General features: G+C 44.2%; 1 protein-coding gene across 1 annotated transcript; it reads left to right on the forward strand.

The window, feature by feature from the left end:
• The first annotated feature begins 12,847 nt into the window (after nt 1-12,847).
• LOC308607457 (CD48 antigen-like) lies at nt 12,848-25,228 on the forward strand. The gene is made up of 6 exons (XM_081219349.1): nt 12,848-12,953; nt 16,866-17,246; nt 18,859-19,155; nt 21,464-21,598; nt 21,800-21,891; nt 22,174-25,228. The coding sequence occupies exons 1-6, from the start codon at nt 12,881-12,883 to the stop codon at nt 22,267-22,269; spliced, it is 1,074 nt and encodes a 357-aa protein (XP_081075475.1). The 5' UTR covers nt 12,848-12,880; the 3' UTR covers nt 22,270-25,228.
• The last annotated feature ends 46,861 nt before the right edge of the window (nt 25,229-72,089 follow it).

Consider the following 72,089-nt stretch of genomic DNA (forward strand, 5'->3'; position numbering starts at 1 on the left):
CATGGAGGCCACAGACCCCGCCTGCAGCCGGACCGGGACCAAAGTCTTCTTGGTGGAAGGTATTAGTCTTGCTGCTCTCCTGTGTTTTCATCACGTGGATGTGGCTGTGACACTGGGCTCTGTCCACATTCCCTGGATCCCTCTGGCCCTGCTCTCCTGGCCTCAGCCCCAGTCTGCTTGGCCCGGCTCTGCTGCGCTGCATGAGGGGCTTCTCCACACCCCTCCTCTTTGCTAGTGGAGTCTTGGTCTGGGTGGTCGGTTTACCAGGAACTCAGTGCTGCTGATTCTCCTCATGACTTTTGCCTTCAGGTTCCTGCTGTGAAAGTCCATCCTCTTAGGGCCTGGCCACGTGACCCACCATCCCCCGCATTCACATCAGCCCTCTGCACACTGAGCTGTATGGCTGGAAGGGGCCGTGGAGGGAGTCATTTCTCCCCCACCCGGTACCGTTTGCTTCTCTCCCCAGTGCTGAGACCCCCAACCTTACCTGAACCTTACGAGTGAGGAGGGATCTGGGGAAAACCTAGGCAGGCAATAGGCTCACTTACTCCCCTTTTGTCCTTTCCCCCTCAGACCGTCATGCTCCTGGTAAATTCTGATGCATGAGAAGCTGATTTTTTTTTCTTTTTAAATTAACTTTAAGTCCATTGCTTTGGTCATTTCTCACATCCCTAGAGCACAACATGTTGGACCAGTCTCCTCCAGTTTACACCTGCCTTGGCCTCTGTCAAGAACAGAGAACCTGGGCCACAGGTCCCCCCACGCTACATCTCTTTCCATTCCTGCAGCCCCTTCTCCTCCTGGTGGCTGTGTGTGCTTCACCTGTTTCCTGCAGGTCATCTTGCATTCTTCCTCCAAGTGGCCTTCCTGCTTTATTTCACTTTTCGCACGGTCTGTTTTGTTCTCCTTGATGAAAGAAAATTCTTCTTAAGAGCCTCTGTACTGCAGCACATACAACCTGCACTGAAATGATTTCTGCTTCTATCTCCCCCGCTAGAGTTTGGACTCCTCTAGTACAGTGACTTTGCCTCCTGTCTTTGTATCCCAGTGGTGCTACACACAGTTGACACTTATTCCATGTTTGTTGAACGTTGACTTGATGTTGGAAGACACCCTTTCAGGAAACCTCTAGGACAGTTTGATCTTCAGCCGCCAGGTGGCACCAACGCCCAGGCGCTACGGGTGGGCCGGGAAGGAGGATGATTTGAGGGAGGCTTAGGTGCTGGTTGCAGGTGGTGCTGGTGGGTCATGGAGCCTTTTCCTTTTCTCCTCCAGACTGTCTTGGTCTTCTTAGAGTTTTATTACAAAGCGCCATAGACTAGATGGCTTAAACAACAGAAATTTATTTTATCATTCCAGAGCCTGTGAAGTCCAAGATCAAGGTGCTGGTTGATGCCCTTCCTGGTGAGGGCCCTCTTCCTGGCTTGCTGTCTCCTTGCTGTTCCTTACATGGTGAAGAAGGAAAGCTTTGCTATCTCTTCCTCTTCTTATGAGGAATACACTAATCTCTGTATTGTATCTCACAGCTTCTACCTGCATATTCGATTGTTTCTGGCAACACTGAACACATCCAGTGCTGAAGGAATAGCACGCTGCAGCCAGCATCTGTCCCTGGGTAAGTCAAAATGATGACTATTAAAAGCACTTTAAAGAGCATCACGTACAAAAGCAGGGAATGACTGCACAGGAGTTGCAAGCTGCTGTGCCACGTCTGCGCAGTTCCTTTATTCTGCAGAAACCTCAGTTATTTGTCTCACATTTTAAGAAAAGATTGCCTTAATGCTACAGGAGAGAAGCAAGGAAATAAACTGCTTTAAAGGAGAAACCAGCACAGAGTTAAAGCCAAATTTTTCTTTCTTTTTTATTTATTGAAGTGCAGTTGAATTGTAATATTATGTTAGTTTCAGGTGTACAACACAGTGATTTGATATTTTTATAGATTATACTCCAAACGAAGTTACTGTAAGTATTGACTCTATTCCCTATGTTATACATTACATCCTTGTAAATTATTTATTTTATGCCTAGTAGTTTGTGCCTTTTAATCCCCTTCCCCATTTTGTCCTTCTCCCTACCCTTTTCCCTCTTGTAACCACTAGTCTGTTCTCTATGTCTGTGAGTCTGCTTCTGTTTTATTATATTTGTTCATTGCAGGGTTTTTTTTAGAGTGAACAGATGATATTTCAGATAGCCACTCTTCCAGATGAGTCAATTTCCTTGAAAATCCAATCCATATATATTCATATGCTGTGCTGGCAGAAAGACTGACTGAAACAGCCAAAACCCAAGAGCTAATATCCTTTTGGCCAGAATAATGGAATTATTATTTTCCTAGCTATCAATCTAAGCAAACAGAGCCATCTGTCAGGCAAAGCAAACACACACACCTTAATAACAGAAAGTGCAGTTGCCTTGACAGAATTTGGATTATACTACTAACCAGGGCTGTAAGATGTGTTTTGACCTAGTATATAAAGGATGCTTTTGAGGCATTCCCTAATTAGCATTTACTTGCTTAAACTAATTACTCATATTTCTTCTTCACTAGCTTATTAAACTTTGTTGGATATTATGCACAAAACAGATGAATGTGGGCCTTGCAGAACAACAAACAGTGGTGTGTCCAGTTTGATACCGTGTTGACACGGTGACACATCAGTTTCAGAACTGGATATTCTTCATACTAGGTCCCAAATAGATTAAGACAAGGCTGAAACTCTATTAAAGGCTATTACAAAATCAGAGGTTTCAATGAGATACAAGAATTCTAATACTGAGTTGACAATAGCCCAGTTTCTATCATTTGATTCGCTAAAGTCCACATGCAATAGAATTACTCTCTATGTGACAGCCAGTAGCTTCCATGTTCTTCAAGGAGGGGTTAGTGGACTTGGACTTGGATTCTCAGCAGTGAGCAGTCATATTGGCCAGTGTTTCTCATCCTCCCTCAACCTTCCTCAAATGCCAGATATCTCTATTATTCACCAATACCTTTCTTGATTTAGCTATTAACCAGCAAACTCACTAACAGGCAAAGGGTTCCAGCTGCTCTGGATTCCCACTTAGAGTTGTGCTAGCTCTCAGAAGCAACAAGTCTGGGGTAGGTCCTGCTTAAGAGGGGACAGACAAATCTTATCTCCATCTTTAGCTCCAAGGCTCAAGGTAGGTTATCCAACTTGGCAAATCATCACACAAATACGAAATCCCTCTCACTATGGGAATTCCCTGGCTGTCCGGTGGTTAGGACTCAGCGCCGTCACTGCCGTGGGCCCTGGTTCGATCCCTGGTTGGGGAACTAAGATCCCGCAAGCTGTGTGATGTGGCCCCCCAAAAAAATCCCTCTCACTAAAGCTGTGTTTTCCTCATGCCGAACCACTAGATGAAAAGGGTCAAACTAAGCCAGTCACTTGCAAGAGGGGTAGGTAGATGGAGACTGTTGGAAATGTACAAAATTTTCCTTCTTCATTTAGTGCCAATGCAAAGCCATTCTAGAGACTGCAAAATGTGACTTCCCAAGTGTGCTTCAAATACGTCAATGGCTGGTGCGCCGGGGCTTTCCTTCACTGTGTACCTATAACTTTTACTGATGTGTTAGGTAAGGGGCTTTCCATTCGCAAATTCCACGGAGGGTCCTCCCGGTTCATGAAGACCCTCATTTTCAGATAGCTAACTAATTCAAATGATGGAGGCCTCGTCATGCTGGCTAGTGATGGCTTCAGGAAGAGACAACAATTTGGCCAATTCACAGAACTCAAAATGTTCTTTTCCCTGGCGGGGGAGAGCTGCATCGTGGGATTTCTCCTTTCTCAACACTTGTAAATCAGAAAAATAAAATGTGGATCCATGGCCTTGTCTCCTCATGCACCACATGCTTTATTATAGGTGCTATTAAGTGTACACTATGGTTACATGGCAATCCAGTAATCATCTTCACTAAAATCCACAACACCATTAACCATCTCAGTGACAGCCCTCCAATTTAACATCTTGGGGATTTCCTCCCCTTCTTCATCATTTATTTGCCAATATTTCCTTGTTATAAATATCCCCCTAGTGATTTTCCTTGGCAGTAACACCTGTGCTGTCTACTGTGTGTACCTTGACTATAAATAAGAACAATTCTTTATAAAAAAAAAAAAAAGCCCTTGAAATAATTCCTACAGTTAGAAGGAAAGCCTTGCTATGGGGTGACTTCCCGGTCGTATTCAGTAAGTATTGGCTGCGCTGGAAGTGACCCAAGGGGCTCCTAAGCCGACCTTGTTAGGGTCTTGACATCTCTATTTTTATTATGCAAACCTTTGAGAATCTGATGACTTAGGAACTCCTTCCTAGAAAAATGCATCCACCTAAAGAAAGCAATAAAGAAAGAAACTATCTCAAAATGAGAAAGTTCTCTTAGAAATAGAGATAAGAACTCAAAGCAGACTCTAGGTCCATCCACCTGACTACAAATAATTCAATTTCATTTCTTTTTATGGCTGAGTAATATTCCATTGTATATATGTGCCACATCTTCTTTATCCATTCATCTGTTGATGGACACTTAGGTCTGTCATACAGAGTGAAGTAAGTCAGAAAGAGAAAAACAAATACCGTATGCTAACACATATATATGGAATCTAAGAAAAAAAAAAAGGTCATGAAGAACCTAGGGGTAAGACGGGAATAAAGACACAGACCTACTAGAGAATAGACTTGAGGATATGGGGAGGGGGAAGGGTAAGCTGGGACAAAGTGAGAGAGTGGCATGGACATATATACACTAGCAACCGTAAAATAGATAGCTAGTGGAAAGCAGCCGCATAGCACAGGGAGATCAGCTCCATGGTTTGTGACCACCTAGGGAGGTGGGATAGGGAGGGTGGGAGGGAGGTTAGACGCAAGAGGGAAGAGATATGGGAACATATGTATATGTATAACTGATTCACTTTGTTATAAAGCAGAAACTAACACAACACTGTAAAGCAATTATACTCCAATAAAGATGTTAAAAAAAAAAAAGAACTCAAAGCAGGAATAAAAAATTACTGAAAGGCATTACCCAGGACAGATATCAAGGTCAACATCACCAGTGATGTCATGTTGACAGTTAGCACTCGAGATGATATAATAAGAAAGGCATGTTACCTCAGTTGTCTTCCTCCAAAAGCCTGTAACCTCAGAAACATCACACAAATCCCAGTGGAGGGACAATGTACAAAGTACTTGACCAATACTCCTTAAAACTGTTAACAATCAAAAATAAGGGAATTCTGAGAAACTGTCACAGGTAAGGGAGTTGAAGGAGACATGACAACTCAATGTAATGCGCTGATGGGATCCTAGAGCACAAAAAGGGCATAAGGGAAATACTAAGGATATCTGAATAATGTGTGGACCTATCAATAACAGTTCCTTGATTGTAACGGATTACCATACTAATGTAAGATGTTAATGGTAGGGGAAATGGTGTGTAGGGAATATGAGAACTTTATTATCTTCATTATTTTTCTGTAAATATAAAACCCTTCTAGAAAATGTCTATTAAAAATTAATAAAAGTTTGAAAACATAAAATTGAAAAAAAGCTTCCACAAAGTGAAAGAAGAAAAAGAAACTGGATCTGGAGGTTAGTGGATGGGACACTGGGCAGCAGGGGTTTCATGCCCTTTGGCTCTTCCTGGGCAGAGATGGTCAGAGCTGGCAGGAACCAACCTGTGGGGTGGACCCACTCAGTGTCCTCAGGTGTATTCAGCCTGGGGGAAGTTGAAAGCAAAACAAGGGAGACCTACGTGGAGATAAGTAACTTCCTCTGGGTCTCCTGACTCTTTCCTAGCTCCCCTGACTGACATGAGCTGTTTTCTCAAAAGTGTTTCCCAAATACTGGCCTGTGCTAAAGGCAGCTGGGGGAAAACCCATGGGGCTGGGGCTGTGAGGCAGAAGGTGGCCCTGAGGCAGGTGCACAGATGCCAGGAACCCACATGGCCCCAGTGGCATTTCTAGGTCCCCTTCCCATCCCCTCTCCAAGAAGGTCCCCTTCCCCTGGACCTAGGTGCTGGGTAATCTGACCTCTGGTGGAGGGTGTGCATGGGCACGTATGGGGGGACGGGGGGCATTTTCTGTCTCTTTTGCATCCTTAGATCTCTGATGAAGAGTGAGTTCCTCTAGGGCCTGACCCCACCAGGAGTCCTTCCTCCCACCCCTCCCCACAGTTTACAGGCTGGGAGCTCTGGACAGTGGGGAGTGGAGAGAGGCCCTCTGGGAGATAGGAGACTTTGACCCCAGACTCCCAAGCTTCTCCTTATTCCAGATGGTCTCAGCAGTGCTGAAAACCCCTGCTGAAGACTTCACAGGAGCTTCAGGTGTAGAGGTGGAGGCCTGTTCAGGACTCCCTGTGCTGATGGGCCCTGACAGATCACCAGAGGCCCTGGTCCTGTGACTTCCTGCTGCTGCAAACTAGATGTTCCTTTTTCACTTTTGATTTAATTTAATTTTAAAAAATTTTATTGAGGTGTAATTGACATACATCATTATATTAGTTTCAAGTTTATAACATAATGACTCAATATTTACATATATTGCAAAATGATTAAGTCAATAAATCTAGTTAATATCTTAAGTCAATAAATCTAGTTAATATCTGTCACCATACATAGTTACAGAATTTTTTTTCTTGTAGTGAGAACTTTTAGATCTAGTCTCGGCATCTTTCAAATATGCAGTACAGTATTTTTAACTATAGTCTCCATGCTGTACATTACATCGCTAAAATTTATTTATTTTATAACTGGAAGTCTGTACCTTTTGATCTCCTTCCCCATTTCGCCCACCTCCCCCCAACCCACCCCCCTTTGGCAACCACCAACCTGTCTTCTATATCTATGAGCTTGTTTGGGTTTTTTTTAAGATTCCACATACAAGTGAGATCATACGGTACTGGTATATCTCTGTCTGACTTACTTCACTGAGCATGATGCCCTAAAAGTCTATCCATTTTGCAGCAAATGGCAAGATTTCATTCTTTTTATGGCTGAATAATATTCCACTGTGCATGTATATATATCACATTTTCTTTATCCATTCATCCATTGATGGACACTTAGGTTTAAGGTTGTTTCCATTTCTTGGTTACTGTAAATAACGCTGAAATGAGCATGGGAGTGCATGTATATTTTTTTCAAGTTAGTATTTTCATTCTCTTCAAATAAATACCCCATAGTGGAATTGGTGAATCATATGGTGGTTCTATTTTTAATTTTTGAGGAACTTCCATAGTGCTTGCATCAATTTACTTTCCCAAAAACAATGTACAAAGGTTCCCTTTTCTCCACATCCTTGTCAGCATTTGTTATTTCTTGTCTTTTTGATAATAGGCATTCTAACAGGTGTGAGGTGATATCTCGTAGCGGTTTTGACTTGTATTTCTCCGAGGTTGGTTATACTGAGCATGGTTTCATGTACCTGTTGCCCATCTGTATGTTTGGGAAAATGTCTAGTCAGATCTTCTGACCATTTTTAAATTGGATTGTTTGTGTTTTTACTGTTGAGTTTTATGAGTTCTTTACATAGTTTAGATCTTAACCCCTTTTCAGATATAAGATGTGAAAATATTTTTTCTCAGTCAGTAAATTGCCTTCGCCTTTTGTTGATGATTTCCTTTACTGCACAGAAGCTTTTTAGTTTGATGTAGGCTCACTTGTTGCTTCTTGCATTTTTTGCTTTTGCTTTTGGAGTCACACTTAAAAAATCATTGTCAAAACCTAGGCGTTTTATGGTTTAAGAATTTACATTCAATTCTTTAATCTATTTTGGGTTAATTTTTGTGAATGGTATAAGATAGTGGTCCAGTTTCATTCTTTTTTTAACTTTTTATTTTATATTGGAGTATAGTTGATTAACAGTGTTGTTTTAGTTTCATGTGTATAGCAAAGTGATTCAGTTATACATATATGTGTATCTAGTCTTTTTCAAATTATTTTCCCATTTAGGTTGTTACATAATATTGAGCAGAGCTCCCTGTGCTACACAGTGGGTCCTTGTTGGTTATCCATTTCAAATATAGCATTGTGTACATGTATTATCCATTTTAAATATAGCAGTGTGTACATGATAGTCCCTAGCTATCCCTCCCCCAAACCGTTCCCCCCAGTAACCATAAGTTCATTCTGTAAGTCTGTGTATCTGTTTCTGTCTTGTAAATTTTAGCTCATTTGTATCATTTTTTTTAGATTCTACATATAGGCAACATCATACGATATTTGTCCTTCTCTGTCTGACTTACTTCACTCAGTATGACAATCTCTAGGTCCATCCATGTGGCTGCAAATGGCACTACTTTATTCTTTTTAATGGCTAAGCAACACCCCAATGTTCATTGCAGCACTGTTTACAATAGCCAAGACATTGAAGCAACCTACATGTCCATCAACAGATGAATGGATAAAGATGTGGTACATATATACAATGGAATATTACTCAGCCACTTTCATTCTTTTGCATACGGTTATCCAGTTTTCCAAACACCATTTATTAAAAAGACTGTTCTTTCCCCACTGGCTCCTTTGTCATAAATTAATTGACCATATATGTGTTCGTTTATTTCTGTGTTCTTTATTTTGTTCCATTGACCTATGTGGGGGTTTTTTTAACATCTTTATTGGAGTATAATTGCTTTACAATGTTGTGTTAGTTTCTGCTGTATAACAAAGAGAATCAGCTATACATATACATATATCCCCATATCCCCTCCCTCTCGTATCTCCCTCCCACCCTCCCTATCCCACCCCTCTAGGTGGTCACAAAGCACCGAGCTGATCTCCCTGTGCTATGCAGCTGCTTCCCACTAACTATCCCTTTTACATTTGGTAGTGTATATATGTCCATGCCACTCTCTCACTTTGTCCCAGGTTACCCTTCCCCCTCCCTATGTCTTCAGGTCCATTCTCTACATCTGCGTCTTTATTCCTGTCCTGCCCCTGAGTTCATCAGAACCTTTTTTTTTTTTTAGATTCCATATATATGTATTACCATATGGCATTTGTCTTTCTCTTTCTGACTGACTTCACTCTGTATGACAGACTCTAGGTCCATCCACCTCACTACAAATAACTCAATTTCATTTCCTTTTATGGCTGAGTAATATTCTATTGTATATATGTGCCACATCTTCTTTAAACATTCATCTGTCAATGGACACTTAGGTGGCTTCCATGTCCTGACTATTGTAAACAGTGCTGCAATGAACATTGTGGTACATCACTCTTTTTGAATTATGGCTTTCTCAGGGTATATGCCAGTAGTAGAATTATTCTACTACTACGCCAGTAGTAGAATTTAGCTTTCAGACTTGAATTTCTGAGGATAACACTGCGGACTTTGAGATTGTCCTTCTGAAGGGTGGATGTTCTTGGGGTGAATTAGCACCCCTGAAACAGGTCTGGGAAGATATAGCCATGGAGGAGCTCACCTTTGTTTTCCCACAGAAGACGGCACCTTGGGCCCTCGGGGGCCAAGTGTCTATTAGAATGGGAGGTGCTGGGTGAGGTCACGCCGCCCCTGAAGCCACCTCAGGCCTCAATGACCACAGCAGATGGTGACCTGGACAGGAAGTGAGAGCCCTGGCTCTGCTGAGGCACTGGCGTGCTCAGTAAGTATTTGCTGAGTGGAAACAAGTCATGGCTGCCTTGTGCAGCTTAGCTAAAAGCTACCTGTCTTGCTCAAGAGCATATGTGACACCCCAGCGTCCTCACAGGAGGGCTGGGACCAGGGTGAGCCAACAGGACACCTACTCTCAGGTGCCCACCTTGAACTTGCAGCAGCCTGAAAGTGGGGTCTCCTTGCCTCCCTGGCCACAGGGCCTGGGGTCTGCATCAGAAGAGAGGGACAAGATCCTGTGACCTGGTCGCATCACAAGTGACTAACAACTTGCTGAAGTGCTGTGGGAGCCCAGTGCAGAGAGCACCTAATTCATCTGGGGCAGATGGGGCAGGCTCCCAGGGGACCATCTGAGCTGCATCTGGAAGGGTCGTCGGGCACTGGGCGGGAGGGAAGGGTCTTACTCCAGGGAGTGGGAGCTGGTGTGCAGGCTGGAGGCTGATGGGGGTTCTTTCTTAGGCCCATAAGGGATGGGGAGTGACCCCTAAAGTGGGGAGGTATTTCCCAGTTATCTGTTCCTGCTGGGGCTCTCCCTCCCCTCTGTGCTCCCAATCGGAGGGTCTCAAAGGTCTGTGGGCACCTTCTCAGGGACTGTGAGTGGGGATCTGCAGAGCCCACTCACCTCCCTATGGGGTAGAGTAATGTGGTCTGAATGCCTGGGGTGGGTAGAAGGATGTGCTGTGTTGTGGTCTGTCCTCCCCCGCTGGCCAGAAGAGAGATGCTGACAACCAGTCCAGCCAAGAATCGCTAGGGAAATCTAGTGATAAAGGAGCCCAGCAGAAAGAAGCCAAAAGATGTGGCTGGGGTGAGAGTCACGGACAAACAGGAGCCCTCTCAGGAGCTGGGAACAAGCTCAGGGTGCGAGCAGTCTCTCCACTGGGGTGGGAGGGCTTCTCCAGGTTTAAAAGGTAATGTTGTTGGTGTGACAGATGGGATGCATGTTAAGACTAAGATGAAAAGACCCTGTGAAAGCTGGACCATGAGACTCCCTAGGAGGACACTTCACTGCCCTGGGAAGGAGTGCAGGTCCACCAGCCTGCAGCTCACAGACAGTGAGGGTCCCCGGGCCCTGCTGAGAGACCAGCTGAGGCTTCTCAGCCCAGCAGCCTTTGCAGGTCTGGCTGCGCTGGAGGCACAGACCATTTGTGATGTACTGAGTGCAGGAGGAGGAGCTGTGGTTGGACAAAGGCCACCTTGATCTCAGAGGCCGCTGAGATGTAGCCACAGGCCTTAGTTTTCCTGCCTGGAATGGTGCTAGGGAGGAGAGAGGCTGCCCTGGGACAGGCCTGGCCTCCCCCTTTCATGTGGCTTCTCAAGGTCTGAAACCATCTTGTGTGGGAGATTCACTGCACTGAGAGGGACTTGGGTCTGGAAAGACCATTGGTATGAAAGGACAGGGACCTGGTCCCAGGCCAGGCTCTACTACATATTGGGTTTATTCACTAACCTCTTTGGATCCTCAGTTTCTACATCAGTAAAATGGGAAAATAATTGTAATAATATCTATCTGTCTCTCATAGATGAAAATGCTTTGTCAGTTTGAAAGAGGTAGACAGGCTGGGGGTGTTGATGATGATTTAGGTTTCCAGCTGCACAATTGGCTGAGATGCTGCCTTAAGAGATTCCCAAAACGTCCCTGGTGTTCTGCCAGCATGGAGTGTTTATTGTCTGTCTCTCTTCCAGTGTCCCTGGCCTGTAGCTGCATTGCTGTTTCCCTCTCCCTAGGCTCCTCCTCCCTCCCCAAATCCTGAGCAGATGGTTTACAGACCCAAACACAAGAGGACTAACACAAGAGGACTTATAGGACATGGGAGAGCGAAAATATGAAGCTTGCTCCCCATCACTCTGAGAGTGACCAGCGGGTGAGCTGCCGGGATTTTGACCCTAGACAAGAAGTTTCTGACCACAGGACTCATTACCTTTTGCAGTAATTTCCCCATTACTAGAGGAGGTTGGAGGGAATAAGCCAGCATTGGATATTCTCTTGCCTGGGATTCAGCAGAGCAATTTAAGGAGCACAGAATGGACTCAGGTGACTTGCTTGAGGCCACACAGTGGGATGGGACAGTGGCTGTGAGGTTGGGATTTTTTTTCTAGAGTTTGTTGTTGAGAGTCCAGACCCTATGCTTGATTCACTGTATGACCTTTTGCAGATTACACTGCCTCCCTTGGTCTCAGTTTTCACATCCATAAAATGGGTTTAATATACAGTGCCATGACTACCTTGAGTGCATGACTACCCTGCATGGGGCTCCTCAGCCTTGGGGCAGCTGAGGGGGAAGTCTCAGTGGGGATGAGAAGGAGGCACTGCCCAGGAGTTAGGTAGGTGGTGCTGCTCCCCTAGGGTGTGGGCCCAAGAGTTCTCCGATGTTGTGAGGTATTCAGTCTGGTGAGAAGAGCCCAGAGCCTGAGTCTCAGTAGGTGGGAGTGAGTCTGAGGCAGCTGAGGCTGTAGCCAGGAGGGGTGTGTAGATATCTATCCCCGCTCATCTGTGATAGCAGGAGCAGGCCTGGCAAAGGTTTAAAGGGAAATGGTAGGAATGAAGCAGACAAGAGCCTATCAGATACCATAGGGTCTGGCTTTGCCCTGTGTGTAGGGAGAATAAGTAACACTAGGGGCAGCTGGAAAGCCATAAGGGTGCAAGCAATAAATGCCAATATTTGCATTTGTGATATGGGGAGTTGACACTTCCCCCAAAGAGCTTTGTTCTTTTGCTCACAGCTTCTTACTTAGGCAACTGACATTTGAAGTTTATGGAAAACCAAACTCATTAAACAGTGTAAAGACAGAGGAGACAGCACCCAAGGCAGCAGAGGCCCAGCCTACCGTGGCTGAAATAGCATGACTTCTGTGCCCAACCATAGGCTGACACTGAGGAGCAAGCTGCCTGGGCTGAGCCTAACCCTAGGGAAACAGGTAAGGGAATTACAGTGAGTGCTAGCGCGGGGAGTGTGAGATCAACAAGCTGGTGTGACCACAGGGATGGGGCATCTCCAACAGTGAAGTTGTTTATACACTTATTCTGCAATTGTTTATTGAGGTCCTAGTGTAAGTGCTGGGGTTAGTAATAGGAGACATCTGAGTGGCTTACTGCAGGCTGGTATGATGTCAACCCAGAACAGAACATGCTAGCCCCGCCCTAGGGGTGGGGAAGAGCCTGTGTCCCTCTGAGTGACAGCCTCCCTTCTCTCCTGTCCCTCCTCCTAGACCTTTCTTCCACAGCTGCACAGGCAGGCAAGCAGCCTGTGATGGGGCCCTGCTCAGAAGACCCCCATCTCTGCTGGGCCTCCCGGCTCCTGGGATTCACCAGCCTACTCCTCAGTGAGTGGCCCGGGCTGCTGGGAGGGAGGGCCTTTGGGGGGAGCAGGGAGGCAGTGTCCCCTGTCCATGTCTAAAGTCTTTGGTGAACAAAAAGACAAAACAGCTCTGTAATTATTTAGCAAATACAGTGCATTGGGTTGAGAGCCCTGGGGTGAACAGAAGAACAAAATGGCCTTTTGGTTGTGGCGAGCCTGGGACCCCTGTGCTCAGGCAGCCTTGGCTGCGTAAAGGAAAACATTTCCAGGGAGGTGAGGCTGCTTCTGTGCAATAACAGAGAGGCTGGGAGAGCATGGAGCTGCCTGGGAAGAGGGAGGGAGACAAAGAAACCCGCTCCTTGGCGTGGAAGGGCTGGGGAATGAAGCTCCCCTGGTCTGGACTCAGAGGGGAACTGGCAGCCTGTGGAGTTGTCCTTTGGGGGAGGGGGCCAACCAGAACCCTGTGTCTGAGGTGGAGGAAGCAACTCTAGTCTGGGTTTCTTGAGCAAGATGTAAGATGTTGAATACAGTGAAATTCTGCTTTGGTAAAAGGAACAACAGCCTCTAAAATGTAAGGGTTTCTGTATACCCACATGTAGAAAGAATATGGAGAAACTACAGAAGGAACAGTAGACTGGTAATGTGGGCTCCAGAAAGGAGTGAATTTGGGGAGAAGAGAAATGGAAGCAGAAACAATAGGGAGTTAAGTGAAAATGAACTGAAGACTCCACAACACCGGAAGCACATACAGGGTTTCCCGGGAGATTATGAGATTATGTGTAAGGAAACTAAGTAAAAACTAACGAGAAAATACGAGTAACCAGTGAAGTATGAATTCTGGAGAAAGTTGGAAAGCTTTTATTGTTTTAATTTTTTCTTTTAGTAACCCAGCCACTAAATAAACTTACAGGAGTTATATGAAATTTAATGAATTAAAGACCTTTTATAAACAGATGTCTTGAAATAAGAATGAGCTTTATAAAACATGACCTCTTTTTTAACAAGTTAAATTTATGTCTACAGTAAAATGTAGGCCTTCTCTTCACTTTTACATAACTGGAAAATATGTTCTGTTATTTAGTTTTCTCCGTAGGCTCTGGGGTTGGAAGATTACATAAGAGAGAGAGAGAGAGAGAGAGAGAGAGAGAGAGAGAGGAGGGAAACGGATAAAATTTTAAGCTGATTTGTAAGAGTTAAATTTTATATTATTTACATAAACTTTCACTCTGTCTTGTTTGTAACCACACACACACCCCCGCCCCCGCTTTATTTTCTTCTTCAGGATTAGATCTTTTGTAGATCACAGCTCTTGCTGCCTTCCTTCTCTTTCTATGTCTTCTTCCATCTTCCTCACAGCTGGGCTCACCATTCCCTTCTGGGTGGGTCCTCCCTGCAGCCTGAAGGCTGAGCCTCTTCTCTCCCTGGTTGATGTTTTTCCAACACATGGGGAGTCTGGTTAGGCTGCTGTCTAACCCTCAGCCGGCCAGAAGTCCCTGCCCTGCTAAACCCCTCTGAGTACTTGCTTCCCCTTTCCCAGGAGAGGAAAGCAGGAGGATGAGCCCCTAGGAACTGCTCTGACCCTGGTGATGAGAGAGCAGTGCTGGCAGGGGAGCTCCTGGGGAGGACAGGGACAGGGTGGGGGAGGTGATGGGTGGCTCCTGCAGGGGAGAAGCACTGGGCTGGGAGACAGGGGCCCTGGCTCCAGGCGTGGCTCTGCCCTGTGTGACCCAGGACAAGTTCACCCCCTGGGGAGCCTCCTCCTCCGTGGAAGGAGGGGTCTGGGCAGATCCCCCCTAAGACCTGACCTGGAGGAGATGCCTGGTTAAGTGACTTAGTGATTAAATAAATACAAAGAAATATCTGAAATACTTGTGCATATGAACGTTGGCACGAGCTATTCTCTGCCTCCAATGAGAGCCAGGAATGGGAATAAGTATGGCAGGAGGGAGGCAGGCCTGAAATAATGAGAATTTATTGAATTGGAGAGAGGATTGGGACCTTGGAAGCCAGAGACCAACCCAGGCAGATGGATCCTGACCTGGTGGAAGAAGCAGATTGATCATCTTTTCAGGATAAGACACTTTCCCTGGTCCTGTTCTGTTCTACCTTGGTCCCCAGGAAGGAAAGAGGGTATTGGGTCCCTGCAGTCTGAGTCTGAAGCGGGAGGGTGGGCTCTGGAGGAGGTGGCACTGAGGCGAATGTGCCCACTGGTCACAGTGCTGCAGGAAAATGACCAAGGAAGGCCTAATGCGGCCTCTTGGGGCCTGGCTAGGGAAATGGTGTCTTGGTGGCAGGGACAGCAGAGCTCACTAAATGATCACGCTGCCCCTCATATTCTAGTCCGTGGCAGTTAGCCAGAGCCTTGTGACAAATGCTGGCCACAAAGCAAGAGCAGGGATCATGCTCCTTCTGGACAGATGCAGTGAAACCCCCTGTGTGATTCTCCTGTCTTCCCTCCCTGCTGCGGGGCTGGGAGCCTGTGATGATGCTGTGGGTTCCATGGGTGCAGCTACAAGGAGGTGGAACCTCTGCCATGTGTGACAGGACCCCCTCCTCACTCTCTGTGGAACCTGTGGTGGGGGATATAAACTCCCCTTGTTCTAAGACCCTGAGGTATTGTAACTGTTTGTTATGCAGCACAGTCTAGCCTGTCCTGCCTACTACACTGCCTAGAAGGAGCAGGAAAGAGAGCAGCCTTCATATCTGTATTAGATATCTACTGCTGTGTAACCTGTCACCCCAAAACTTAGTGCCTAAAACACCACCAGGCAGTCTCACAGTTTCTGTGGGTCAAAACAGAGGAGCTGTTCAGCTGGGTCCTCTGGCTCAGGGTCTCCCAGACTGAAATCAAGGTCTTGGCTCGGGCTGCAGCAGCTCAGGGTCAGCTGGGCAGGATCTGCTTCCAAGCCTACTCATGTGATTGCTGATGGGAGGCAGTTCCTGTGGCTGCTGGACTGAGGGTCCCTGTTCCTCCCTGGATGTTGGCCAGAGGCTCCCTCGGTTCCTTGTCACGTGGGCCTCTCCTTAGGACAGCTGACAACACAGCAGCTGGGTTTCTCAGAGCGAGCAAGAGAGGGAGTGAAGGAGAGAGAGAGACCAAGAGGGAAGTCAAAGTCTCCCATAGCCTAGTATCACTGAGTGACATTCATCAAGTCTGCTGTGGTCCATTCCTTAGAAGCCAGTCACTAGGTGCAGCCCACACTCTAGGGGAGGGCATTACACAAGGATGTGAACGTGAGGAGACACTTAAGAAGCTCCTCCTACAGTTATGCATTTGTTATTGACAGAAACTCTGCTAGGTGCTTTTTTTTTTTAATATATTTATTTATTTTATTTTTGGCTGTGTTGGGTCTTCGTTGCTCGCGTGGGCTTTTTCTAGTTGCGGCAAGCGGGGGCTACTCTTCGTTGCGGTGCGCGGGCTTCTCATTGCAGTGGCTTCTCTTGTTGCAGAGCATGGGCTCTAGGCGCGCAGGCTTCAGTAGTTGTGGCACACAGACTCAGTAATTGTGGCTCGCGGGCTCTAGAGCGCAGGCTCAGCAGTTGCGGCGCGCGGGCTTAGTTGCTCCGCGGCATGTGGGATCGTCCCGGACCAGGGCTCGAACCCATGTCCCCTGCATTGGCAGGCGGATTCTTAACCACTGCACCACCAGGGAAACCCCTGCCAGGTGCTTTTGATCCATGATCTCATTCAGTTTATACTGTCATTATGAAGCAGGTGAGGAAACTGCAGGTTAGCAAGTTTAAGTAACCTGTTCAAGGTTACAATTCACTAGAGCCAGGACTTAATTCTAGAATTGCTTCAGATTCATTTTACTAGGCTTCTCCTAAGAATCAAGGGAGTATATTGGATGAATTTGATTTAAAAGATGGGTTTTGTGGTTTTCTCCTTTATTGTTACCGAAAAAAAAAAATACATTTCCTGTTTCCAATGCCCTAGGCGTCTGCTGTACTGGGGTCAAGAGTTCTGGGACACATGGTTCTGGAGTTCAGGATTCTGGAGCCCATCTTCCTCTGCACAGGGTCCGAGGAGGTTCTGTATTGTTTCATGTGAACAGGAAGCAAGAAGCTAACCTGGAGAAGGTCACATGGGGCTTTGGCCCTGACTCAAACTACAGCGTCCTGCTGCGAGTCTCTGCTGGGGCAGATGCTCCCACCTGGGTCAGCCTCCAGAACAAGTACCAGCAGAGGGTCCATGTGCCCAACATCTTGTCCCTGAAGATTGAGAACCTGACCTCTGAGGACAGTGGACTGTACCGGGCTCGAGCCAGCTTCACTGGAGGAATAGAACTTAACCAGCTTTTCCCCCTCACTGTCTATGGTAAGTGACAGCACCTGACCCCATCCCATGGCTTTCCTCCTTCTTTTGTGCTACGAGTTTCACATAGGTCCCATTTTTCAAGATTCCTTCCAGACACCAGCCTTCAGATTCTATTTTCTTCTCTGAAATGAGGGTAAGTGGGTTTATTGCAAATGGTGAGCAGAGCTGAGATTCACAGCAGGGATAAACCACTTCAGTATTTTGGGAGAGGAGAATGGAAGTTTGGGGAAATGATATTGCCAAAACAATTATTGTACTTTATAGGTCTAGATTTACTTAATTCGTGTATTAGTTGTCTACTGCTGCTAGAACAAATTGCTATAATTTAGATGCTTAATAAAACACAAATTTATGATCTTACTGTGCTGTAGGTCAGAAGCCAAATATGGGTCTCACTGGGCCCATGTCGAGGTGCTGGCAGGGCTGTGTTCCTTTCTAGAGTTTCCAGAAGGAGATTCATTTATTTGTCTCTTCCACCTTCTAGTGGTTGCTTACATTACTTGGCTCATGACCACCTTCCTCCACCTTCAAAGCAGGCAATAGTGGGACCAATTCTTCTCACAATCTTATCCCTCTGACCTCCTTCCTCTTCTTCCTTCTTCCACGTTCAAGGACTCTTGTGATTACATTGGTCCCACCCAGGGAGTCAGAACAATCTCCTTATTTTAAAGTCAACTGATTAGCAACCTTAATTCTACCTGTTACCTTAATTCCACTTTGCCACGTAACCTAACGTATTCACAAGTTCTGAGGATCGACATGGACGTATTTGGGGTCCATTATTTACCTACCACAATTCATAAACCCACGTAGTCAGTGCCTCCTCTCCTTTTACTCAGCACGAGCCCAAGGCCAGCCTCACTCACAGGCTCCACAAATCCAGCTCTAGAAGCCTCAATAGACGTAGGAGAAAGGTTATACTGCAACACTTCCAAAGAACCTCACTTAGCCAACACTTTCTTTCCCTAAAGTCCCTGTCTACATAGGAAAATACCTGCTGTGAGAGAGTGGCTGTTACAGCTTTAGGTCCCCATGTGATTTCTAAGACCAAGTTATCAATATGCCACTTCTCAAGTTCAGTGGCATATTCTAACCAGACTCAGACTCATCATTCCTAGTTGCTACCACCGCATCTCCCGCAAATGTCTCCACTATTGGGAGCACAGGGCCTTTCTCTGGGCTCCCACTGCTGGCCAGATGTCCTCCTTCTCTACGGGCTATGCAAACTCAGGCATTATCTGAGCAGAAGAGGGCAAGTCCTGATCTGGAACTAGCCTTTCTGTCCCAGACTTCTTCCCCTTCCAGAGGAAACCCCATTTTCTTAGAAATAATGGGCCCTGGGTAGGTGGGATCCAGGTTTTATTTTCTTGTTGGAGATTTTTAAGGCTTGCTCAATCTAGTGAAATAACATAGGGCTTAACTCAGTGGCCCCCTTCCTTATTGTCACTTGCTATGTATTAAGTATTGGGCAAATTGTGTTTTACTTGTAAAATGCATTCACCATCATTAAAGGGAGGATGCCAGGGTTTCAATGAGATAATGGATGAGAATGTACAGACTGTATTGTTCTCCACTCATGTGAGGCTCCATTCTTTTGTCCCTCTTACCCTAGAGCCAGTGCCCCTTCCCCAGATCCTGTTCAAGTTACCGTCCGTCACACCAGGCTGGTGCAATGTCACCCTGGAGTGCAGAGTCTCAGGGGCCACAGAGGAGCTGAAGGTGACCTGGCAGAGCAAGGGCCTCCCCAGGGAGCTGGAGCAGAGCGTGACACTGGGACCAGCCCCCAACTCCTGGACCCTGCCTATGAACCTGCCCCTGAGGCAGCCCAGTGCCAGCTTCACCTGTGTGGTCAGCAACCAGGTGGACCAGAAAACTGCCACCTTAGACCTTGGGGAAGTCTGTGTCCATGGTGAGTGTACCTGCCAGAGGGGAGGGGTATTCTCGGAGCTCAGCTGCACTGGGGTGAGGGTTCTGGGCTTTTCTCCCCACTATGTTATGAGCACCACCTTCCATCGGGTCACCCCATACAGGAGTCTGGGAGGTACAGCAAACTCATCTCTGCTTTTAATTGTCACATCCATGCCCGCCTCTCCACCTCCTCTTTTTTCCCCTAAGAAACAAGGGATTTGTTTTTGATGCAAATCTTGTCCACCCAGCTCCAGATGAGCAGCTCCCAGTCCCAGCTGGCCCTGGAGGGAAAGCAGGGGTGGGACAGGGGAGGCGAGGAGAACTAAGGTTGCAGCCCGCAGAGGTGTTCCCTAGAGATGTATTTCCCTGAGGGCCCACACCTCCCCTGACCCACACTCCCTGCTGCCTGTGCCTGCCTGCCCACCTGCTGGGCATCTCCCTCCTTCCCAGCTGCTGTAGTGCAATGTCAGAGCTGGTCCAGGGCAATAGCTTTCCAGTACTTCTCCCCCCTCATCCATTATCCATAGTGCGTCCACTGTAATCTTTTGAAAAGAAATTGGATTTTTTTTTTTTTTTTTTTTTTTTTTGCAGTACATGGGCCTCTCACTGTTGTGGCCTCTCCCGTTGCGGAGCACAGGCTCCGGACGCGCAGGCTCAGCGGCCATGGCTCACGGGCCCAGCCGCTCCACGGCATGTGGGATCTTCCCGCACCGGGGCACGAACCCGTGTCCCCTGCATCGGCAGGCGGACTCTCAGCCACTGCGCCACCAGGGAAGCCCAAGAAATTGGATTTTGAAATTGGTCTGTGTCATCTGTAGGAGTATGACCCACTGGCTGCCTGTAGGATTCAGGGCACAGATGCTCCTCTGCCCATGTTTCTTACCTCATACACTTCACACGGAATTGTTTGCCTGGAGCTCCTGAATGTGTTCTGCTATTATAAGCTTCTGAGCCTCCGGAAATGCTGTTTCCTCTACCATCAGCCATCCCAAGTCAAGAGTCCTTCACTTCCTTTCTTATTCCTGTTCAAGGATTTCCCTCAGGTCATGGACATGTGACCAGCACAGTAACGCAGGATCATGCGCTTGGTTACAGTTCTGATATTAATAAGGTTTGAACAAGGGTGTCTCAATGTCATGTGGCACAGGGCCCTGCAGGTGCTATAACTGTCCTCCCCTCAAGCATCATCCCCTTTAAGGAGCAGTCCGTAGCCACCCCACACTAAATAGCAATGCTGTTTATTGGGTTTGTCTCCACCGTAGCCTGGAACACCTTGAGGGCAGAGGTCATGTCTTGTTCTCCTTTGAATTCATGTACCAAGCAAAGCTCCTGGCACCGTTTGCTCACAGTTCAGGATTTCACTGAATGAATGAATGGCCTGGTATCCTGAGTGTAGTCTTGCCCCTCTCACTCATCCCCCATGAGCTGCTGGGAGGAACTGATGTGTCAGCATCACTTAAAATCCCACGTTACCCTCCCCTCAGCCCCATCCTGGAGTCTCAGATAAAGTTCAGTGCTCAGCATGACCCACAAAACCCTCTGGAGGGCTGCCCTGGTGGCGCAGTGGTTGAGAGTCCGCCTGCCGATGCAGGGGACGCGGGTTCGTGCCCCGGTCCGGGAAGATCCCACATGCCGCGGAGCGGCTGGGCCCGTGAGCCATGGCCGCTGAGCCTGCGCGTCCAGAGCCCGTGCTCCACAATGGGAGAGGCCACAACAGTGAGAGGCCCGCGTACCGCAAAAAAGAAAGAAAAAAAAAAAAAAAACCCTCTGGAAAGAGACTCTTCTGCCTCTGATTCTCCTCACCTGGCTCCTCACTGCCCGGTCCCTCTCCTGCCTGCTGCAGTGGGATGATGGCAGCTCCCAGGGCTGGCGATTTGACACAGTCATTTCTCAAATGTGGTGCTCCTCCTTCCTGGAATTCTGTGCCCACGCTGAATATCTAGTTAACTCCTATTCCTCCCTCAAGACTCAGTTTATGCATCACCTCCTCTGGGAGGCCCTCCCTGAAGACATGCGTACAAGGTGTAAACCTCTATTGCACTGCAGTCCCTCTAGCTAGCAGACTTTGGTATTTTCTCAGTCTTCCCCCCTGGGTGACCCCATCTTGTTCATCGCAGTACCCCTGGCACCAAGCAGGAGCTCAGGACCTGGTTGAATGGATGAACCTGACATGCTCCACCCTCTTCAGCTTCTGAACCTGGACCCTTCAGAACTCTCCACCTGCTCTCTCTCTATCTCCCCTTGGCAATGGGTATTTTAGTTTCCGTCTTTCCTTAACTTTCTTCATTCTCTCTGTGTGAGGGAAACAGATTCACAAGGACAGGTCAGTGCTGACCCCCTGCCAGGCATCCTAGGGGCTGTCGTGGCTGTGCTGTTGATCCTTGGAGGAGGACTATACCTTTGGAAGACACGTGAGAAGAAGAAGAAAATGGAGACTGGAAGAGGCAGGTTGCACTTCTCCCTCCTGCCCTGATACCTCCCCTCCCCCACTGGACCCTTGGCTCCTTTCCTTCTGCATTTTGCTGCTCAAGGAATCTCTCTGCAGAGGGAATGGTGGGTGTGGCCTTGGCCTTGGGGTTCATAACAGTGGGGGAGCATACAGGTTTTCAAGGCCCAGGTTCAAGCTCCACTCTGTGTATACACAGGTACGGAATTGCAGGAGGACCACAGGGACAATGATAGTGGCATCCAGTACGCAGAGCTGAGCCAGCAGGAGTCTCGAAAGGGCACACACAAGGTGAGAGCTGGGAGCTGTGCCCAGCCTGGGCTCTCCTGGGTCCGTCCTCACCTGGGTCTGGGCCTGTCAACCCAGTCATCTGCCTTTCCTGGCCCCACTGTCTCTTTAACTCTTTCCAGGTGGTCAGTTGTATTTACTGAGAAAATTTATAGCTGGGGCCAGTGCAGTGCTGGGCGCTTTGGGGGAATCCACGTGCAACTCATGTCAGCAGCATTGGTTCCACGTGGGTCCCTCTGGGGCCTCTCTCAGCTGTTCTAGGAACTCTCTGTCTTGCATTCCTAGGGTATTGGTGAACAAGATTTAGAAGAAAAGGAGCCTGTTAATACTGTCTACAGTGAGGTCCATAAGCCAGAAAGTGAAGCCATGAAGATAATTTAATTGGAGGAGGTAGGAGAACTGGAACTCCTAGGACACCTCCACTCAGAGCTTGATCCTCGCAGACACCTGCATCTCTCAGCTCTGGTCCAGCTCCAGCAGCCCTGGTCTGCATTACTCTGACCCTCCTGCCCTCGACTCCGTGGGCTCACATGGCCTTGTCATATCCTCTGTCACCTCTCCAAGCTGCCTTCCCGCTCAGGATCCTCACCCTGCAGGATGAGTGCTCTTCGTCCATCATTGACTCAGCTCCTGACCACTCTCCTCCTGAAGCTTCCCAAAGAGAACCTTCCTGCACATGATAATTCCCACAGCCTCTGCTGTGTGGCTGGTGTGTGTCCTTCTGAGAACACAGCCCAGGCATGGGGACTGTGTAGAAGATATTGACCATGCCTCAGAGGAGGGGGTTAGGACCTTGATGCGGGAAGCTGAGTTGGGGGTCCGTGGAGGCAGCATGGGTAGGTGGGATCCCACAAAGGGCTGGCCTGAGGCTTCCTTTGCACCCTGTATAGGGCAAAAGGTTTGTGTCGAGCGGTGTGTTTGTGTGCGTGTTGGGGTAGTATCCAGTGTATATTATACATTGTGCCACAGCCCTTTTCCCTGACCACTAGTACTAACCTCAGCTTCAGCTCGTTGACCTCAAATCCACCTCTTGTGGATTGGGAAAAGGAATTTGTACCATTTCTGGACCTTCCGAGACTTCTGTTTCTCAGAAAGGGACCCAAGTCGGAACTTGTGTTCTTAGGAAAGCAGCCTCAGCCCTTCCTTGTCTGGGGTAGGGGTACTTGGTCATTAGAGTGGAAGTGCAGTATGCTGCTCCCACCTCCCCTTGATGAGGCTGCTATGAGGGGTGAGGGGTGAGACTTGTAGGAAGTTCTGAGCCAACCCTCTCCTGCCTCTTCTACTGAACCTCAGCGCCCCACAGCCCTGCTGGCCTCAGATCCTAGGTCAGCCTCCTCTTTGCTCACTCACATCCCTCTGCCTGAAATGATGGTTCCCTTTCCCTATCCCTTCCTCCCATCCCTGTGTGTTGGAATCCTACCATTCCAACCCAAAACCCCCTTCCAAGTCACAGGTTCTACATGTTCCCCTAGGTTTGAAAATAGTCCTTTTCAGACAACTTGGACATAATCAAGGCCCCTGCCATAGGTTTGCTTTGGGTTAGTCATGAGTCTTCCCTGCTAGCCTCACCTGGGGCTCCCTCAGGAGGGCGCTGGGGCTTTAGGAGGCCAGTGCCAAGGAGACAAGCACCTCTCTCTGTGAAGTGTCTGATCTACCCTTACTCCCTACTCCCACAGAGACTCAGTAGACAAGACCCAGAGCACAGAGGCTGCTGAAGTTCTTTCTGGTAGTGACTCCACAAGGAAGCAAAGAGGACATGATGAACTCCAATGACACTTCCTGGTTTCCCCAACCCACATCCAGCTTCACGTTGCCTGAGGACCTAATGTAGCCTGCACTGTATTGTGTGGAAGCTTCTCCTCTCCCTGGGGGTCCTCACCTCCTCAAAGCCTCTGCCTTCTGCCTTGAGTCCCAGCTCTTGAATCGGAGATGGACTCACTCTGATACTATGATCTGTGGTCCTTTGTCTGCTGGCCTAGATTCCCGGGTCTCTTGGTTCCCCTTCCAGCTCATCAAGCTCAGCTGCTTCCCTTCTGACCTCAGAAAGCCAAGTTCTGAGCTAAAGGCTTGAGCGTTATGCTAGGATCCTGCTAGATGGTGCATGAATCAGAGAGGAGCAGAGTTTCCATAATAAGGCTCTTTCTAACCTCTTTCTGCTCAGGCTGAACAGAAGGCTGAGAAGGAAAAAGATGACATCTCTCACTGGCATCCCAGGTGACCGGTCATGGCTGGGTATCAGGGCCCATCAGTCCAGAAGCAGTGTAAGATGTGACCAGTCACTGACCCCTCCCCCCCACCTAAAGCAGAAGAGAAAAAAAATGAAAGAAGAAGGGAACTTGACTTTCCAACCCTATCATGAACCAGGGTTTGTCCCAGGCATTTTATAACTATCATTTCTTCTTATTCTTACAAGAACTCTCTAGGGTAGGTATTACTATCCCCATTTTGCAGGACAAGTAACCAATGTCCCAAAATAGTTGGTAGCAGAGCAAAGCCTTAAATCCAACACTGGACAATTACAGAATTCATATCTTATCCTTTGCCACATGGTCACTGAAGACCTTATAATCCTGGAGTATTCAGAGGAGAATATCCTCCATTTGCTCCTCTCCAAGGATCCTGGTCTTCTGACTCAGGTGCCCCAACTTGGAATGAGTTCATCCTGATGATGGATGGAGCAGTTTGTGGTTGAAAGAGGAATTGTCCCTTAAGTGGACAGTGGGGTAGGAGATGTGGGTGGGAGACATGGAATGAGAGACCCTGCCCTCTGGCTCAGATAAGACATTCAAAGCAGAGATGCTTCTTCCTCTTGGGTCTTGTGGGAGTTACTTCCTCTCATTCAATGTGTATTGTGGATTTCAGCATCCTTATTCTCAAGCCAACTTCCTTTTCTATTATTATTCATAACTTCATTCAACAGTTATGCGAGAGAGAAATCTTCAATGTACAAATGGAAAATTAAAATCCAGAGATGTTAAGTACCCTACAGAAGTTCTCCCAAGTGTAAGTAATGTAGGCATATCAGGGGATAATAATTTCACACACTGTGATTCCTTTCTCTCTGTCATCCCAGACATCCAACCAGTTACCGTCTTCCATTGGGTTATCCTTCATAAAGCTTCTTGTACTCCATTCTCCTCTTATTCTTTCATTCCCATCTTACACCTGCAGCTGCACCATTTTTACATTTCCACCAACAATGTATGAGAATTTCCCCACATCATCTCCAACTCTTGTTATTTTTTGACTGTAGCCATCCTAGTGCTGGTGAAGTGGTATCTCATTGTGGTTATGAATTGCATGTCTCAAATGATTCACGTTGAACATGTTTTCATGAGCATATTGACCATTTGTATACTTTATCTGAAGAAATTTCTTTCTATCTCGAATTGTCCCTTGTCATCCATTGCCCCTACCTCTCCGTTGAGTCTGCTTTTGTCCAGTCACCAGGGAACTTCATGTTGTTAAATCCAGTGGTCAATTCTCAATCCTCATTTCCCATAACTTCTCAGCTGCAGTGGACCTATATTTTCTGGAAACACTGTTTTCACTTTGCATTCACTATTCACATTATTTTCCTCCTACTGGGTGGTTGCTCCTTAATTTCCTTTATCAGTATCTTTCTGATATCTCCAACTTCTAAATTTTGGAATAACCCAGGGTTCATACCCAGACCACCCAGACCACATCTCTTCACTGTCTACACTCATTTCTTTTTGATGTTATGGCCATGCAGTAATCCCATGACTACATGATCTTATGTGGCAAAAGGGACTTAAAGATATGATCCCTCCCCTGGACTCCACATTGTACCTATCCGACTGTTTACTTGACATCTCCACTTGCGTGTATAACAAGCATCTCCATCTTGACATGTCTAAATTCAAACTCCCCAAACATGCTTCCTATACAATTTCTCCAAATGTCAACTCAATCCTTCCATTTTTTCTGGCCACAAAACCTTGATGTCATCCTTGACTTCATTCTTTCTCTCACACCCCACCCTCTATCTCTATTAGAATATACTGATATCTTTTCATTCTATATATATTCAAATACTTATTTTCATATACCTATATGAAAAAATTATATTTATAATAAAATACCTCTCACCACCTCCCTAGTCCAATAGGATCATCATTTCTCACCTGGATTACTGCAGTAGCCTCCGAGTCTCCTACTTTTGTCTTTAATCCTTTAATGTCTATTTTCATAATATCACCCAGATTTATCTTTTCAGAAACTAAGTTGCATCACATTACTCGTTAGCTCAGAACTACCTCATGGGCCCACTTTATCTGGAAGGCCCTGTATCAGCTGACCTCATCTCCCCCGCTCCCCTCCTTCCTAATCCACTCTAGGACACTGGGCTCCTTGCTATTCCTTCAATACTACATGCATGCTCCTTCTGCAAGGCCTTTGCTCTCTAGAATTCTCTGCCTCTAAGTATCCACGTCTCGTCTCCTCACCTCCTTCAGGTCTCTGTACAGATGTTAACTCTTCAGTAAGACCTACCCTGACCTCCCTATATAAAACTGCAAACTCTTCCTGGTGCCCTCCTCCTTCCTCCATGGTCTATTTTTCTCCATAGTACTTTCACAAGGCTGTGTGACAGGGTACATTTATTCTGGGCTGTAGTTTAAAGACAGGTGGGTATTGAGGCCTCAAATTATAAACTGCAGTCCTATTATGCAAATACCATTATTATTCCCAGGAAACTGCAACACTGATAAATTAATGAACTTACTCAAGGTCACATAACTAATAGATGGCAGAGCTAGAATTGAAGTCTTGGAGTTGGCTTCTAAAGCTCTTGACCACTGTACACCAGTTAAATAAACTATATTCTCTCCACATGAGGGAATACTATTTATGTAATAAGGAGAATAAGTTATAAATTACATCTTTATCTATTTGAATGGAAAGTTGCCCATGAAATATTAAATGAGTTATGGAACATGCATAGTGTTATCCTATATTGTAAATATATATAAATATGTTTATGTGGGCATAAAATAGTCTAAAAGCTAGTAGGTTAAGAAGTTAACAGTGGTTATCTTCTGCGGTCTGTCTCTTTTACTGTATCATCAGTTTCTTTATAACACTAATCAAAAAAATTACCTAGGGCTTCCCTTGTGGTGCAGTGGGTGAGAGTCTGCCTGCCAATGCAGGGGACACGGGTTCGTGCCCGGGTCCAGGAAGATCCCACATGCCGCGGAGCAGCTGGGCCCGTGAGCCATGGCCGCTGAGCCTGCAAGTCCAGAGCCTGTGCTCCGCAACGGGAGAGGCCACAACAGTGAGAGGCCCGCGTACAGCAAAAAAAAAAAAAAAATTACCTATTAAAAATTTTTAACAGGACAGTGACATGATCAGAGCTGTGCTTCAGATAGATAAAGCCACATATACACCAACAGGAAGTCTATCATCTAAACCAGTTAACGTACTTATTTTCACTTTCTTTTGTATTGATTGATGCCTTCAGGATCTTTATTGAAATAACCTCAAATATGTCTAGATCTGTCTATATAGTACAGGCAAAGGGGTCTGATTGATCCAAATGGACACTCTCCGTGAATTGCTTACAATCTGGGCTGTTCATTAGATCAACTGGAGAGCTTTCAGGAACAGATACTTGGACTCTATCCTGAAACTGGGCACCATCTATATTTTTTAAAAACTCAATAGATGATTCTGATTCATGATCAGGCTTGAGAACTGAAACCTTGGGCCTACATGAACTCTTCATAAAATTCAAATGGGAAGGTACATGGCAAAGAAAGGCTGTGAGTTTGTCTTCCAAGATGTTTCTCAGTGTGTGTTAGTATGTAGGCCAGTAAATGTTGGTTGAGTGAAGGAATGAGTGAATGACAAAGCCCTACAGTTTGGCATTACAGTTGACTCTTGAACAACGTAGGGGGCTCCCACCCCCTGAGCAGTCAAAAATTCACATATAACTTTACAATCAGCCCCCTGTATTCATAGTTCCACATCCATGGGTTCAATCATCCATGGGTCATGCAGTACTGTTGTACAGGTCTATTGAAGAAAATCAGCATTTATGTGGGCCTGAGCAGTTCAAACTCATCTGGTTCAAGGGTCAACTGTACTTTTTGATGTGTTCACCATGTGTTCAGAGTCCGACATGTAGATTCTTAGCCAAAACCCAGAATCTCCATTTCATCCATTGCCCTTTTGCCTTGGGGATGCAAAATCTTGATAATAAATGTTAAAAGACACTGGTAAACAAAACCAGAATGCTTATTTATTAATTTACAGTGAGAAGTATACTTGCTAACTGGGCTAGATATCCCTGTTAGATTGACCAGGGCATCCTCTTCCCAAAGATAGGCCACACAGGAAGCTGAGTTACCACTGGACTTCATGGGGAGCCCTGAGTCAGGGCGGGTAAGCAGATGCTGCCGGCATGGATCCCAGTGGCCTTCTCATCTGAGCTCTCCATCTCCATGGTAGGACTTACCTGCCCAGGGCATGGGATTCTCCTGCCAGCCTGATGGGGCACTTCATTTGCCTCTGTCACTCATCTCTCTTTATGCCGCATTTCCTATTAACCATCCTTCTGATTGACATTCTTTCTTTGGGTCACGTGCATATGTGAGATTAAAACTTGCCTTGATCTCAAGTGGAATTACTATATCTCTCCCGTGATCCAGATATATAGTGTTTTATTTAATCTCCAAAAGTAAAAAAAAAATCCCTCCAAAACATCTACCCTATTTCTCTCATTTCCAAATTGTAGTAGAGGATGTGGAGGGTGAAGACACTCCCTCAATACACCACCTGCCACCAGGTGAGCCACCAAATAGCTTTTGCAAATAGACTAAAAGAGAAAAGCTATAAACTGGTTAATGGAATTCTGTGGCTCTCAGGGCTGGAAACATCACCTAATTTATCACTTACCCTTTCAGCAAGATCCTCTCATATTTAAAACAGCCAAACAACAATAATAACAAGAAAAACTCTTAAGAGAATGTAGTGCATAATTAATGTCTATTCAATTTTAAATCTTTATTATATGGACAATTTCTAGAAAAATATGATTTGATAAAATTGATCTACATGTGTGTATAAACCTCAAAAAATGAACATAGGAAATATTATAAAACTTACATAAGTGTTTTCTCCTTTGATGACATAAGAGGCAAAGCCCATTCACAAAGCCTAATGTGAATTCCTCACATCCTTAAAGAATAGATAGAGCTTCCCTGGTGGCGCAGTGGTTGAGAGTCCACCTGCTGATGCAGGGGACATGGGTTCGTGCCCCGGTCCGGGAAGATCCCACGTGCCGCACAGCGGCTGGGCCCATGAGCCATGGCCGTTGAGCCTGCACGTCCGGAGCCTGTGCTCCGCAACGGGAGAGGCCACAACAATGAGAGGTCCGTGTACCGCAAAAAAAAAAAAAAAAAAAAAAAGAATAGATAATTTTTGTGCTAGCAAAAATTTTTTTTTAACTTGGGAGAAGATAGAAAGCATTCATTTGTGATTCAGAAAACTTGACAAAGCATGAAATAGGAAATAAAGTCCCAATCTAGTTGTCCAGGCTGCTTGGACACTTGTAATTTCCCTTCTTCTGCTGGAGATTTTCCTTGGTGAGCTCCATTTCCAGCTTCCCAAGGAGGGTGAGGAGCAGAAGGGCTCTTGCCAGTATCATCCACAATACTGGAAAGAAGAATAGAGTTGTAGTCTCTGTTGGGTCAGAAACAGAGCAGGGCATGAGAAGCTTCAGGGTGATGGATCCTGGGCTGGCCACGCTCCCTGTGGTGTACCGCCTCAACACAAGACACTCTACTCCAGCTGATGGTTCTGGAGAAACTAGGACTTTGGTGCTCAAAATCATCTGATTTTGCCAAGAAGTTTTCCTAGAATCTAAGAATGTCCATGTTGGAAGAAAACTCACTAGGGAGTCTGACCCCATTCTGAGCTTTATAACTACCCACCAAGTGATTTTACCTGTAGTAACACTCCACCAGTGACATGAGGTCACTGTGCCCCAAAGCATCCATTCCAGTTTTGGATGACTGACTATAGAAAATGCTCCTCTAATATCATGAGTCAAAACCTGCCTCTCCGGAAGCAGCCGCAGAGCACAGGGAGATCAGCTCGGTGCTTTGTGACCACCTGGAGGGGTGGGATGGGGAGGGTGGGAGGGAGGGAGATGCATGAGGGAAGGGATGTGGGAACAGATGTATATGTATGACTGATTCACTTTGTTATAAAGCAGAAACTAATAAAAAAATTATTTAAAAAAAAAAAGAAAGAAAAAAAAAACCTGCCTCTCCTTATTTGCTCATTACAAATATGATTCCTTGTCTACTCAATGTCCCTTCAAGTGGGATTTAGAGCAGAGATAAACATCAGTGCCTGGGCGCGCTAAACGGGAGAAGCACTGGTTTGAGAAAAGCATGGGTCGCAAGTACACATTGGGACCCTGCCATTAATGGAGGGGAAAAGCGGGGAGACGCCAGCAGATTCCATCCTGTAAGCTGGTAGGAAGCCTGAAGGCTTGATGGGATTCCAGTGTGATAGGAGGCAAGGACATGCTTCAGGACCCCGGAGGAAGATGGCGGAAGAGTAAGACGCGGAGATCACCTTCCTCCCCACAGATACATCAGAAATTCATCTACACGTGGAACAACTCCTACAGAACACCTACTGAACGCTGACAGAAGACCTCAGACCCCCCAAAAGGCAAGAAGCTCCCCACATACCTGGGTAGGGCAAAAGAAAAAAAGAATAAACAGAGACAATAGGATAGGGACGGGACCTGCACCAGTGGGAGGGAGCCGTGAAGGGGGGAAGGTTTCTACACACTACAAGCCCCTTCGCGGGCGGAGACTGCAGGTGGCGGAGGGGGAAAGCTTCGGAGTAGCGGAGGAGAGCACAGCAACAGGGGTGCGGAGGGCAAAGCGGAGAGATTCTGGCACAGACGACCGGTGCCCTCAGGCACACACCAGCCCGAGAGGCTTGTCTGCTCGGCCGCCGTGGCGGGCGGGGCTGGGAGCTGAGGCTCGGGTATCGGCTTTCAGTCGGAGCGCAGGGAGAGGACTGGGGCTGGCGGCAGGAAGAGAGCCTGAAGGGGTTAGTGCACCACGGCTAGCCCGGAGGGAGTCCGGGGAAAGGGTCTGGAGCTGCTGAAGAGGCAAGAGACTTTTTTCCCTTTTGTTTCCTGGTGCGCGAGGAGAGGGCATTAAGAGGGCTGCTTGGGGAAGCGCCGGTGACAGGCACGAGCCGCGGGTAAGGCACGGACCTCGGAGACGGGCGTGGGCCGCCGCCGCCGCCGCCGCCCGCCCGCCGCGGGCCGCCGCCGCCGCCGCCGCCGCGGCCCGCCGCCGCCGCCGCCGCCGCCGCGGGGCCTGTGTGCGAGCGCGGGTCACTGTCCGCCCCGCCTTCCGGGGGGCCTGTGCACCCCGCCACTGCTGGGGTCCCCGAGACCCGGGGACGGCTTTCCCGGGAAAGCGCACGGAGCGCCACGGGCTGCTGCAACGTCACGCCGGCCTCTGCCGCCGCAGGCCCGCCCCACACTGCGCGCCCCTCCCTCCCCTCTGCCTGAGTGAGCCAGAGCCCCCGAATCAGCGGCTCCTTTAAACCCGTCCTGTCTGAGCGAAGAACGGACGCCCTCCGGCGACCTACGCGCAGAGGCGGGGCCAGGTCCAAGGCTGAGACCCGGGAGCTGTGAGAGCAGAGGCAGGGAAATCTCTCTGTGCAGCCTCGGAGGCAGCGGATTAAAGCTCCACGGTCCATTTGATGTGCCCTGCGTCTGTGGAGTGCATGAATGGACAGCGAATCATCCCAAATTGAGGAAGTGGACTTTGAGGACAAGATTTAAGACTTTCCCCCCTTTTCCTCTTTTTACAACGAATTATTCCAAATTAAGGAGGTGGACTTAGAGAGCAAGATTTCAGACTTCTCGCCCTTTTCCTCTTTTTACAACGAATTATCCCAAATTGAGGAGGTGGACTTGGAGAGCAAGATTTTTGATTTTTCCCCCTGCTCTCTTTTTGTGAATGTGTATGTGTAATCTTCTGTGTAAGATTCTCTCTGTATAGCTTTGCTTCCACCATATGTCTCAGGGTTCTATCGGTCCGTTTTTTTTTTTTTTTCAATAATTACTTTCTAATTTTAATAACGCTACTATATTTCATACTTTATTCTATTTTACTTTACCTGCTCTTTCTTTTTTTCCTACTCTCCCTTCCTCCCTCCCTCCCTCCGCTCCTCCTTTCCTTCTTTCTTTTTCTTTCCTCCCTCCCACCCTTCTTCTTTCCACTTTCTTTTTCTTTCCTTCCTCCCTCCCTCCTGTCTTTCTTCCTTTCCTTTCTCCCTCCCTCCTTTCTTTCCTTCTTTCTTTCCATCCTTCCTCCCTCCCTCCCTCCCTCCTTTCTTTCTTCCTTCCTTCCTTCCTTCCTTTCTTCCCTTCTTCCTTTCTTTCCCTCTCTCTTTCTTTCTTCTACTAATTCTTTCTTTCTACTTTTTCTCCCTGTTACTCTGAGCCGGGTGGATGAAAGGCTCTTGGTGCTGCAGCCAGGAGCCAGTGCTGTGCCTCTGAAGTGGGAGAGCCAACTTCAGGACACGGGTCCACAACAGACCTCCCAGCTCCACATAATATCAAGCAGCAAAAATCTCCCAGAGATCTCCATCCCAACACCAGCACCCAGCTTCAGTCAACGACCAGCAAGCTACAGTGCAGGTCACCCTATGCCAAGCAACTAGCAAGGCAGGAACACAACCCCACCCATTAGCAGAGAGGCTACCTAAAAACATAATAAGGCCATAGGCACCCCAAAACACACCACCAGACGTGGACCTGTCCACCAGAAAGACAAGATCGAGCCTCAACCACCAGAGCACAGGAATTAGTCCCCCCCACCAGGAAGCCTACACAACCTACTGAAACAACCTTAGCCACTGGGGTCAGACACCAAAAACAACGGGAACTACGAATCTGCAGCCGGCAAAAAGGAGACCCCAAACACAGTAACATAAGCAAAATGAGAAGGCAGAAAAACACACAGCAGGTGAAGGAGCAAGATAAACACCTACCAGACCTAACAAATGAAGAGGTAATAGGCAGTCTACCTGAAAAAGAATTCAGAATAATGATAGTAAAGCTGATCCAAGATTCTATTTCCATGATCCATAATCTTGGAAATAGAATAGACAACATGCAAGAAACAGTTAACAAGGACCTAGAAGAACTAAAGATGAATCAAGCATCGATTAAAAACACAATAAATGAAATGAAAAATACTCTAGATGGGATCAATAGCAGAATAACTGAGGCAGAAGAACGGATAAGTGAGGTGGAAGATAAAATAGTGGAAATAACTGATGCAGAGCAAAATAAAGAAAAAAGAATGAAAAGAACAGAGGAGAGTCTCAGAGATCTCTGGGACAACATTAAACACACCAACATTCGAATTATAGGGGTTCCAGAAGAAGAAGAGAAAAAGAAAGGGACTGAGAAAATATTTGAAGAGATTATAGTTGAAAACTTCCCTAATTTGGGAAAGGAAATAGTTAATCAAGTCCAGGAGGCACAGAGAGTCCCATACAGAATAAATCCAAGGAGAAATACGCCAAGACACATATTAATCAAACTGTCAAAAATTAAACACAAAGAAATCATATTAAAAGCAGCAAGGCAAAAACAACAAATAACACACAAGGGAATCCCCATAAGGTTAACAGCTGATCTCTCAGCAGAAACCCTACAAGCCAGAAGGGAGTGGCAGGACATAATTAAAGTGATGAAGGAGAGAAACCTGCAACCTAGATTACTCTACCCAGCAAGGATCTCATTCAGATTTGATGGAGAAATTAAAACCTTTACAGACAAGCAAAAGCTGAGAGAGTTCAGCACCACCAAACCAGCTTTACAACAAATGCTAAAGGAACTTCTCTAGGCAAGAAACACAACAGAAGGAATATACCTACAATAACGAACCCAAAGCAATTAAGGAAATGGGAATAGGAACATACATATCAATAATTACCTTAAATGTAAATGGACTAAATGCTCCCACCAAAAGACACAGATTGGCTGAATGGATACAAAAACAAGACCCATATATATGCTGTCTACAAGAGACCCACTTCAGACCTAGAGACACATACAGATTGAAAGTAAAGGGATGGAAAAAGATATTCCATGCAAATGGAAATCAAAAGAAAGCTGGAGTAGCAATTCTTATATCAGACAAAATAGACTTTAAAATAAAGACTATTAGAAGAGACAAGGAAGGACACTACATAACGATAAAGGGATCGATCCAAGAAGAAGATATAACAATTGTAAATATTTATGCACCCAACATAGGAGCACCTCAATACATAAGGCAAATACTAACAGCCATAAAAGGGGAAATCGACAGTAACACACTCATAGTAGGGGACTTTAACACCCCACTTTCACCAATGGACAGCTCATCCAAAATGAAAATAAATAAGGAAACACAAGCTTTAAATGATACATTAAACGAGATGGACTTAGTTGATATTTATAGGACATTCCATCCAAAAACAACAGAATACACATTTTTCTCAAGTGCTCATGGAACATTCTCCAGGATAGATCATATCTTGGGTCACAAATCAAGCCTCGGTAATTTTAAGAAAATTGAAATTGTATCAAGTATCTTCTCCGACCACAATGCTATGAGACTAGACATCAATTACAGGAAAAGATGTGTAAAAAATACAAACACATGGAGGCTAAACAATACACTACTCAATAACGAAGTGATCACTGAAGAAATCAAAGAGGAAATTAAAAAATACCTAGAAACCAATGACAATGGAGACACGACGACCCAAAACCTATGGGACGCAGCAAAAGCAGTTCTAAGGGGGAAGTTTATAGCAATACAATCCCACCTTAAGAAACAGGAAGCATTTCGAGTAAACAACCTGACCCTGCACCTAAAGCAATTAGAGAAAGAAGAACAAAAATACCCCAAAGCTAGCAGAAGGAAAGAAATCATAAAGATCAGATCAGAAATAAATGAAAAGGAAATGAAGGAAACGATAGCAAAGATCAACTAAACTAAAAGCTGGTTCTTTGAGAAGATAAACAAAATTGACAAACCATTAGCCAGACTCATCAAGAAAAAAAGGGAGAAGACTCAAATCAATAGAATTAGAAATGAAAAAGGAGAAGTAACAACTGACACTGCAGAAATACAAAAGATTATGAGAGATTACTATAAGCAACTCTATTCCAATAAAATGGACAACCTGGAAGAAATGGACACATTCTTAGAAATGCACAACCTGCCAAGACTGACTCAGGAAGAAATAGAAAATATGAATAGACCAATCACAAGCACTGAAATTGAAACTGTGATTAAAAATCTTCCATCAAACAAAAGCCCAGGACCAGATGGCTTCACAGGTGAATTCTATCAAACATTTAGAGAAGAGCTAACACCTATCCTTCTCAAACTCTTCCAAAATATAGCAGAGGGAGGAACACTCCCAAACTCATTCTACGAGGCCGACATCACCTTGATACCAAAACCAGGCAAGGATGTCACAAAGAAAGAAAACTACAGGCCAATATCACTGATGAACATAGATGCAAAAATCCTCAACAAAATACTAGCAAACAGAATCCAACAGCACATTAAAAGGATCATACACCATGATCAAGTGGGGTTTATCCCAGGAATGCAAGGATTCTTCAATATACGCAAATCAATCAATGTAATACACCATATTAACAAGTTGAAGGAGAAAAACCATATGATCATCTCAATAGATGCAGAGAAAGCTTTCGACAAAATTCAACACCCATTTATGATAAAAACCCTGCAGAAAGTAGGTATAGAGGGATCTTTCCTCAACATAATAAAGGCCATATATGACAAACCCACAGCCAACATTGTCCTCAATGGTGAAAAACTGAAACCATTTCCACTAAGATCAGGAACAAGACAAGGCTGCCCACTCTCACCACTCTTATTCAACATAGTTTTGGAAGTTTTAGCCACAGCAATCAGAGAAGAAAAGGAAATAAAAGGAATCCAAATTGGAAAAGAAGAAGTAAAGCTGTCACTGTTTGCAGATGACATGATACTATACATAGAGAATCCTAAAGATGCTACCGAAAAACTACTAGAGCTAATCAATGAATTTGGTAAAGTAGCAGGATATAAAATTAATGTACAGAAATCTCTGGCATTCCTATACACTAATGATGAAAAATCTGAAAATGAAATCAAGAAAACACTCCCATTTACCATCGCAACAAAAAGAATAAAATATCTAGGAATAAACCTACCTAAGGAGACAAAAGACCTGTATGCAGAAAACTATAAGACACTGATGAAAGAAATTAAAGATGATACAAATAGATGGAGAGATATACCATGCTCCTGGATTGGAAGAATCAATATTGTGAAAATGACTCTACTACCGAAAGCAATCTACAGATTCAATGCAATCCCTATCAAACTACCAATGGCATTTTTCACAGAACTAGAACAAAAAATTTCAAAATTTGTTTGGAAAAACAAAAGGCCCCGAATAGCTAAAGCAATCTTGAGAACGAAAAACGGAGCTGGAGGAATCAGGCTCCCTGACTTCAGACTATACTACAAAGCTACAGTAATTAAGACAGTCTGGTACTGGCATAAAAACAGAAAGATAGATCAGTGGATCAGGATAGAAAGCCCAGAGATAAACCCACGCACATATGGCCAACTTATCTTTGATAAAGGAGGCAGGAATGTACAGTGGAGAAAGGACAGCCTCTTCAATAAGTGGTGCTGGGAAAACTGGACAGGGACATGTAAAAGTTTGAGATTAGATCATTCCCTAGCACCATACACAAAAATAAGCTCAAAATGGATTAAAGACTTAAATGTAAGGCCAGAAACTATCAAACTCTTAGAGGAAAACATAGGTAGAACACTCTATGACATAAATCACAGCAAGATCCTTTTGGACCCACCTCCTAGAGAAATGGAAATAAAAACAAAGATAAACAAATGGGACCTAATGAAACTTCAAAGCTTTTGCACAGCAAAGGAAACCATAAAGAAGACCAAAAGACAACCCTCAGAATGGGAGAAAATATTTGCAAATGAAGCAACTGACAAAGGATTAATCTCCAAAATTTATAAACAGCTCATGCAGCTCAATAGCAAAAAAACAGACAACCCAATCCAAAAATGGGCAGAAGACTTAAATAGGCATTTCTCCAAAGAAGATATACAGACTGCCAACAAACACATGAAAGAATGCTCAACATCATTAATCATTATTGAAATGCAAATCAAAACTACAATGAGATATCATCTCACACCAGTCAGAATGGCCATCATCAAGGAATCTAGAAACAATAAATGCTGGAGAGGGTGTGGAGAAAAGGGAACACTCTTGCACTGCTGGTGGGAATGTGAATTGGTACAGCCACTATGGAGAACGGTATGGAGGTTCCTTAAAAAACTACAAATAGAACTACCATATGACCCAGCAATCCCACTACTGGGCATATACCCTGAGAAAACCATAATTCAAAAAGAGACATGTACCAAAATGTTCATTGCAGCTCTATTCACAATAGCCCGGAGCTGGAAACAACCTAAGTGTCCATCATCGGATGAATGGATAAAGAAGATGTGGCACATATATACAATGGAATATTACTCAGCCATAAAAAGAAACGAAACTGAGCTATTTGTAATGAGGTGGATAGACCTAGAGTCTGTCATACAGAGTGAAGTTAGTCAGAAAGAGAAAGACAAATACCGTATGCTAACACATATATACGGAATTTAAAAAAAAAATGTCATGAAGAACCTAGGGGCAAAACGGGAATGAAGACGCAGACCTACTTGAGAATGGACTTGAGGATATGGGGAGGGGGAAGGGTGGGCTGTGACAAGGCGAAAGAGAGGCATGGACGTGTATACACTACCAAACGTAAGGTAGATAGATAGTGGGAAGCAGCCGCAGAGCACAGGGAGATCAGCTCGGTGCTTTGTGACCGCCTGGAGGGGTGGGATGGGGAGGGTGGGAGGGAGGGAGATGCATGAGGGAAGGGATGTGGGAACAGATGTATATGTATGACTGATTCACTTTGTTATAAAGCAGAAACTAATTAAAAAAATAAATAAATAAACTTAAAAAAAATGGATAAAAAAAAAAAAAAACATCAGTGCCTGGTACAGCTGTTCTACCTCCTCCCATAATTTCCTGGGTCATATGCCAACCTTTATTATCTCTGATTCCCATCTCATCTGGTACTGTCCCAAGGGCTGGGGAGGTTGGAATCATAATTCTTGACAATGGTGAGCACCGACCTACCATACCCCCAATCTCCTGGGAAATGAATGTCTGCAGAGGTGGGCACACTCACTTTGCCAGGCATGCTCTTAATCCCAAGAGAGTTCCCCAAGGTCTATGGTGGTAGTTTTCTCGTCCACATGGTTGTTGACCACACAGGTGAGGCTGGAGTTGGGCTGGCTTAGGGGCAGGCTCAGAGCTTGGTCTCAGTGTTCCTCTGCTCCAGCTCCCTGGGGAGGCCCTTGCTTACCCAAGTCACCTTCAGGTCCTCTGTGGCCCTGCACTCCAGGGTGACATTGCACCATCTTCGTGTGATGGATAGTTAGTTGGCCAGGATCTAGGAAAGGGGCACAGGCTCTGGAGCAGGAGGGAACAAAAGATTACTATTGTATTTGTAGAGCATGTTACTCACCGACTATCGTGTAGTTTCTGATCAGTCAGCTGGGAAGGCAGGGCATTTCACAGCCAAAGAAACTGAGGCCTAGAGATGTGAAATAGTTTGCAAAATTATACAATGAGAAAGTGATACTGAATCTCAGTTTTAGAGAAGGGAAGGCAGCCAGTCTCTCAACTCTCTTCACGACCCATACCCCCAACTGTCACCACACACGGCTGAAATCACACCTGCTTGCCCTCCACATGCATTATCAGAACCTTCACAATCTCCATAGCACTCAGAGGGTGTAATGAAACTTCTTGGGCAAATACTTCCCATGGGTAGAATTTTTAAAGAAGGTTCTGAAAACTGGTTTGAGAGTCTTAACCCTCTCTCGCCCAAACTGAAGACATACGAAGTTTAGGATTTGGAGATAAGCAGAAAGAGATTTTATTTGGAGAGAGCTGTGCTGCTTTGAGTCCCTTTCGAACCCGATGGATGCCTACCTCTCACCTCAACATGGTGATAGGGGCTTCAGTGAGATGATTCTGATGTGTGTCCTCTGCAGCTTGGGGATGCACTGGACAAGTGTTTGACTTATACCTAAGAAACTGAAGGGATAAAATGCTGCAGAAACAGCCTATATTAGTAAAATATTGGCTGCCAATAGGGAAGAAATTGCAAAGGCATTGATGAGTCAAATGAACATGCTTTTTATCAACTAGAAGTAGGGCCTTTAAAGAACTTTGACAAGAAGGGCATCTGGAGAGGCAACAGATTCCCAACAAAGAGAATCTTGGCTGGTCCATGTGGAAATGGACCAGACAAGACCAGCAACCAAAGGGAAAGATATAGGTGGTCATTCTGAGAGTGTCACCTGTGACAGGGTGGGTGAGAGCCCCAGGATGGGAGAGGAGAGGTATCCAAGGAAACTCTGAAAATGTCCTGTGAGAAGAAGAACCAGCAGCCTAAATGCTATCACACCCAGAGAACCCAACAGGATGAGTCAAGGAAGGTCGTTCCTGTTGCCTCCAACTTTCATCTTCCTTACTGCTCCTCCTTCCCTCCCTGTCCCTGTAGAGTGGGGAAGAGAGCTCAGTTTATTTTGCTGTTCTCTGTGATCCTTGTGGGCCTTTGCCAAGGAAATTTGCTCTGGTCTTTTGGTCTCACTCTCTACCCTCTGCTGCATCTGCTGCTGATGTGGCTGTTCCTGCTTGTCTTGGGCTAGTGTGGGCAACATTGGTGACGTCCTTGGTCCTTGCCATGGCCTCCTCTGTAGTGAGGTCCCTGCACTCTGACCTTTCTTATTCTGAACTCAGGCACCTTCTGGCCCATGGCCTCTCTCAGCACCTCATCTCCCCTATAGGAGCCCACGAGAACGTCTGAACCTCCCCAACATGGAACACAAGCTAAGGGGAACTTGTAGCACTTCTAGTGGCCCTTTAAAGCCCAAACACACAAACACACATGGTCCAATTTACTAAATATGACTCCCTAGGAGGAGGTACTACCCTCCCTAAGAAGTAGGAAGTAGGACCAAAGCTTCTTCTGCTTTTGCATTCCTGCTCATCTTATCTGGAATTCCTATCACCTGGCTGGCTCCTCACTCCTGCCACATAGCCTTCTTCTGTTGAGCCCCTAGGGAATGGCATGTCACATTCTGTTTAAGTTTTAATTACAGTCTCATCCTTTATGCATTTTGTTTTAAATAAATTTATTTATTTTATTTTTGGCTGCGTGGGGTCTTCGTTGCTGTGCGTGGGCTTTCTCTAGTTGCGGCGAGCAGGGCTACTCTTCATTGCAGTGCGCGGGCTTCTCATTGCGGTGGCTTCTCTTGTTGTGGACCACGGGCTCTAGGCACACGGGCTTCAGCAGTTGTGGCTTGCAGGCTCAGTAGTTGTGGCTCGTGGGCTCTAGAGCACAGGCTCAGGAGTTGTGGTGCACGGGCTTAGTTGCTCCGTGGCATGTGGGATCTTCCCGGACCAGGGCTCAAACCTGTGTCCCCTGCATTGGCAGGCAGATTCTTAACAACTGTGCCACCAGGGAAGCCCCCTTTATGCATTTTTAATGATTACTTAATTTCAGAAAGATATATAAAACCGCTCTCGTGTCCTACCTGGCGTCTTTTCAGTTTGTGACTTGCCAAATTAACTCTCTTCTCTTAGTCTATAGTCTTGGTTTGGGAGCACACAAATCTCTTTTGTTCTGCCAATAAAATATGGCTCTTGCCTACTTTGGAAGTCAAAAGATGAACATGGATTTGCACATTCTCAGCGGGGTTCTGGCCTCTGCCTTGAGCATGGCTGTCTCAGCCCCAAGTGTTGTAGGGTGTGGGAGCAATGATTACAGGAGTGGAAAAATACTTTGGAATCCTCCAGAGGAGAAGGCACATGAACTGACGCAGGAGTTCCTCCTTACAGTCTAACCACACAACAAAACTTGATTAAATGTAATTAAAATGTTTTAATTATGCCACTTATGTTCAGAAACAAAAGGGAACTCAGTGTTGAAGAGCTGAGTGGGATTTGAAGTTCCGGTGTCCCAGTGGGTTATCAGAACCAGAAATATACCTTAGAGGCCAATGTTACACGTCTGTAAGTGGGGACGAAGTGTAAGCGTGGCCTTGAGCTTGTAGGGATGCTGCAAAAAGATAGGAGGCTGGGTGAATTAGGGTAAGAAAGTGTCTGTCTTCTGTCACAGGAAACCAGCATAGAGGTTGCAACCTGCCCTGTTCCATGAGAGGAATGTGAGAAGTTGGAATCCAAGCCTTCATTGTGTGTGGGTGTGGATGTGAATTCTAACTACATGCTAGAAATCAGAGCCCAGAAACTACCTTAAAAATAGGTGGTGTGGGCTTCCCTGGTGACGCAGTCATTGAGAGTCTGCCTGCCGATGCAGGGGACGCGGGTTCATGCCCCGGTCCAGGAAGATCCCACATGCCGTGGAGCAGCTGGGCCCATGAGCCATGGCCACTGAGCCTGCGCGTCCGGAGCCTGTGCTCCTCAACGGGAGAGGCCACAACAGTGAGAGGCCCACGCAAAAAAAAAAAAAAAAGGTGGCGCTTATAAAGACCCAAGCTGGGGCAAATACTAAACTGATTCATGGGGAGACTTCCACATCAGGGTACATACATGTGTGGACTAACTGCTCAAAAGGATTAAGGAAGGAATCAAGCCTATAATGCAAAAATAAACACTTTGAAGAAATAACAGACATAAGGGTGTGGGAAGAAGAAGAAATCTTGAGCAAATAAATAGGTAAAAGACATTAGTAAATCTAATGTTGTAAAGAGATATCTAAAAAATAAAATTGACAAGACTCACTGATGGGTTGGCTATGGACTTGAGGTAGAAAAAGATGTCAAGGATGATAGTATGGATGCATCATTGACTAGGGTGGGAGAAACTCAAGGAAGACCAGGTTTACGTGCTCAGTTTTGAACCTATTGAGTGTGAGATGACTTGAGATACACAAAGGGAACTGTCAGTACAGTTGGGTTTAAAAATTTAGAGCTGAAAGGTCTCTAGACCTAAAGTTCAAAAGATTCTAGGAGACCATGCCCTAGGGAATCACATTCACATTGATGGATAGAGACCCAATATGGAGGTATGTCATCACAAGGCTAAAATGCCAAAAAGCTTTATGTAGAAAAAAAAGATAAAATGAAGTTCAGAGGAGGGAGAGGTCACTTCTGGCTGGTGCAATCAGGAAAGACTTCATGAGGGAGGTGTCTTGTGGACTGCTTCCTCAGGCTGAAGCATCCCAGTCCCTTCAGCTCCCCTCGATATGATCTGAAGGGGTCACCTTCAGGACCTACATCAGTGGGGTCAGCCTAGTGCCCATTTGTACCTGGGCTATCCAGGTCAGCCTCCTTCCAAATTCAAGGCTCTTCCTTATGTCTGTTCTTGTCCACATCCCACAACTTCCTGCTGCTTGTCCAGTCCAGGAGACAGTTTTATCAGTGCTTTCATCATGCTGCCAGGCAGAGCATGTCCTCAATAAAAGCTGTACACCCTGACATGGGTCCATGGAGATAGACTGAGAAGAGATGGATGAGATTAACTGAATGGGAATGGTCCCTCCAAAGTAGTCATGACACAAATGGTCCAGCTGGCCCAAGGCCCCAGCACTCACATATCAGTAACAGGAGGGGACAGAAGTCCACACTTACCCTCTCTGAGCTCCAGTTCCCTCCATTATGTATCCACGGGGTCCTGAGTATATTAAGGTCACTACTGTCTTGAGGAAGAGGAATTCAAGCTAGCCTGTCCCAGTTTTATGTGTTGACTGAGGTGGGATGTTCTGTCTGCTGAGGGAATCTTTCTGGTGTGCAGAAGCCAGATTAGGTTGCAAGCTCTGTTGCAGCCATGAGTGACTCTTGAGTCATGAGCAGCAGTTGCCCTTTCCAAAGTCACACCCAGGAAGTGCCCTCCTTCCCACATAAGTCTGGCCAGGGCCCTCCGAGTGAGAGCTCTTTCTGCCCTCACTGCTCCCCAGCCCTTGGCCCATGGCAGATGTGGGAGAGCAGTAGGCTTGAGGCAGAGGAGGTTCTGGCTGTGGTGGACAGTGTTACAGCAACCCCATGGAGTCACATGGGTTAGGAGTCTAGGTCTCTCTTCTAAGGACAAAGAGTAGGGAGGTGAAGCAGCAAAGGTGGTCTGAAGGTGCTCATGAATTTCTTGCAATCTATGGTGGAGGGTAAGGATGACAAGCCTGTCCCTGAAGGCCAAGACCTGGGCATGACGGTGAAAGCTGAGGTCCCCGTGCAGCTGCTCCAGAGCCCTTCCCTACAGCGGGGAAAAAGCCAACTCCTTGGACACACTTACTGGCAACTCCCTAAGAAGTCATTACTACAGCTATTACCAGAGCTCTAAGAAATCACCTTCTAGTCCACACAGGGCCACTTTCCCGGGCGTGGCAAAACCGGGGAGGCTGAGCAGGACCCACTCATGTGCCCACCACCATAGACCAAGACTTTGTCCCACCTCTCAACAACTAACTTTTGCCTTTTCTCAAGCAGGGGTAAAGTACCTTTCTGATTAGTCTTTCTAAGCCTTGAAGGACCCTGTTGACACTGCATTTAGCTGCATTTACATGACTCAGGAAGGCTACATACATGGCTTTTAGCTGAAGATTTTCTGTCAGAGCTCATTCCAAGGAGCAGCCAGAGCCTTCTTTGGGCTAAGAAAGGGCAGGGGGTTTTAACCTTCCCTGTAATAAAGAGTCTGACTCCATTTTTGACTTTTGACTTCCCCCCCTCCAGCTTTACTGAGGTATAATTGATATTAAAAACTGTACATAATTAATAAATACAAATAGGTGAGTTTGAACATATGTACACACTTGTGTTACCTTCAGCACAATCTAGGTAATATTTATTACCAAACATCACCTCTAAAAGTTTTCTTGTGCCCTTTTAGTGTGTGTGTGTGTGTGTGTGTGTATGCATGGTAAGAAAGATGAGATCTACCCTCTTAACAAATTTTCAGTACACAATACCTTCTTGTTATCTATAGGCACTCTGTTTTATAGCAGGTCTCTGGAACATACTCATCTTGTGTAACTCTAACTTTACACCCACTGAATAAAAACTCCTCATATTCTCCTACCCCCAACCCCCAATAACCAACATTCTATTGTCTTCTTCTATACTTTTTGACTGTTTTAGGTACCTTATAAGTGAAATCATGCAGTATTTGTCATTCTGCGACTGGCTTATTTCACTAAGTATAATGTCTTACAGGTGCATCCATGTTATCACAAATAGTAGGATTTCATCCTTTTTTAAGGCTGAATAATATTCCAGTGTAGGCATATACTACATTTCCTCTATCCATTTACCTGTTGATGGACACTTGGGTTGTCTCCATATTTTGGTTATTGTGGAAAATGCTGCAACGAACACAAGAGTGCAGATATCTATTCAAGGTCCTGATACCAATCCTTTTGGATATATACCCAGAAGTGAGATTGCTAAATCATTTGACACACTCATTCAAGACCTACAGATCCTCACAAAGGAGCTCACAAAGAGGTGGGCCATTGCCCCACACACATTACAAGACCCTTCCACTTTGGTTAAGTTTCTAAAAATTATTTGGGAAGTCAAGGGTTGTTCCATCCTTGGCACTATCGAGAAACAACTATTTACCCTTTCAGTACTCATGACATTAAAACAAGCCCAGAATCTTTTAGGTCTTTTGGGGTTCTAGAAGCGATGTATAATGTCTTTAAATTTTTTACTTAAGCCCATTTCTGCTGTTACTCACAAATCAGCCCACTTTGAATGTGGCCCCTTACAAGAAATTGCTCTAGAGTCTGTCCAAATTGCAATACAACAGGAATCCTATTAGTGCCCCCAGACTCTCCTTCACTGTAGACACTTCAGCAAACTTCCCTGAGGCCTCTAAGAGTCTCTGGACCTCCCATGTAGCCAAAAGTTGCCCATGAATTTCTGATGCAAATTATCCTCCACTGGCCCCATTCTATATGCCATTAGAGCAACATAGAGCAATTGCTGGTTGCATCCCAGGCTCTCCTGGAAATAGAGACTCTCACAGGCCCCAGGCCCATAACTCTTTACACCTCACTATTCATCAGTTCTTATGTCATGTAAACAGCACCTGCATGTTTGGCATGGCTGCCAAAGCCTCTTTTCTAAAATAAAAATCTTTATAAATCTTTGAGCACAGAGTCTGGTCCAAACAATACTCAATAAAGCTATTACTGTTATTATTACTTGACAAAGATCATAGTCATAACCGGTGTTCCCAATTCCCCAGCCAGTGCCCTTTCTTCTCCACCAAGCACCCCTCTCAGGGGCTCCTCCCCAGAGACCAGGGGACAGCATCAGATGGAGGGTTCAAATCCAGGGAGCCGTGCATCTGCATATTCTGTTGCACAGGAAGGAGTTGTGGTGCCGTCAGAACCTTTATGTTCAACAAGTTACTGACTTTAAGAAGACATTCGTTGTATTGTGTTGAGAGCAGCTGACTTTCCCAGCCACTGTCAGGTACCAGCTACCTGAGCATATGGGTGCAGCTACAGGGAGAGTGGCAGAGAGAAGACGGGAAGGATATTCTGCATGTTTTTGTAGTTCTTGTGTAGAAAAAAATTAAATATTTAATGTAACATAAATACAAATATAAATATAAATCATATATATATATATATATATATATATATATATATAATTTCTAAACTGGCTCCCAAGGCTTCTCACTCTAATCCCCACAACTGTGAACATGATTGATTTTACTTCTTAATTAGATTATGTAGCTTTAAGGAAGGGAGATGATTGGGAGGGCCTAACCTTATCACATGAACCCTTCAAAAGCAAGAGTTTTCTCCAGATGGTGGAAAAAGAGGAACAGAGAGATCAAAAGCGTGAGAGGTTCCTCATTGCTCCAATGGAGGGGTCACTGGGGAAGGACTTGAGCATGACCTCTAGGAGCTGAATGTCATCTCTGGCTAACACGTAGCAAGACCTATAACCACAAGGAACTGAATTCTTCCAACAGTAAGAATGAGCTTAGAGAAGGACCCAAAGCTCCAGATGAGAATGCTGTCTGCTGAAACATTGATTTCAGCTTTGAGAGAACTTGCCAAGATGTGTCAAACTTCTCACCTACAGAACTGAGAGATAACAAATGGGGGGCTATTTTAATTCACATAGTTTGTGGTAATTTGTTAGGAAACCACTACATGTTTAAGTAAATAACACTTTTTAATGAAAAAATAACTATTTTCCAAAACAAAAAAATTTGGTGCAATAAACATGCTTTATGAGATATATGATTTATAAGTATTTCTCCAATTTTGTGGCAGCCTGATTGCAGATTTCCGTTCTAAGGTGGAAGCTCATTTCTTCCTTAAATCCTAGATCTGAAGGGGGTCCAGAACCCCACTATAGCTATTTGGGCAGTTTTTTCAGAAAGGCTGAATAACAGAGTGGATTCAGAATTCTGTGTACAGAGCAACTGTTATTCCCCAAAGGCAGGAAAGAAAAGGAGGCACCCTTCCATTTGCCAGCTTTCTGAGAAGATTGCTACTGGGAAGAGAGTCTTTTGGAAGACAGGGTGGGAATCAGAGTGACTAAGATGAAACATGGTGGGTGCAATAGTGAGGGACTGTCAGAGTGGATCATATTGTCTCAGCTGTCCACTGTGGCTCAGCTTCCTAGGCCCTAGCAGCTTAAACAGCCCTCTGGATGGTCAGGACCCTGTATCCTGGCTCCACTCAGTTGCCATGCATTCCCAAGGATCCTGAACCACTTACCCTGCAGGAGGCAAATGCAGCCCAGAAGCTGGGAGGCCCAGCAGAGGCCTAAGCCCCTGAGCAGGGGCCTCATGTCAGGCTATCTGCTCAGCTGCAGATGACACAGAGAAGAAAAATGCTATCCAGACAGGCCTGGAAATAAGGAAACTGTGACCACATTTGCTGATCATTGGCTAAGAAGTTAGTTCTGGAGAAATGACCCCTGCAGAGAGCCAGGCTGACAGGCTAAAACAAAACCAAAACTCTTTCCAAAGCATGTCAAGGCTTTTTGTCACTTCTGGTAACAGAGACTTCCTCTGCCTTCTTGAACATTCTGAGCTGTTTGCCCTCTGTGTCTCTGTGTGCTATTTTCCTGCCAAGAGCACATTCTTCAAACTGGTTCTTACTAGCAAACTTGTGGTGACCCGTCAACTGCCTTCACATTCTTTACTTCTGAAAACTTCTCTGAGTGTTCAGGCCAGTGGAGGTTGCTTCTACGCTCACAACTGCATTTTGTGTATAACATCAGGATAGCAATTTTCTTTTCTAATAGTGTCGTTTGAGTTTCCCCCTGAAGACTGTCAGCCCCTTGAGGGTTGGAATTGAAATTTATCATCCCTGTGCTCCCACTATCTTCTTTGCTGAATCATAATAAGCACTGAGCTCCCAGCACCACAGTAGGCACTCAATAATAATTATAGACTAAATGAACAAACAGCATCACTTTAGGACCTGCCTGGCATCGTGTTGGGCAGTCCCCACTCTGTGTTTTCACACACATCATCCACCCACACTTTGCCGCTTTCCTGGATCAACAGCTCTGCCCCAAGTAGCCTTGCTCATCGATGCCAGCCTGTGGTCAGGCACAGAAGTCATGCTTTTATAGCAAGGCTGGGCTAGGCCCTCACGGATATAGTGGTTGCCTCCTCTTCCTACCCTCTTCAGTGAGTCAAATTTCCTTTCTCATTTTCAATAAATGTCAACTGACAGTTGCCTAACTAAGAAGCTGCGGGCAAAGAACAAAGCTCTGAGTGAAAAGTGTCAACTCCCCACATCCCCAATGCAAATATTGGTATTTACCTTGTCCTGGGAACCAGTATTCAAGGCCTTGTAGCCTGCAGGTTTGACTTCACTCCCACACACTCAAGAAAGTCAGGTCACTGCATACAAAACCATATTATGGATGTGAAACATGAGTCCTAGAGGGATTATGTGACCTATAAAAAGTCACACAGCTAATCAAGAGACAGAGTCTGGACTCATTAAACAAACTCAGGAATTATCCCCCAACATCACAGCCCCTGTCCCAACCCACTGTGTGGCCTCAAGCAAGTCACCTGCAGTCCAGTCTCTTCTCTCCCCAGAACTGCTCTGAAACATCCCAGGAAAGTGAATATTCAGCATTAACTTTATTTCCCTTCTGCTCCACATAGTAATGGGGAAATATCTTGCAAAGGCAATCTGTGCAGCCTGTGGTCAGACACTTCTTACGTGGAGTCAAAATCTAAGCAATTCATCCCCTGGTCTCCTGCGTGGTAATGGAGAGTAAGTCCCATCTGGCACCACTCCCTCTCACGTCCCTATACCTCTCCTGAAAGGACTCTTTCTTTGGGAATTATTTGATTATGAAAATGATTTCCGTGCGGGAGAGTGAGGAAGAGGGGCCTGGAGAGGGGAACCAGTAATGCAACTGGAGGCCAGAGGCATTGGGAAGGAGTCAGCCAATACACATTCAAGGCTGACTTTTTCTATGCCAAGGGCTTTTTAAAGAAGTCTCATCTAATGTCCCATCCATCCTGTGTGAAGGCATAACATATAAACAAGCACATGTGTGCCAACCACAGAACCTTTGGTAAGAGTTTGCTATACACAATGGTCTTACGCCGATAATATTTGTGGAATTAAAGGAAAGCAGATTTTGATCTGCAGCAGCAGATCATGCATGTGTGTAGGGAGTGGGGGGAGTGGGGGCAGGTGCCATATAGCAGAGAAATATAGAGTTGAGTGAGATGGGGAGTTCAGGAAGAACAAGAGATCTGAGCTGTAAGCCCCTGGGAATTCACAGAAATTGTAGGGGAGCCTCTGGATCTCTATAGCACTTGGGATGCAATGATACCTATTTTATTTGACCCATTTCCCCCACCCCCATCTCTGGCCACCTCCAATCTTTTTTCTCTGAGTTGTTGTTTTTTTTTTTTTAGATTCCACATATGAGTGAAATCCTACAGTATTTGTCTTTCTCTGTCTGACTTATTTCGCTTAGCATAAGCCCTCAAGTTTCATCCATATTGTTCCAAATGACAGGATTTTCTCCTTTTTTATGGCTGCATATATTTCATTGTGATATAAATATATATCACATCTTTATCCATTCATCTGTCAATGGACACTTAGGTTGTTTCCACATCTTAGCTATTGTAAGTAATGCTTCAGTAAACATGGGGGTGCAGATATCTCTTTGAAATGATTATTTCATTTCCTTAGGATATATACCCATAAGTGGACTTGATGAATAATATGTTAGTTCTATTTTTAATTTTTGGAGAAACCTCTTTTCTGTTTTTCATAGCGGCTGCACCAATTTACATTCCCAACAGTGCACAAAGGTTCTCTTTTCTCCACATCTACACCAGCACTTATCTCTTGTCTTTTGATAAGAGCCATTCTAACAGGTGTGAGGTGATATCTCATTCCGGTTTTGATTTGAATTTCTCTGATGATTAGTGATTTGAGCAACTTTGCATGTACCTATTAGTCATTTGAATATCTTCTTTGGAAAAATATCTATTCAGGTCCTTTGCTTTTTTTTTTTTTTTGCGGTACGCGGGCCTCTCACTATTGTGGCCTCTCCCATTGTGGAGCACAGGGTCCTGACGCGCAGGCTCAGGGGCCATGGCTCACGGGCCCAGCCACTCCGCGGCATGTGGGATCTTCCCGGACCGAGGCACGAACCCGCGTCCCCTGCATCGGCAGGCGGACTCTCAACCACTGCGCCACCAGAGAAGCCCCCTTTGCACATTTTTAAATTGTATTATTTGTGTATTTTTGCTATTGAGTTGTATGAGTTCCTTGTATATATTTTAGATATTAACCCCTTATCTGATATATGATTTGCAAATATTCTCTCTCATTCCATAGGTTGCCTATTCATTTTATTGATCATTTCTTTTGCTGAGCAGAAGCTTTTTAGTTTAATGTCACAGTCAGTATGTCTTATGTTATATAATAAGGGGATATGAGATGGAAGAAAACAAAGATATTGGAGATATTATATATGTAATATAAATATACACACACACACACACACACACACTACATACACATACACACAAATGCACTCATAACAAAATGAGAAAAAAATATTCTTCACAATTACAATCCTTGTTTCTGGTTTCTGTAACTGGTATATGGTCATAGCTACTTTCTTCAATAACCCATTTTGTTTTTCCTTTGCTTTCAGCATGGTAGTTTGGTGGCCCATTGTTAAGTGTCATTCTTTACTAAGGCCTAGTAGTAGATCAAATGCTGTTTCTCAGAAGGAGAGTAATTATCCCCAATGACAGGGCTGTGCTCCAAAATCCTAAGGACCTTCACTGTGATTCACATATAGGGAGCTTCCAAGTCTCCAATCAGCATCACTATTTGCCACTAACACTTCAGGCACCACTGGATCTGTTCAATCACATGACTCAAGCAGCAAAGAAGCTTGTGCAGCAGCCTGGACCTATTGCACAGCCTTCTCTTGTTCTGGGCCCTACTCAAAACTCATAGCTTTTGGGGTCATCTGGTAAATGGGCTGGAGTAACATATCCAAATCAGGAACATGCTATTTTGAAAATCCAAAGAGACCCCCCAGGCATTATGTCTAGGTTCTTTGGGTTTTTGGTTTTGGTTGTAAGAGGCACCAGATGCAACAACATATCATCCACCTTAGAAAGGATATTTCTCCATGCCCCACACCATCAAACCCCTAGAGATTTCACTGAGGTAGAAGGTCCCTGAATTTTTGTTGGATTTATTTCCCACCCTCTAACATATATATGTCTTAACCAGTAAGTCTAGAATAGTTGCAACTACTCGCTCAGTATGTCCAATCAGCACAATGTCATCAATATAATGAACCAACGTGATATCTTGTAGAAAGGAAAAGTGACCAATTTCCCTGCAAATTAAGTTATGGCATACAGGTGAGAGTTGATATACCCCTCAAATAGGACAATGAAAGTGTATTACTGGTCTTGCCAGCTGAAAGAAAACTGCTTCCAGTGATCTTTCTTAAAAGGGATGGAAAACAAGGATTTGCCAGATCACTAGCAGGGGATGAGTTAATCTGCTCAAGCAATGAAACCACATCTGGTACACCAGCTGCAATTCGAGTCACCACCTGGCTAAGTTTACTGTCCACTGTAAGCAAGCCTAACTCTGAGAATCCACTGTCATTCTCCAAGACCCATCTGTCTTCTGCACAGGTCAAATAGGTGAGTTGACTGGGAATGGGAATCACCACCCCGGCATCGTTCAAGTTCTTGGCACTAATCTATGTAGTTCCTCTGTGAAAGCAGAATTACTCATGGTTTATTATTTTTTTAGGTAGAAGTGGTTCTAGTGGCTTTCACTTTGCCTTTCCTATCAGAATAGCTCTCACTTCACAAGTCAGGAAACCAATGTGGGGGATTCTGCCAGTTGCTGAGTATGTCTATTCCAAGTATACATTCCTATTATAAATTTATATATTTATTTACTTACTTACATAAAGCAAAGTAAATATATATATTTACTTTAAGGAATTGGCTCATGTGACTGTGGAAGATGGGTGCATCCAAAAGCTCATGGGGTAGACCAGAAGTCTGAAGACTCAGGGAAGACTTGCAGCTTGAGTCCAAAAACAGTCTGTTGGAAGAATTTCTGCTTGCTGACGGGAAGTCAGTCCTTGTTCTAGTAAGACTTTCAATTGATTAGAAGAGGCCCACCCACATTATAAAGGGTAATAAGCTTTACTCAAACTCCACAGACTTAAATGTTAATCTCATCCAAAAAATACCTTCACAGAGACATCAAGAATAATGTTTGACCAAATAGTTGGGTGCCATGGCCCAGCCAATTTGACATATAAAATTAACCATCACCATCAGTATGGAAATAGAAGATGTGAGCAAAACTCTAAAACCAACTTGTCTTAACAGAAACACATAGACTACTTCACCCAGCAACAACAAAATATGCTTATTCTCAAGTGTGCATGGACCATTCTCCAGGACCTTGTATTAGGCCACAATATAAGTCTCAATAAATTTAAGTAGAATAAAATCATATAAAGCATCTTCTCTGACTACCATTGGATGAAGCTAGAAGTCAATAACAGAAGGAAGACTAGAAACTTCACCAATATGTGGAATTTAAATAACATACAATAAAACAACCTGTGGGTCAGAGGTGAACTCACAGGGAAATCAGAAAAGAATATGAGAGGCTTTCAGACTAAGATGGCAGTGTAGGAAGACCCTGAACTCACCTCCTCTCATAGACACATTGGATCTACACATACATATAGAACAACTCCTCCTAAAGAACTAAGGGCTGATTGAACAGCTTCTGTACAACAAATGATAGAGGGACCACCTAACAGTGGGTAAGAAAGATGAAGACGTGTTGCAGACAGGAACCCCATCCCTGATGTGGCAAACTGCAGTAGGGAGGGATATCACTGAGGAGTCTATGCACAGACTAGCCCACCCTGGGGGGCACAATGATAAAACAATGGTTTAAAGGTCACCTAGACTGTACATTGAGGAAATCCATTTACTAACTGTAGCGAATCTTCCAAATGAGTGGGGCACTGCTGTAATTTTCTCCAGAGTTGGAGGCACGAGAGAGTGCCATTTTTGCATTCCCCTTCCCCTTGATAGCACAGGTGGGAACATGGTCTAGGCTGGCCTGCCAAGGCCACCCCAGCACACCCCAGACACTTGGCCCCCACCACCTACAACCTCCCCCAAAGTTGGCCCGGCACCATGTACTTTGGGTTCCCCCATCTGTGTCTGCCCCACCATCAGCCATCCTTCCAAGGTGGCCCCAGTGTAGTGTGCCCCAGGACCATCCCCTCCCCTCAGGCCTGCACCTGTTCCAGCTCTAGCAGTTCCACTGGGATGGCCCCAGCTCAGTGCACCCTGGGATCCCTGACCTGTGCTCACTCCTGTTACAGCCATCCTGGTGTGGCACACTCTGGGACCCCACCCCCTGATCCATGCCTGCTCCAATTCCAGCCATCCTGCAAGGACAGTACTGGCATGGCACACCTCAAGAACCACCCAGCTTGTGCCCCCTCCAGCCCCAGTCATCCTGCCAGGACAACCCCAGTGTGGTGCAACCCAGGATATTCCTGCTGGCACCCACTCCAGCTCCAGGCAGCCTGCCAAAACCTCCAAGCACACAGTCTACACATGGGACATGCCTTCAAGACCAGGATAGGTAGCTGCTTGGCCTAATTCATAGACACAAACCCAGAAGTCATACTAAATGAAGAGAAAGAAAAGTATGTTTTAAATGAAAAAACAAGATAAAACCCCAGGGAAAAACCCTAATACAATAGAGATGAGTAATTTACCTGATGAAGAGTTTCAAAATAATGGTCGTAAAGAGGCTAACCGAACTTAGTGAAAGAATGTAGGAACACAGTGAGAACTTCACAGAGAGTTAGAAAACATAAGAAAGAAAAACAATCAGAGCTGAAGAATGCAATAACTGAAATGAAAAATACACTAGAGGGAATCGACAACAGACTAGATGATATAGAAGAATGGGTGAGTGATCTGGAAGCCAGAATAGTAGAAATGACCTAATCAAGCAGCAAGAAGAAAAAATAATTTTTAAAAATGAAGATAGTTTAAGGGACTTCTGGGATAATATCAAGTATACTAACAGTTGTATTACAGGGGTTCCAGAAGGAGAAGAGAGAGAGAAAAGGACAGAAAAATTATTTGAAGAAATAATGGCTAAAACTTTCCCTAACCTGGGGAAAGAAACACATATCCAGGTCTAGGAATCACAGTGAATTTCAAACAAGATGAACTCAAAGAGATCCACAGCAAGACATATCATAATTAAAATGAAAAATGTGAAAGAAAAAAAAAGAATTTTAAAGGCTGTAAGAGAAAAACAATTAGTCGCATACAAGGGGACACCCCCCATAAGACAATCTGATAATTTTCAGTAGAAACTTTGTAGGCCAGAAGGGAGTGGAATGATATATTTACAGTGCTGAAGGGAAAAAAACAACAACAACTTGCAACCAAGAATACTTTGCTTGGCAAGGTTATCAATCAGAATTGAAGGAGAGATAAACAGTTTCTCAGACAAGCAGAAACTAAAGGAGTTTGTCACCACTAAACTGGCCTTAAAGAAATGTTAAAGGGTCTTAAGCAGAAAAGAAAAGGCCATAACTAGAAATAAGAAAATATATAAAAGAAGAAAATCTCACTGGTAAAGGCAAATATGTGGTAAAGACAGTGGATCAGCCACTTAAAAATTCGTATGAAAGTTAAAAGACAAAAGTACTAAAATCAACTGTAACTTCAAGAAGTATTTAATATGTTTACACAAAATTAAAACATGTAAAATATGCCATCAAAGACATAAAATGTGGAGGAAGAGGAGGAAAAATGTAGTGCTTTTAGAACGCATCTGAACTTAAGTGACTATCAGCTTAAAATAAACTGCTATATATATATACGTATGAACCTTATTGTAACCACAAACCAAAGCCTACAGAAGATACAAAAAAATAAAGAGAAAGAAACCCAAACATAACACTAAAAAAAAATCATCAAACCAGAAGGGAAGAACCAAGAGAAGAAAGGAACAGAGAAGACCAGCTAAACAACCAGAAAACAAGTAACAAAATGTCAATAATTACATACTTATCAATAATCATTTTTAATGTAAATGGACTAAATGCACCAATCAAAAGATGTAGGGTGGCTGAATGGATTAAAGAAAAAACAGCAACAACAGAAAAACAAGACCCATCTATATGCTGTCTACAAGAGACAAATGAAAATGAAAAGAAAGCTGGGTTAGCAATACTTGTATCAGACAAAATAGACGTTTAAAAAAAGACTGTAGCAAAAGACAAAAGAAGCCATTCCTCTAAGATCAGAAACAAGACAAGGATACTCAATCTAGCCACTTTTATTCAACATAGGATTTGAAGTCCTAGCCACGACAATCATAAAAGGAAATTAAAAAATCCAAATCGGAAGGAAATAAATAAAATGTCATTATTTGTAGATGACATGATACTATATATAAGAAACCCTTAAGACTCCACCAAAAAATATTAGAACTAATAAATGAATTCAGTAAAGCTGCAGTATAAAAAGTTCATATACAGACATCTATTGCATTTCTAGACACTAATAACAAACTATCAGAAAGAGAAAGTAGAAAGCAATCCCATTTAAAATTACATCAAAAAGAATAAAATACCTAAGAATACATTTAACCAAGGAAGGAAAAGACCTATACACTGAAAACTATAGGACACTTATGAAATAAGTTGACAGTGAACAAATAAATGGAAGGAGAATTCTGTTCTCATGGATTGCAAGAATCAATATTGTTAAAATGTCCATACTACCCAAAACAATCTACAGATTCATTGCAATCTCAACTGAAATTCCAATGGTAATTTTCAAAGAAATAGAACAAATAATCCTAAAATTTGTATGGAATCACACACACACACACACACACACACACACACACACACAAAACAAATATCCAAAGGTAATTTTGAGAAAGAAGAACAAAGCTGGAGACATCACACTCTCTGATTTCAAACAATACTACCGTACTATAGCAATCAAAGCAATATGGTACTGGCATAAAAACAGACACATAGATCAATGGAACAGAATAGAGCCCAGAAATAAATTCCCATTCATAAAGTCAATTAATCTACAACATAGGAGGCAAGAATATACAATGCGGAAAGAGAGCCTCTTCAATAAATGATTCTGAAAAAACTGGACAGCTGCATGCAAAAGAATGAAACTAGACCACTTCCTTATACCACCTACAAAAATAAACTCAAAATAGGTAAAACAGTTAAACATAAGACCTGAAACCATGAAATTCCTAGAAGAAAACATAGGCAGTATGCTCTTTAACATTATTCTTAGCAATAATTTTTTGTATCTATCTCCTCAGGCAATAGCAATAAAATAAAAAATAAACAAATGGTACCACATTAAACTAAACAGCTTCTGCATAGTAAAGAAAACTGTCAACAGAGTGAAAAGGCAACCTCCTGAATGAGAAAAGATATTTTCAAATTATGTATTTGATAAAGGATTAATATCCAAAATTTGTAAAGAACTCATACATGTCAGTATCAAATGAAAAACCCAAACAATGCAAATAAAAAATGGGAAGGACCCGAACAGAAATTTTTCTGAAGAAGACATATAGAAGGCCAACAGACACATGAGAAATTTTCAAGTCACTAATCATTAGGGAAGTCTAAATCAAAACCCATATGAAATATTGCCTCCTTCCTGCCAGAATGACTATTATCAGAAGACAAATAACAAGTGTTGGCAAGTATGTGGGAAAAGGGAACACCTTTGCACTGTTGGTGGGAATGTAAATTGATGCAGTCACTATGGAGAACAGTATGGAATTTCCTCAGAAACGTAAAAATAGAACTACCATATGATCCAACAATTCCACTTCTCTGTATTTAACTGAAGAATATGAAAACACTAATTTGAAAAGATATGAGCAGTATTGTTGCAGCATTATTTACAATAGCCAAGATATGGAAGCACCTTCAATGTCCATTGATAGATAAATGGATAATGGGAGATGTAGCTTATATATATAATGGAATATTACTCAGCATAAAAAATAAATAAAATCTTACCATTTGCAACAACATGAATGGACCTAGAGGGTATTATGCTAAGTTAAATAAATCAAACAAAGACAGACAAATACTTTCTGATTTCACTTATGTGTGGCATCTAAAAAACAAAACAAATGAACAAACATAACAAAACAGAAACAGACTCATAGATACAGAGAACAAACTGGTGATTGCCAGAGGCAGTGCTGGTGGGGCGATGGATGATATAGGTGAAGGGGATTAAAAGGTACATACTTCCAGTTATAAAATAATTAAATCACAGGTATGTAATATACACCATAGGGAATACAATGAATAATATTGTAATAACATTGTATGGTGACAGATGATAACTAGGGTTACTGTGGTGATCAGTTCATAATATATAAAATTACTATAATATAATGTATCAAATCACTATGTTGTACACCTGCAACTAATATGATATTTTAAGTCAATTATACTTAAATTTAAAAGAGAAAAGAAAACACTTTGAGATGTAGGAAAATGGAAACAGAACTGCCAAAACATGGGATATAGCAAAGGTAGTACCCAGAGGGAAATTTATGGTAGTAGATACCTATATTTAAAAAGAAAAAAGATTTCCAGTTAATGACCTAACTTTACACCTTAAAGAACTAAAAAGAAGTGCCAACAAAACCCAAAATTAACAGATAGAAGGAAATAATACAGATTAGAGCTGAGATAAATGAAATAGATAATAGAAAAACAATGGGAAGAATCAACATAACCAAAATTGGTTTTTTGAAAAAAACTCAACAAAATTGACAAACCATTAGTAAGACTGAAAAAAGAAAATTAGATAGAAGACACAAATCATTAACCACAGAAATGAAATTGGGAACATTAATACCAACCTCACAGAAATAACAGGATTGTAAGAGAATATCATGAACAATTATACACCAACAAATTATGTAACAGATCAAATGGACAAATTCCTAGAAATACAAATTAACAAAACAGACTCAAGAAGAAATAGAAAATCACAACAAACCTATATCAAATTAAAAGATTGAGTTACTAACCAAAAAAAACATTCCAACAAAGAAAAGTCCAGGACCAGGTCGTTTCACTGATTAGTTCTATAAAACATTTAAAGCATTAGTATCAATCTTTTTTAATTCTTCTAAAATTAGAATTAAAAGTATGTAAGAGAACACTTCCTAACTCATTCTATGATTATAATATTACACTGATACCAAAACCAGACAAGGAAACCACAAGAAAAGAAAATTATAGACCAATATATCATATGAATACAGTCAAAAAAATCATCAACAAAATACCAGCAAACTGAATCTAATAATGTATTAAAAAGATTATAAATAACCAAAGAGAATCTAATGTTAAAATTATTGATCTAATGTTTAAATTAAAAATTCTTAGTATAATAATGGACACTAGCCATAAGTACCCCATTTAATCTGGGCTCAAGAAACAGCCCTTGTTCCAATAAGGGAAATGTAGCAGTTGGTCTTACTGAGGAACAGTATTTCAGTCTCCAACGTGGTACCTTCCTAAGAGATTTTCACAGGTAATTCTGGCCAAAACAATGTTTGTGTCACTCCCCTTAAGCATTGGTATGAGAGCTCACCACTTGGGATCAGCAAGGAGAAAGCTAAATTTTCTGCTAAACAAACAGAAACTGAAACACTTTGGCTGGAATTATTAGTTAGCTGCTTCTAAATGGCACAGCTGTAACATGCTTTTCGGAGTGTGGTTTGCAGACCAAGTTTCCACCCACTGTGGGGAAGGAGATGATGTTCTTCAGCAGGTGGTCTGAGGACACTGAGTCCCAAGAACCCTCCCCAGAGCAGAGGCAGAGAAAACAGAGGTCCAAGTTGGATTCCCAAGGGGAGGCTTGAAGAGGACCATCTCCTCCCTCCTTGAAGGGCTGAGAAGTGACCACAAGAACTGCCAGGGGTCTTCTCTTTGAAGGTTCCCTAAACAGGCTCAAAAGCTGCCAGTCCCTGTCAGGACACAGGAATAAGACAGGACAAGATGAAGAGACAGAGCAGAGGCCTTGAAGTCCCCACAGGAGAGTCTGGTCTGGGTGGAGGCACCAAATCCCAGAATATCACACCTCGGAGGGGCCTTTGAGGAGATCTGCCCAGACCCCTCCTATCACAGAGAAGGAGGCGCCCCAGGGGGTGAACTTGTCCTGGGTCACACAGGGCAGAGCCACGCCTGGAGCCAGGGCCCCTGTCTCCCAGCCCAGTGCTTCTCCCCTGCAGGAGCCGCCCATCACCTCCCCCACCCTGTCCCTGTCCTCCCCAGGAGCTCCCCTGCCAGCACTGCTCTCTCATCACCAGGGTCAGAGCAGTTCCTAGGGGCTCATCCTCCTGCTTTCCTCTCCTGGGAAAGGGGAAGCAAGTACTCAGAGGGGTTTAGCAGGGCAGGGACTTCTGGCCGGCTGAGGGTTAGACAGCAGCCTAACCAGACTCCCCACTTGCTGGAAAGGAGGAAACCAGAGAGAGAAGAGGCTCAGCCCTCAGGCTGCAGGGAGGACCCACCCAGAAGGGGCTGGTGAGCCCAGCTGCGAGGAAGTTAAAAGAAGACAGGGAAAGAGAAGGAAAGCAAAGTGCTCAGATCTACAAAAGATGCTAATCTTCAAAGAGAAAAAAAATGTACTAGGGGTGGATGTGGTAGTAAACAAGATTGAGTTTAAAATGTATTGAAATAACATAAAACTAAAAACTTTCATACATGTTAATACAAAATTTTGTTCATTTTTCTTACCCTATCACCACATTGTGCAATCAACAGTAGTTCCCTCTGAACTTGTCCTGGGTGACACAGGACATCAGAGGGCATCAAATCCAGCCTCCATTTCTTTTTGCTGTTTCCACTGTCTGGAGCCCGTAATAGTAGGGACCCTTTCTTCCCCCACTCCTTGCCAACAGACACAGGGACATTGCAGATTCTAGTAGTTTCTCTGCTAATGCAACAGAAATAGCCTCCCCTCCCTGGTAAATGATTCCCTCAATGCAGCCTACCAACCACGCCGGAGCTCAGGGTTCTCAGGCTTGTCACCACCAAAAGGCCATTTTGTTTTTTCTGTTCATCTCAAAGCTCTAAACAAAATACACAGTTACCACATTTACAAATTACAAGACTGTGTTTTTCTCCTTTTGTTCACCAAGGACCCCAGAACCTGAACCTAAGGAGCCCTGCTAGTGGTCAACTACTCCCCTCCCTGCCTCACCGCAGCTCCACACAATTCCCTCCCTTCCCAGGAGCCCAGCCACTCACTGAGGAGGAGGCTGTTATATCCCAGAGCCAAGGAGGCCCAGCAGAGGTGGGGGTCTTCTGAGTAGGGCCCCACTCCCTTCCAGCCTGTTCTGCTGCAGAGGAAACATCAGAATGGGCAGAGGCAAGAGAAAAGTAAAAGCTTGAGCTCTAGGGGCATTTTACACAATTCTTCCAGGGTGGAGCTGTAAAGCCAGTTCTTAGCTGATCTCTGGCCATCAAGTTAGTTCTAAGGAGACAGCCCCACCATGCTAGAGGAAAGTCTTTCATCTCATCTCCAACACCTATAGTATGGACTGAGTAAATAATTGTAGAATAAATGCGTAAACAGCCCCGGTCTATGATTTGCCTGGCACTATGTTGGACAGGCCCCATTCCTTACAGTTATGACTACCTTGGTGTTTTCACACTCCCCAGCCTCATATCCACCTCTTACTCTTAGCGGCTTCCTCAGGTTAACAGCTCTGCTTGAGACAGCCCTGACCACAAGGGGCAACCTGTGGTCAAGCACAGAAGTCATGCTTTACAGAAAGGCTGAATTAGGTTCCTGGATTCTGTCTCTACCCCATTTAATGAGTCAAGTTTCCTTTCTGACTTTCCACAAATTCCAACTGGTTGATTGCCTACATAAGAAGCTATGAGCAAAGAATAAATTTCTTGTTCAAAGTGTAAACTCCCCACATCCCCAGTGCAAATATTGGCATTTACCTTAGGCTGGGAACCAGTATTCATGGCCCTATAACTTCCAGGTTTGACAATATTTACTATTCTCTATGGGTTTACATGCATTATTTTAATTAATCCATAATATATATTGAATTGAAGCCTCAGACTAACCATATTATCTAAGAATTACACACACTTTACTGATAAGCATCTCAGATGTCCATAGGATTAAGTAACTTGTCCAAGTTTACACCTTATAGTAAGTGGCAAGGTACTCATAAGCTGTCAACACCAGCCCAGCCATAGACATGCCCAGGAAGGGAAGGAGAGTGTTGATTCTGAGAAACTCAAGTCAGGACTGTGAGAGGCCTGGGGAGAAAGAGGATGGCTGTTTCCTGATGTGGAGGGGGGGGGGCGGGGGGGGGACTGCAACCCAGGAGGATAAGGGGTAGGATAAGGGGGAGACTTGGAGTAGATGCTCTGAGTTACTGTCTTTTTCATGACCAGTGTGCCCTCGGCAGCCCCGTCTGGGTTATGAGGAAGAACAAACAGCTATAGGAGCAGGCTGACAGTAGGCTGATCTCTGAATGTCAGTTCCTCTTTCCCTCAACCTCTAGACCCAACTATTTGCTGTTAAAAATATTTTTAACTTAAAAACTTAGAAAAAAATTTCATAAAATAATAATAGGATGTGGGTGGTTTCAATGGGTCATTAAGGGGGGAATATATAAACACCGAACAACTTTAGCTTTAATAAGAAAAAAGAGGGGCTTCCCTGGTGGCGCAGTGGTTGAGAATCTGCCTGCCAGTGCAGGGGACAGGGGTTCGAGCCCTGGTCTGGGAGGATCCCACATGCCGCGGAGCAAATAGGCCCGTGAGCCACAACTACTGAGCCTGCGCGTCTGGAGCCTGTGCTCCGCAACAAGAGAGGCCGCGACAGTGACAGGCCCACGCACCGTGATGAAGAGTGGCCCCTGCTTGCCACAACCAGAGAAAGCCCTCACACAGAAACGAAGACCCAACACAGCTAAAATTAATTAATTAATTAATTAGCTCCTACCCCCAACATCTTCTTAAAAAAAAAAAGAAAAGAAAAGAAAAAAGAATATAATGCAACATGTATGCTAAAATGTAAAGTGTAGAAAATGGTGGGGTAAAAGCCTTCAGAAATTCTCTCCTCCATAAAAGCAATGAGAAAATCTGTTAACTTTAGAGTACTTTTTCAGAACTCTGAAAATTAACCTTGCAGCAACCCAAGCAGAATTTATTCAAGAGAAACAGCTTAATCTCAATAAGAACAGAGAACTTTGTGGTGTTTTAACTTGCCTCAGTCCCACCCCCTACTCTCTACCTCCATTGTAGTTTTGAAAAATAGCAGTCTGAATTCATGGTGAAACTAGCAGTCTAGCAGCCACTTGAAAGAGCAGAACAGGGCTGGACTTCTTTTTAAAGGTTCGTGTGCAAAGAGCTGTCATTGTTTGCCTCTCTGGTGGCTTCCTGGAAGACCCCATTTGCAATGATGCCTGTATTTTACCTAACTCAGTGCTCTCCCTTTACCTGAAGGGAGGTATTTGTTGAAAACAACTGCAAGCAAGTGTTTAACTTTGTGCCTATATGCAGTAGTGGATAATAGTTGAAGAAAACAATAGGCTCACTAAAAAGCTTTAAAGGAAAAACTGGGGAATTAGATGTCCATAGGGGCTTTTGAAAGCTGTGACATATTCCCTGGAATCTAGAAGGCCCTTGCATTCATAGGGCTGTGTGTATCCCCAGTACCATATTGATGTTTGTGAAAGGTCTGAGAAAACCCTAAGCGCTCATCTCTTGCTGACGCTGATGATCTGCACAAGCAAGCTTTCCTGGCTGACGTACTGTGCGTATTGCTACACATCAATGCCAGGAAGGTAAGGCTATCCTGACTCCATGGGAGGTGGTACATTTTCTGAACTTTGCCCTGTGTATTTTTCCTTTGGCTAATTTTACTCTGTATCTTTCCCTGTAATAAACTGTAACCTTGAATATAAGAGATTTCAGTGAGTCTGTGAGTCCTGCTGATGAAAAAAAATTAATCAAAGAGAGAAATAGAAAATTTTTTATTTTATTAAAGTATAATTGATTTACAATGCTGTGTTAATTTCTGCTGTACAACAAAATGATTCAGTTATACCTAAGTATTCATTCTTTTTCATATTCTTTTCCATTAAGGTTTATCACAGGATACTGAATATAGTTCCCTGTGTAGAAAATTTTATTCAAGCCAAATTGAGGATTATAACCTGGGAACAGCTTCTTATAAAGCTCCAGGAACTGTTCTGCCCATTAGAGCTCAAAGCACAGTTACACAGGTATTTGAGACAGAGAGCTGTACCTTAAATGATGTCAATAGTTTGCAAAATCCAGATATGTAAGTACAAAGTGATGGGTCATCATGACCTCTTACAATATCAAGAAGGAATGTCATCTTTTAAGGAGTTGTCTTGGTGCTAGGAGAATGTTGCTCCTTATGGCTGAGCAGGTATTTCTGCCAATGGGGAGGTTTGGTCAATGCATAATGCAGATACACAATGCATAGTAGAGGGGAGAGAGGAAGCCAAAGGGCAGAGAAAATTTTTTATGTTTAAATTTTTCTTGTCTTGCCATAAAATATGGATTTTATTTCACAGTCCTTATAACAAAGGAGTTCTGTGATTACCACAATTTAAAATAAAAAAAAATTTTTTTGAGGAAAAAAACGGAGTTCTGTGAGTCCTTCTAACAAAGCTATCAAAACTTGAGGGTGGCTGGACTTGCAGTTAGTGTCAGAAGTGTGAGTGTGTAACAGGGAAGAGCAAAATCTGACTCCATGTTGGATCGTTTCTTTGACTTTAACATTTTCTTTTCATTGCTTTTGTTATTATAATCATACAAAATTGTCTGCCTCAGGGAACCCTGTCCCTCTGCCTGAACGTTAAACTAAAGTGCCTTTGTTCAGCTCACAGGGAGACAATCTGACCCTGTCCACAGGTGAATGGCTGTAGAAAAGAAGAAATTACCACATCCTCTCCCCTACGCTGGCCAAGCCAGGCAAAGCTAATGGTCTTTTTACTTTACTTCCTCACCTCCTCCCCCTCTCTGCTCTATAAAAGAAACTGGCATCCAGACCCCAATAAGATGTTTTTTGGGGGACACTAGTCCACCATCTTCTCGGTCTGCTGGCTTTCTGAATAAAGTTGCTATTCCTTGCCTCAGCCCCTCATCTCCTGATTTATTTGCCTGTCATGTAGCGAGCAGAGCAAGCTTGCACTCGGTAACAAGTGGTCTTGTGTGCACAGTGCCTCCTAATTTTATAGTGAGCCCAACTCTTACATTTTGTATCAGAAGAGGGATCCCCTGCAACAATCCTTGCTCACTGAAACATGTGGTTTGAGAAAAATAAGAACAAGAGGCAGAGGATGAGAAATCTTTGATTCCTGTATGTACTCAAGGTCACCCCTAGTATGGAATTACAGCTGTGCTGCAATCAGTTATTAGAGGTTGAAGTTATCAATTAAATTTAGAAATGATGGATCCAATTCCTGAAGAGTTGGTTTGTTACATGCATAAGAAAATTCAAAGTAACAAGAAAAAAGCTAAATATGCAATCCATTGGTAACTGTTATCTGTAATAGCTAAAATAAAAGTTATAGAGAATGTTAGGGTGGCTACGGATGCTGGGCCAAGCTTGAATTCCAACAACTTCAAACCACAGCTGCTAGCCTCAGGGTTGCTACCTAAGAGAAAAGAACAGATAATGAACAGAATTAGACTGATTTACAAGAGGTTGGGGAATGGGAAAAGGGAGAATCAAGGGAGTCATCCTAGGAGGTAGAAATCTATAAATGTTTTTTAAGAAGTGAGATAAATAAAGCAAACATTAATTGTGTCAAAAATGTCTTAATGCAGCTCTCTTGGAAGTTAGGTGGACCAGTAGGAACCCTGCTGGTCCCACAACAATCAGGGGTCTCCAAAAATCTGCTTTACTCACTCTAGTTTGGAGAAATTTAAAAATCTAGAGGGCAAAGTTGAGAATGAGAAATTTAACCTCAAAGCACCTGGAGTAATAATCCTACAGTCTAGTTAAGAGAAGAACTGACCAAAGGAGACCCATGGGCATGTGCACAGGCGTTGGTAAAATGGTCAGGGAGTAGAGAAGAGCTGTTTCTGGGACCCTGACTGGAATTCTCATGAACTGTCTTCCAAAACCTGTTGATGAAGTCCTAACAGGGGCTACAGTTAGATTGGGAGGATATAGGGATGTAACAGGTGATGAGATGAAGGTGAAAGTTTGGATGAAAATTGAAATGTTTGAACAGATTTAATGAAAAGAGGTTTTATCTCCTTTACTTGAATGTATTATGGGGATGAATACTGTGTCTGAGCTGGGAATTATTCCCCTATTAATATTGTAAAATAGAAGATGTGTAAATATACCATTCAGTCAATACTGATAGAACATGCTAACTAAGAAACAATAAGATTGCCTGAGCCCACAAGCCATTAATTTGAAACAGTATAGAATATCTGGTTGGCAAAAAGAGATTAGCACTTTAATTAACACTCTATTGGTATCTAGCTGGGGTGATAGTACAGACGTATTTTATGTACAATAGCACTATATTGAGGAAAGACTGGGGGCTTAGGGCAAAAGCCAGTGGGTACTACCTAGCAGTGACTGCTGACTGCTGGCGTTTCGGACCAGAAGTTTGAGAGGAAACGATTTGGGAGACAACAAACTTGCTATTGGATGCTAATTAAGATTAGTCTTATGACTAGAGGATGTAAAATTATACTGAAATACCCAAAATGTCTTGAGTGATGTCAGAGAAATGTTCTAATGGGGAGGACAGTGCCAAAAAGAGTTCCATAATAAAATGGAAATGACTTATATAGGAATATACTACTGGGGCCGTGCAAGGAGAATTGAGAAGCAGGGGTGCTCTTTTCCCCAGGGGTCAACTTTGGAAATACTTGAGGCATTGTTAAATCCTACAGCCACTTGGGCCACTTGGGAAGTGGCTTATGAACAACTCTCTATTGACCAACAAAGATTTGCTCGCTTTATGGAAGGCAGCTGCACGATGAATAAATGACATCTTGCTTGGAAAGGCAACAGCTTGATTAAAGAAAGTAAAAATAAAATGGTTCATGCTGATTAATGTTAATTGCAAGCTGTTTGCTCCATGTTTGAATTTTTATTGTCTCATGGGCAGTGGCCATTGGCCTAGCCATATAATCAAGCAGAAGTGTAATGGAAACGGTTCTAATGTGATATCTTTATGGAATGTGGCCCCACGGAAATGACTATGGGAATATAAGGAGTGAATTAAGGAAGGATATTTTTTTTTCATGTACATCAAAAGAGCCCCTTTCCAGCAAGGGTGATTGGAACCAGCAAGTATATATCTTGGTGCAACTTACTTGAGGTGGCCACCTGGGTCCATGAAACTAGTGTATATGGAGTTACTACAGCAATGCAGAGATGAGCTGAATCTAGGCATGTTCTCTTATACCCACTGAGGCACAAAATGCCAACAAGAACTTTTCCATCTACAAACAAGAAGGATATTCCTCAGGGAGTAGGCCCTTATTTTTCAGGTTGTATATACCACTATACTGAGATATGGTGTAACAGTGGTTATTAGCCTGCTAGGGCTGTCATAAAAAGATACCGCAGAATGGGTCACTTAAACAACAGAAATTTTATTTCTCACAGTATTGGAGGCTGAAAGTCCAAGATCAAAGTGTTGGCAGGCTTAGTTTCTCCTGAGACCTCTTTTCTTGGATTTCAGAAGACCACCTTCATGCTGTGTCCTCACATGGTCCTTCTCCTGTACATGTATACATCACTAGTGTCCCTTCCTCTTTTTATAAGGATGCCAGTCATATTGGATTAGGGCCCCATCTTTATGACCTCATTTAACCTTAATTACATCTTTAAAGGCTCTGTCTCCAAATATAGTCACATTGGAGTGGCTTCAACATATTGGGAAGACACAGTTAAGTCCATAACAACTGGCATTGTTGGTAGATTATAATACTGATATTGATGGTCAAGTATATTGTCAATATGAGTTAAAGCCTCCTCAGAATAATACTAATGGAAAGTGACCACTATGAGGAAGAACTGGATTTATCTAACTATCAGCTAATTTCTGTGCTAAAACATTCTGCACAAATTTATCATAAGACACAAATACTGGTAGGCCAAGGGGGAAATGAGTAAATAAATTAGAACAAAAATATGTTCCAGTACTATTTAGTCTCACCTACTTGGCAACCCTATATTGGTCCAACTCTCCCCCACCTTTGTACCACACTCAAACTGCCTGGCAGAATCATCAACCTTCCTTGACAAAGCCATTATAAATTCACAATATCTAGCCTCAGCCAATCTTTAACACCACCCAGCGATCAGCTGTTGTGCATGATAGCTATTGAAAGATAATAATATAAATTAATAATAGCTAACACTTATTGAGTGCTTGCCATGTGCCAGGTACTGTCTTAATCACTCTGTTACCGGAGCAAGTCTGTGTGCCCAGCGCACAGTGAGGCCAAGCAATACCAAAATGGAGTTTGGAACAGAGAAAGGTTTATTGCAGGGCCATGCAAGGAGACAGGTGGCTCATGCCTTAAAAACCCAAAACTTCCTGAAAAATTTCAGCAAAGGAAAGTTTTATAGGAAAGGTGAGGGAGGGGTGTGGTTAGTTGTTGCAAATTCTTGGTGTCAGATCCTTTGTTCTTTTTTTTTTAACATCTTTATTGGAGTATAATTGCTTTACAATGTTGTGTTACTTTCTGCTGTATAACTAAGTGAATCAGCTATACATATACATATATCCCCATATCTCCTCCCTCTTGCATCTCCCTCCCACCCTCCCTATCCCACCTCTCTAGGTGGTCACAAAGCACCGGGCTGATCTCCCAGGGCTATGTGGCTGCTTCCCACTAGCTATCTGTTTTACATTTGTTAGTGTATATAAGTCCATGCCACTCTCTCACTTCATCCCAGTTTACCCTTCCCCCTCCCTGTGTCCTCAAGTCCATTCTCTATGTCTGCGTCTTTATTCCTGTCCTGTCCCAAGGTTCTTCAGAACCATTTTTTCCCTTTTTTTTTTTAGATTCCATATATATGTATTAGTATACAGTATTTGTTTTTCTCTTTCTGACTTCACTCTGTATGACAGACTCTAAGTCCATCCACCTCACTACAAAGAGTTCAATTTCGTTTCTTTTTATGGCTGAGTAATACTCCATTGTATATATGTGCCACATCTTTATCCATTCATCTGTCGATGGACATTTAGGTTGCTTCCATGTCCTGGCTATTGTAAATAGAGCTGCAATGAACATTGTGGTACATGACTCTTTTTGAATTATGGTTTTCTCAGGGTATATGCCCAGTGGTGGGATTGCTGGGTCATATGGTAGTTCTATTTTTAATATTTTAAGGAACCTCCATACTGTTCTCCATAATGGCTGTATCAATTTACATTCCCACCAACAGTCAAGAGGGTTCCCTTTTCTCCACACCCTCTCCAGCATTTATTGTTTGTAGATTTTTTGATGATAGCCATTCTGACTGGTGTGAAGGGATACCTCATTGTAGTTTTGATTTGTATTTCTCTAATGATTAGTGATGTTGAGCATTCTCTCATGTGTTTGTTGGCAATCTGTGTATCTTCTTTGGAGAAATGTCTATTTAGGTCTTCTGCTCATTTTTGGATTGGGTTGGGTTTTTTTTTTTTTTTTTTTTTGATATTGAGCTTCATGAGCTGCTTGTAAATTTTGGAATGAAGCAACTTGACAAAAGATCCTTTGTTCTTGAGGTCAGGTCACGACGTTCCTATAAATCTCCACCAGACAAATGTTATTCTCCGTTCTGACAAGAAAGGGCAGGTCCCAAGGCACAACTTTCACCCTCCGAAGTCCAGGTCCTGCCTAAGAGGAGGGGGTCCCTGTGGGGGTCGGCTACCCTGCCGGGAGCGTTGGTGCAGCACCCAGTCTGGGTCTTATTGCCAGTGCCCAGGCCCGGCTGAAGGGGCAGATCTTAGCTGGCAGCACCCTCGGGGCCAGGTCCCCAGACCCTGCCCAGCCATCATCACTGAGGGAGCCAGGGGCCCAGGACCCAACTGGCCTTCCGGCTCCTCAGGCCGCCCAAACGGCGGGGCCGGGTCTCGAAGACAGCAACCCATGCAGACTGCCATTGTCATTAGGTTCGCAGAGGCGGGGTTGGGAGAGAGGTTCACTGTTGCCTCAAGGCCTGGGCCCAGCCAGTGGGCGGCCATGGAGAGGGCATGAACTCTGCAGGACACAGCCCCCAGCCTGTTGCTGGGCACCCAGCTCACTTGCCAGCCCTCCTGTCCCTGGAGGGCCCCCGGGAGAAGGCCACATCTGCCTCTTACCTCACTCTCTGCTGGAGGACCACCACCCTGCCCTTAGCCGAGGGGGCCCTCTTCCCACCGCTCTAACCTTCTGGCTCTCAGTCTGCTGATAATGGTTGTCTGGTAATGGCTCACAGCAACGGGCCACGTGCCAAGGGTTGCGCACTGCCCAGCTCCACCCCAGGATCCCAGGCAGGCTCAGGGGCTCCGGTCTCCCCGTGGCGGGGGCGGGGTGCCTCAGGGCCTCCTGAGCACCCACTCTATTACAGTTCTCCACGCTTTAAATTCGTTTAATCCTCGTAAACACTCTGTGAGCTAGACATCATTATCCTCATTTCACAGATTAGTAAAAGGAGACACAGAAAGACTAAATCATGTGATCAAGTCACATAACTGGGAAGTATCAGAACCAGGATTCAAATCCAGGTAATTGAGCTCCAGAACCCACCTTTTCATCACACTGCTGACTTTTTCTCATAGACTTCCAAACCTCCATTCTATCTTATCACCCTTGGGAAATGAAAGAGCCTCCTATTTCTCAGGAAACAAAAATAGAAGTCAGAAAGTGATGCCTTCTGCAACCATGTATTTGAAGCAACAAAGGATGAAACTTTGTTCTGTGGGCTTAGAATGTGAAAGATATATGCTTGATCTCTCCATTGAATGATAGAAGGGCCAGATGAGGTGCCACTTCCCAAAACCTCAACTCAGAAGTTTCAATTAATGTTTTATACTCTTGTAAATAACATTTCCCCCAAATGTTAAAGACAATAAAATAGTTTCTTTGCAAAAAGAAAAACAGAAAGAAAGAAAAAAAGGAATGCCTTCAAGTTCCTGTCACAACTTTTAACTGACCTGCATTTATTTACATCTGTTCTAACCTTCTCTTCTGTCCCCACAAAAGACACTGAGCTCCTAGAGTCTAAAGTTGGTGGTTTCACCTATGCTTTAACCCCTCCTTCTCCCCCCTTTTCAGGAACTTTACTGTCTAATGTACTTTCTCTTTCTCTGGCATATTTCTCTGAACCTGCCCCCTCCTTTCCTGTAGCCCTTAATCATTCTTGGTACTCTCCCTTCTTAACACCCCCTTAAACTCAGACCTCCAACTGTTGTCCTATTTCTCCCTCTCCCACATCACAGCCACTACTATAATTGCTCCAAGACACTCAGTCCTCGGCCTCCCTTCACCCTGACTCCTTAGAGCGTCGTGAGGGGACCAGCAGCTGCTCCAGCATTTGACTGTTGACTTCCTAAAGTCTCTTTTCCCTTGGTTCCCTTTATACTATGCACCCTAGATCTCCTCATTCCCCTCTGCCATCCTCCTCAGGCTCCTTTTCTGCTGCTCTTCCTCTATCTCTAATGCTTTCCTCAAATGTTGGTACTTCCAGTGGTTTTGTCATAGCCTCCCTTCAACTCGTTTTTATTCTCTTTCTAGGACAGCTACCCTGTGGGCTCCAAATATCATTCACATGCTGCTAATGCCCAAGTCTATATCTCCACCCCACACCCTTTGCTTCCAACTATCAAACCCTGCATCCAACTCTCTACTAGGTATCTCCACTGGGGCTCGTGTTCAACACGCCCAATGCCCCATTCATTGTCTTCAACTTCCAACCTATTGCTGGGTTCCCACTCTCAGCCAATGACCCATTCCAGAAACCTGGGCCTTTTCCTTGACTTCTTCCTCTCCCATTCCCTAGTGTAGTTGATCACGTGCCTGCCATATGTCAGGTCCTGTGCTAAGGACCTCACGTGCAATGATTTTATTTTACTGTTATAACCTTCAGAGGTAAGAAAACAATAATTAGGGCTTCCCTGGTGGCGCAGTGGTTGGGAGTCCGCCTGCCGATGCAGGGAGCGCGGGTTTGTGCCCCGGTCCGGGAGGATCCCACACGCCGCGGAGCGGCTGGGTCCGTGAGCCATGGCCGCTGAGCCTGCACGTCCGGAGCCTGTGCTCTGCAACGGGAGAGGCCACAACAGTGAGAGGCCCGCGTACAGAAAAAAAAATAATAATAATAATAATTAAATATTAACTGTTTCTTGTCCTTATTGCTAAGGAAATCAAGGAAGAATTCCCCAAGCCGTCACACTTTTTCTCAGCTTCCTACCCCACCCCCTCATTTTTTGAATGTCTGGAACAGTGCCTGCCCCCCCGCATCCTCATCCCTCTCTCTCGTTTCAGACCAGAGGACATGCTCCTTGTATGTCCTCCAGAGCTCTCTCATCACTCTATATTGCAGTGTGCCAAGTTCCTTTTTTATAACATGAAACTTGGTGAGAAAGAGGATGGATTGTTCTTTTCCCACAGGAAATGAAAGCAGAAGCAATCATTACCTCTGTAATCTGGCAATAAATGTGTTTGTTTCATGGGAAAGGCAAGAGTAATTTCAGCTGGTTTACCTGGGCCTATGAAAAATATTGTAAGGTTATCTTTTCTCATACAACATATTCTCTCTCCTTCTTTTTCCTATTACCATCTTTAGCCTCATAGAAACAAAGCAGCCTCCTATTTGCCCAAATCATTAATTCAAACAGGACAAAACCGTGTCTCATATGTCACTCCCTTTAAATTTGCCCAGCTTGGCCGGCAAGCTCCACCTGTAGCAGTTAGACTCCCAGAGATCAGAGGAAACTCGTAAAGCTTATCATTACTAAAACCTCAGCTTCTGAAAAGAAACACATGCACACACACACACACACACACACACACACACCAGTATACAGTCATGCAGTTGTGTGTGAATTATAACAAAGGCTACTCCAAAAACATGCAGCTTGCAATTTAAAGGAGGATTCTAAGTATTTGAGAACATCATTATCTTCCAGATGGGAAGGGGAGCAGGGTTGTCTCTCCATATTGTGCAGTAACTGTACTGAGCTAAGAACCTTTCCCTACAGGGTCCTAGAAACTCAACCTTGCTGGCAGGCAGGGAGCAGGTAAGAACCATTCCAGGGGACACTGAGATGCATTAACTATAGCAGGTGGTGATATTATTATTAACTACACTACACAAAATCT

This window comes from Mesoplodon bidens, assembly GCF_964165515.1.
Source record: "Mesoplodon bidens genome assembly, chromosome: 2".
NCBI classification, from domain to species: Eukaryota; Metazoa; Chordata; class Mammalia; order Artiodactyla; family Ziphiidae; genus Mesoplodon; species Mesoplodon bidens.

Coding starts and splice junctions, on each gene's coding strand:
- LOC308607457 (XM_081219349.1), top strand. CDS start 12,881: ATGGGGCCCTGCTCAGAAGACCCCCATCTCTGCTGGGCCTCCCGGCTC. Junction 12,954..16,865: donor ATTCACCAGCCTACTCCTCA/GTGAGTGGCCCG, acceptor CCAATGCCCTAG/GCGTCTGCTGTACTGGGGTC. Junction 21,599..21,799: donor GAAAATGGAGACTGGAAGAG/GCAGGTTGCACT, acceptor GTGTATACACAG/GTACGGAATTGCAGGAGGAC.